This window comes from Phaethon aethereus (assembly GCF_964289735.1).
Source record: "Phaethon aethereus genome assembly, chromosome: 5".
NCBI classification, from domain to species: Eukaryota; Metazoa; Chordata; class Aves; order Phaethontiformes; family Phaethontidae; genus Phaethon; species Phaethon aethereus.
In genome coordinates this window covers 4,010,070-4,079,366 of record NC_138579.1, presented here as the reverse complement: position 1 = coordinate 4,079,366, position 69,297 = coordinate 4,010,070, and the positions used below count along the sequence as shown (strand labels likewise).

Here is a 69,297-nt window from a genome sequence, read left to right as displayed (position 1 = left end):
CTCACAGTGGGTGACAGCACGGTGGTGCTGCAGGATCTGGCCCCGGGACATGGGGCACTGGGGGTCTCCCACCCCACCAGTGGGATCCCCATCCCTGGGGAAGAAGGGGGAGGATTTCAGGGAGGATTTCCCCCAGGTCGGCGAATTCCAGCACGGTTCAAACGGAGCTGGATCTAGGCGGGGGCTGGGGATGGGAGGGGGTACTGGAGGGTCTGATGCAATGACCCGACCTCCTGAGGAACAGCCGCTGGGGGGGGGAGTTATTTCAGGGGGCTAAAGCAATGAACCGACCCCCCCAACACTTCTAACACCTCTGGGGTAGCCCCAGAGGAATGGGGTGGTGGTGACTCGGGGTGGGAGAATATTCCAATGGGGTTAAAGCAACAACCAGAGCCCTGGGATGGGGTGGGGGATATTCTGAGGGGGCCAAAGTAATTACCTGCCCCTCCCTCAACACCTCTGGGACAGGGTGGTGGTGATGGGCGGGGGGTTGTCCACAGGGGTTAAAGCAATGAACTAACCCCTGGGGATGGGATGGTGCTGGTGGTGGGTATTCCGGGGCGGGGGGCAACCCGACCCCCTTGGGACAGGGTGGTGGTGATGGGGGGGGGTATTCCAAGGGAGCTAAAGCAGTGAACTAACCCCCTCATCCTGGGAGGGGGTGGTGGCACTGGGGCTTAGTCCATGGGGGTTAAAACAATGACCAGACTCCTGGGACAGGGTGGGGGACACTCACAGGGGGACAAAGTAATGACACGATCTCCCCAACAGCTCTGGGACAGAGTGGTGGTGATGGGGGTTATTCCGTGAGGGTTAAAGCAATAAATTAACCCCCAGGGATGTGGTGCTGGGTATTCTGGAGGAGGGGGGGCAACCTTCCAGAACGGGGGAGTGGTTTCAGGGGGGTTTATTCCAAGCGAGTTAAAGCAATAACCGGACCCTCAGGGATGGGGCTTGTAGTGGTGGGTTATTTAGAGGGGAGTAAAGCAATGAGCCACCCACCCCCCAACACCTCCAGGAGAGGGTGGTAGTGCCGCAGTTTATTCCAAGGAGCCACAGCAATGACCTGACCCCTCCCGGCACTGAGCGGTGGTGATGGGGGGGTTATGCCAAGGGGGTTTAGGCAGTGACCTGACCCCTGCGGAGAGGCTGGGGGGAGTATTCAAAGTGGGGCAAAGATTTGCCCCAAGCCCCCAGGAGCAGGTGGTGGTGCCAGGGTTTATTCGAAAGGGCAAAAAACCCTGACCTGACGCCCCCGGGACTGAGTGATGCTGATGGGGGGGCTGTTCGAAGGGGCTTTAGGCAATAACCTGACCCCCATGGAGGGGGTGAGGGACCATTCCGAGGGGGCCAAAGCAACAATCCAACCTCCTTTGGAGGAGGTGGTAGTCAGGGGGGATTATTTCCCAGGGGAGGCTAATGCAATGACCGATCCCAGGGGACAGGGCAGTGGGTATTCAGGGGGGCCAAAGTGACCACCCGAGCCCCCGGGGGCAGGGGACGGGGCGGGGGGCTGTTCCTGGAGAGGGGGCTGGTGGGGTTACTCACGATGAGCGGCAGGGAGCAGATGGTGAAGAGGACGGTCATGAGCCCCAGTAGGATGAGGTGGTCGAGCTCCTCCATGCGGGGGGCGGCGGCGGCGGGGGGCCCGCGGCGGGGCTGGCGCCGCGCCATGCCGTAGAGGTGCCGCATGCTGCTCACGTTGCAGGCGCCGATGGCCAACACCAACAGGCCCATCAGGCTGGCATAGAGGACGGGGAAACCGAGCTGGCGTGGCCCGCCACCGGCCATGCGGATGAAGCACCATGTCCCGGGGCAGTACTGCATGGGCACCCCGAAGCCCAGCAGCGGCAGGGCGCAGAAAAGGGCGCAGAGCCCCGCCGCCGCCGGCCCCAACGTAGCACCCAACCTCCGGGTGAGGTGCCGCCGGTAGAAATAAGGATGCCCCAGGGAGAGCCAACACTCCAGCGCCATGGCCAGCAGCAGCAGGGTGGGGGCCAGCCCGAAGAAGGCCATGAGGAAGGCGAAGAGCTGGCAGAGGACACCCGGCTCGCCCTCGGTGCGCCCGCCCGGGCCCAGCTCGCTGAGGCTGCGGTTGTAGGCGTAGGCTGCCAGCACGATGGGGCTGAGCAGGCACTTGCCCAGCAGGTCGGTGACCGCCAGCCCGCTCACCAGCACGTAGAAAGCGGAGACCCGCGGCGGGCGGCCCCCGGGGGACCGGGACCGCCGTCGGTGCTGGCCCAGCAGCAGCAGCGCCAGCACGTTGCCCAGCAGCCCAGCGGCGAACAGCACGGAGCTGGGCACGGCCGACTGCCCGCTCTCGATGTACCGGCTGCTACGGCACCGGTAACCCTCCGTCTCCATCGGGATATCCCGCAGCGGCGTGGGGTGTCCCGCACCGCACCGGGATACGCCGTACCGGCTGCCGGCGGCGACTGGCCCGGCGGGGCGGGCGGTCCCCGCCGGCGGAGGGAGGGAGGGAGGGAGGAAGGGAAGGAGGGCAGAGGCGGGGCTGCCCGGCCGGGGGCGGCCCCTTCCCGCCGCCCGGCCCCCCCCGGGCCGCGGGGGGCGGTTGCCGGGGCGGGGTGGGGGGCGAGCCCCGGGAGGAAGGACGGGAAGGGTGCCAGGGCTGAGCCCCTGCGGGGGCTACAGGGTACGGGGGTCGCGGCTGGGTCCCTGGGGGGCGGTTACAGGGTGGGGAGCTGGAGCCGAGCCCCCCGGGGGGGTTGCAGGGTAAGGGGCTGGGGCCAAGCCCAGCTGCTCCACCGGCGTAGGGAACAGACGGAGTTACCCCAGCGGCATTTTGGTGCTGGGCCCCATCTGCTGCCCAGCACCCCGTGCTCCCCCGGGGAGCAGTGTGCCGCGTGCCCTTGCCCCTCAGGGTGCCTGCGCCTCCGTACATCCCCGGAGACATGCCACGCTTGAGCCTTTAACCTGGCCAGGCATCGCTTCTCCCTGCACCCCATCCCACATGGTGGTACCGCTGCCGGGTCCCCCGCTGTGGGGCTGCTGGCCCCTCCGAGCCCGTGTCAGTGGTCCACTACCCCAGAAGCAAACTCCGGGAGAAGCCCCCAAAGCTTCTTCCAGGAAAAGAAGTGGCCTTTCTAGCCGCAGAAACACTGCTGAATAGTGCGTACTGCAGCTTGCAGGATACATGTGATGATGAATAACCATGAAACCACGGTTGTCTGTTTTCAGGCCCCTTTTTGCTACTCTGGGTGAGTGTGCAAGAAGCACAGGAAAGTATGGAGATGACAGGAGGGGTGGGAAAGGCGGTCAAACGGACCAGCCGTCAGCCCTGGAGTGTTTTAGTGATGGGCTGTATTTCTCATGCTGCATGAAGGGAGCTGGTGACTTCAAGCCTTCTCCGGCAGAGAGGGCTGGGACCGTTTGTGGTTGGTGCTCTGTGCTGGTGGGAGCCCCACTGCTGGAAGAAATGGAGATAAAGCTCCTTGCAGCTCGGCACTTGCACGCGTGCGGCGTCGAGGTGCTGCCCTCGCTAGGGCTGAACGCGAACCCAGCGGCTGCTTCCTGCCTGGGGCCCAGGGGAGAAGAAATTCAGCTCGCCCGGGGAAGCCATCTGAGCCATATCTTCCCAGCCAACGCCTGGAAAACGCACCCTCTGCCCCCCGCAGCAGGCCCAGTGCCCTGGCCTGGCCGACTGCGGTCAGCACCCCTCTGCAGAGCGCCCGGCGCCTCTTTCCAGGCCTGGGATCCTCCTTTTGGGGCGATCCCGGCAGCATGGAGCAGGGGGAAGAGGAGGTGGGATCCCTCAGGTTTTCCCCAGGATGAAGATCGGGAAGGAGAGCCCGGCAGCTCAGGAGAGACGATTTACCGGCTCCCAAGGGCTGGGGGGACAGGGTCTGTCCTGGGCACTGCAGCAGTTGGTGCCAGCCCTGCTGCAAACCCCCGGGAGGATGGTCCTCGCCCCAGGCGGGGGCTTGCACAGGGGCAGAGCATCTCCACTCCTTCTTCTACCTGCTCAGAGCAGAAACCTGCCGCCTTGAACCAAAAACCCACCCCAGGCAAGATGCCTCCGTCCGCAGGAGCCGCCTCTCCAAGTGAAAGGCCTGGGCTTTGCTTGGGATGGGCTTTGCTTGGGATGCTCTTCCCCATCACGGGGGTTCCGGGGACGTGCTGCCGGCTGAGCGACGGCACCGCGCGCTCCCACAAAGGGCACGTCACCGCCGGTCTGCTCTGACGGAGAAGAGACCAAAGCGCCGGGCTTCCTCACCGCCGCTGGGAAGTCCCTCGACAGACACCAGCCAGAAGGCCAAACTCAGCAGAAATGGGTTCCTTGGGGAAGGAAGGAGGAACCGTGACAAAATCCAGCCCTTTTTGGGGGTGGGTGCTGGCCCTGGGTGCACCAGCTGGCTGGAAACCCCAAAGGACCAGGGGACGATGCTGCTCCCGTCCTCGCGCTGCTCGGTGCCGGGGCAGTGGGGGAAGCGTGGGACCAAGAAGGCTTTTTGGGACTATCTCCTCGTCCGGCTGTGCCGCCGAGGCGCTGGCTGCGGGCTGGAGGTGGCAGAGCAGCCGGGCGGGGGGCTGCTTCTTCCCCCACTGCTGGAAGGTCTGACGCTGAGCACGGGCACAGTGACCCTCCTTCTCTACGGAGGGGGGTCCAGCCCCCAGCGCCATCGAGCCAGGCTCGGGGCCGGGGTAGGCGTGCCGCCGGGACTGTAACCGCAGACTCATCTTCCTCCTTCATCCACCCCGGGAGATGTGCCGAGTCCCTGTTTAGCTCTTCTTTTTGTTCATTTGCATAAATTGCAGCTATCTGGGGGGGGGGAAGCGATTTTGAGAAAGTCTCATCACCCGCGTATGACGAATCTCTCCCGTTCGTCACGCTTCCGACGTGACCCTCTTCTCGCCGGTCACATTCCTGGCGGACAGGGGAAAAAAAACCAACAAACCAAAACCCAGAATAAAAACAACCCAAAGCGGAAGAAAAAGCAGCACGCCACAAAACCCAGATAGACAAATGAGAAGCTGGAAAAACTTGAAGCATCCGCAAGGAATTCCAGAGGGTTTTTTCCAAAACTCTTGCTGACCCTGCACGCCTTCTCCCTGCCGTCCGGGTGGCGGCGAGGGGCGGCGAGCGGGTGCCGGCCCCACTGCCGTGCCATCGTATTGCCAAGCCTGGCTTTCCCCGGAGAGCCGCTGCTGCCCGGAGAAGCCGTGTCCATCTGCTCTTCATCAGCGGCGTGGCTCGGGGTGGCCGTACTGCGATTTTCTCGCCTTCCTCCAGCTCAGCGCTCGCATTGGAAATGTTTGGTAGCGGGTTCTGAATAACCTAATTTAGAGCCCGTTAGACGGGGAGGGTTTTGGCAGGCGGTGCCGTGCCGGGGAGCCGGATGGAGGGATGCAGCTTGGCCGGGAACAGTGGCTTTGGCAGCTCTTGCGGGATATTCGCGTGTCGAGAAAACAAGGCTGGGAAGGTCCTGCGGAGAAGAGCCAACCTCCTCCCTGCCCGGCAGCGCTCCATCACCGCTGGCTGGTGCTTCCTCACCCGTCCCCCATCGCCGTCCCGGGGGCCCCGGTCCCCCAGCGTCGCCTTCCCCTCCCCGGTGTCCCTTCCCGGCTGTTCCCATGGCCCAAATGACGCAGCAGCAGGTTGGGGGGGCACCCAAGGGGGTCAGGGCGCAGGGATGGGAGCACCCACCTGCACCCGAGCTGGTGACACCCCGGTGATGCCGGGTTTGCTGGGAAGACGCACCGAGCACCTGAAACGTGCCCAAACGCCCCGATTTAAACTGGCTGATAGAGGCAACGGTGGCGGCCGGCGCAGCCCAGCCCCTGGCAGGGCTGGTCCCCGTGTCCCCGCGTCCTGACCGTGACTGTGCCCCCGGGAGAGGGGGGCTTTGGGGGGCTGCTCCCTCCCAGTTGGGAACGCAGACCCGCTCTGAGTCACCGGGTGACCCAGGCGGGAGGAAGCCGGGCGACTGCTTCCAGCTGCGTTATTGCAGCGCTGCTCGCCCCGGAGCCGGGAAATCTGCCCAGCGCCGCGGGTCCAGCTGCGCGACCACCTCCTCCCGCTGCGTTTTGTGCAGCTGCCGGCATCGCCGCCGCGGCCGGATCCTGCCGAAGGAAGGACGACAAGGCGGGAGGAAGAGAGCGTCGCTTCGGCGGGCGGAAGGTGCCGGGCGAGGAGGGGCAGGTGGGAGAGCGGACTCCCGGTTGCACGAGCCCCAAAGGCTGGGGCTGGGTTTGGCCCAGCTGTGGGGTGGAAGGAGGGAGGGAAGGAAGGGGGGGGGGGGGAGGGAAGGAGGGAGGGAGGGAAGGAAGGAAGGAAAGGAAGGAAAGGAAGGAAGGAAGGAAAGGAAGGAAAGGAAGGAAAGGAAGGAAAGGAAGGAAAGGAAGGAAAGGAAGGAAAGGAAGGAAAGGAAGGAAGGAAGGAAGGAAGGAAGGAAAGAAGGAAGGAAGGAAGGAAGGAAGGGAAGGAAGGAAAGGAAGGAAGGGAAGGAAGGAAGGGAAGGAAGGGAGGAAGGAAGGGAGGGAGGAAGGGAGGAAGGAAGGAAGGAAGGAAGGAAGGAAGGAAGGAAGGAAGGAAGGAAGGAAGGAAGGAAGGAAGGAAGGGAGGGAGGGAGGGAGGGAAGGAAGGAAGGGAAGGAAGGGAAGGAAGGGAAGGAAGGAAAGGAAGGAAGGAAGGGAAGGAAGGAAGGAAGGAAGGAAGGAAGGGAAGGAAGGAAGGGAGGGAGGAAGGGAGGAAGGGAGGGAGGGAGGAAGGGAGGGAGGGAGGAAGGAAGGAAAGGAAGGAAAGGAAGGAAAGGAAGGAAAGGAAGGAAGGAAAGGAAGGAAAGGAAGGAAAGGAAGGAAAGGAAGGAAAGGAAGGAAGGAAAGGAAGGAAAGGAAGGAAAGGAAGGAAGGAAAGGAAGGAAAGGAAGGAAAGGAAGGAAAGGAAGGAAAGGAAGGAAAGGAAGGAAGGGAGGGAGGAAGGGAGGGAGGGAGGAAGGGAGGGAGGGAGGGAGGGAGGGAGGGAGGGAGGAAGGAAGGAAGGAAGGAAGGAAGGAAGGAAGGAAGGAAGGAAGGAAGGAAGGAAGGAAGGAAGGAAGGAAGGAAGGAAGGAAGGAAGGAAGGAAGGAAGGAAGGAAGGAAGGAAGGAAGGAAGGAAGGAAGGAAGGAAGGAAGGAAGGAAGGAAGGAAGGAAGGAAGGAAGGAAGGAAGGAAGGAAGGAAGGAAGGGCGAGGCGCTCCTGCAGCGTGTGCATGTGTATGAGGTGTGGAGGGGTCGGGTGGGTGCAGGTCCCTCAGTGTGTGTGCGAGCTGCGCTGTGGGGGCTTTTTTCCCCTCTAAACCGGGGGTGTTTCAGCGGCTCCGCTCCCCGGGCGGGAGCTCTCTGCAGCTCCTTCGGCGCAGCGTCCTGGTTAGCCTCGCAGGGGAAACGCCTCAAGTCTTGCCTGAGCCTCGTGTTCCCGCTCCCCGCAGAGCCCCCAGGCCAGAGGCGAGCCCCCCGCCCGTCGGAGCACCCCAGCCGCTGTGGGAAAGGGACCCACACCAGGGCAAAAGGCCCCGAGAAGCCCCAGCAAAGCCTCCAGCCCTCACAGAATCACAGGGGCACAGAATCATTAAGGTTGGAAAAGACCTTTAAGATCATCAAGTCCAACCATCAACCCAGCACCACCATGCCCACTAAACCATGTCCCGAAGCACCACGTCCACACGTTTTTTGAACACCTTCAGTGATGGTGACTCCACCACCTCCCTGGGCAGCCTGTTCCAATGCTTCACCACTCTCTCGGTGAAGAAATTTTTCCTAATATCCAATCTAAACCTGCCCTGGCGCAACTTGAGGCCATTTCCTCTCGTTCTATCACTGGTTAGTTGGGAGAAGAGACCAACCCCCACCTCACCACAACCCCCTTTCAGGGAGCTATAGAGAGCGATGAGGGCTCCCCTCAGCCTCCTCTTCTCCAGGCTGAAGCAAGGCAGCCCTCGGCAGGGTTGGACCCGCTGCAGAGCAGCCCATACCTCCGTGAGGAGATATCCCGGTGGGTTTTGAAGCTCATTTTAAGGGGAGATGGATACTGAAGTGAAAAAAAAAAATAAATAGAAAGACCAAAAAAAAAAAAGAGTTAAATTAAAGCAGCATGTCTTGCTCCTTCAGGCACAGGAAGCTGGTCAAGCCTACGTGTGAGAGCTTACGTCCCTCTGCAATTCGGCGGGTCAGCAGAGCTCCTCTGTGGACGCACAGCCCGTCCTGAGGAACGGGAGAAGGCGTCTCCCAAATGTGCTGCCCATGTGTTTCGCTCTTTCCCATTGAATTTTAGACTTAGCCCAAGCACCCTGTCCCCGTTTAGCCGGATCGCTCAGCCCTAAAATCCCTTTTAGCATGAAACGCCCCTGGGTTCGCAGCAGAATTCAATTTAAAGAACAAATCCTATTTGCCTCCAGTTTGAGCTGGCCCGGCCGCTGCCGGGGGCCGGGGTGACCTCGGTGCTGCTGGGTGCTTTTTTTTGGTCACTGGTTTGATCACAGCAGACAGCAGGGACACGTGTCGGGGGAGAATAACCTCTTCACCCAGCTCGGAGAGGTTCGGCTGGACAAAGGCTGGCGGGAGAGCCGGAGCCAGGAAAATGTGGCTAAAAGCATATTTGCTCGGAGGGGCTGTCAGGGAGAGACAAAGGCAGGAAGCAGATAAACGCAGGGAACGAGGCTAATTGCTGGGATTAGTCACCCCGGAGCGTTCGGGTGCTGCAGGGGTCAGGGCTGGAGGCCCGAGGAGGTCAGGCGAGGAGACATGAGCTGGAGAGAGTTTTTGGGGAGAGCTTTGGATTTGGTAGAGCCGTGGGAAGGGCTGTTTGGAGCATGGAGCAAGGGGTAACCAGGGCCGAGACCCCATCCCTGAGGCTGCTCCCGGGGCATGCCATGGGATCGCAGCTCCCCCAGAACCCCAGCTGGGGTGGGCAGGTCCCAAGGACACTTAATTCACACAGCAAAAAAAGCCTAATTCTGCAGAGGACTCTTGATTCAGGGTATAAACACCCAGGGAAGTGTCCCAAAGCTGCATCCGCTCAGCCTGGTGTGTGTCCGGGGCCAGAGCCTTGGGATGAGTGAGGATGGGGCAGGACCGGATCTGCTGCGGGGGGTGATGGGGAGAGACAATCTGTCCCTGCTGGGTTTTGTGCTGCAGGGAAAAACACCAGAAGCCCCTGGGAATACAGGGCACAGCACCACTGATGGGCTGATTTTATCTTTGCTCCGAACAGGCTCCCTCCCTGGGTGCTCCCGGCCCCGGCACGTATGGAGGACAAACCCATCTTGGGCTGCTCGCCCTGGCAGATGAATCCCCTCTTCCAGGGAGTCTGCGGAGCCCGGACCAAATAAGGAACTTGTGCCTAATCTTGGGAGAACGGTGCGCAGGAATCGGCCAGCGTCGGGCGCGCTCGCGAGCTCGCTGCGAGCTCCGCGCCGCGCTCCCGGCACGCCGGCGGCGCGGGAGGCACGCAGGGCTCGGCACGCTCATCCGGCAGCTGCGGTACCAAAACCAGCTTTGCAGCAATATTTAGAGAGAGGAAGGAAGGAGAACCCCAGAGATGTAAAGCAAAAAAACCCAAACCAACCACTTTTCTTTACCTTTATGTCTTACAATACATTCTAAATCCTGGAGCGATCCTTTGGGCTGGGGTTCCAGATGCCTCGGGAAGCTTTTCTGTGTGGGAGCGGCATTTCCATCCTGCGGGTCTCTGGGGTGCTGGGAGAGCCGAGCTCCGCTACCTTTCCCGCTGAGAGGGCTCAGCACTTGCTCTCTCGCCTTTTATAGTGCCTTGATCAGTTCTCTCCGTGCACCGAGCCGCTTTCCCACACTTCTGCTCCGGCCGAGTTGCCCAGGGCCAAGAATTCCTCCTCTCTTTCTACAAAAACCTTGGTTTTCCATATTCTGGACCTGCTCGTGATCTAGCACCCCGTCTTCCCAGCTCTCCGTAAGGACAACCTCTCTCCCAGATCACGTTTGATGGCCTGAGCAGAAAGATCTGTGCTGAGTCACAGCTGGAGCGTGTGGGATGGACCCTGCGTATGGAAATCATCTGCAGCGTGGGTGGACACCCTCCGGGCGCTGCAGGCTGCCGTGCCGGGGCCAGAAACCTTGGGTGCGGGTGGGTGGCTTGGGATCACTGGGTGTCTGGTGGGAGCTCTTGCTGCTTGGGGCTGGTGGCCTCCAAACCCACCTGGGCGACATGTGCATGCTGGAGGATGCACCCCAGCAAGTCCTGATGTACCTCCTGGTCCAGACCCACCGGGGAAGGGTGTCCCTGTGGATGGAAGCGGTGGGTCGGGGCGAGAAGGTGGTGAGTCACAAGGCGAAGCCGATTCGAAGAAGCGGGACCAAAGTCGATGAGAACCGTTCCCAAAAATGGAAATACCGAGAGCTGGGTGCTGCGCGGGTGGGAACCAGCCACGCCGCCGTGGCTTCCCCGCTGTCAGCACCCGGCGGGATGCTCCCGGGAAAGAGCCACGGGGAAGGCAGCGAGCCCAGCCAGGAGTTACGGTCCCACGGACGGAGCCACCCAGAGAGATACCTCCCCATGGCCCGAGGGGGAGCAGAGCCACCCCAAGGGAGGGGAATGGCCACCCGGCGATTCTCCCTTTGCCCCCGACACAACACAGAGGTTGTTCCTGCCACCGGCAAGCTGGGGTCACCCCAGCTGTGCGCCCGTTGTGGATTCCCAGATGGCTCGTAAGGGTTGAGCTCAAACCCAAGGCTGTGCCTACTTTCTCAGGCAAGGGGGCAGCTAACAGGGTCTCTCTTTCTTCTCTCTGTTTTTACAGACCCTCAGAGATCCTCCTGTCAGATTTGGCTGAAATTACCCAGCAGTTTCCAGTTTTTAAGCGGGGGGGGGGGGCAGAATCCCATAGGCATTTCTTTTTCTTAGGACATGAGGCCAAAAAACTTGTGCGTGCTGATTCAGGGAGCTCAGCTGTGCACACCCCCTTCCCTGCCAGAGCCCTTTCCTGCCAGAGCCAGAAAGATGTTTAAGGCACTAATTCATTGCCCTGTCTCAACCTCGAGCAGGACTGGTTTCTGATAACCAGGAGGAGAAACGCTCCGAGGGCATTATTACGGTGACCCACTAACCTGGCTGGCAACGGCACACCGCCGGCAGAGCCTGCGCCGGAGCCGGCCAAAGCCCTGCTCTTAGCCTAGCCCCACACCACCCCTGCTCCTGCCTTACGTCCCAAAGCACCGAATGGCCCTGGTGCATCCTGCGAGCGCTTGCTTTCTGCTGCAGCCCCCAGCCCCGCTCCGGTCACTGGGAATCAAGTTTCCTTTCCCGGCCACCCCAGGAGAGATGCATGTTTCCTGCTGCTTCCCTTATCTCCGCCAGCCGCAGCGGCTCAGCCATCCCAGGGCTGCCAGGCCATGGGGAAGAGGCTGCCGGGATTTCCTGCCCAAAACAGCCTCCACGCCAGGGACTCGCCTGCCCTTCCTCCTCCTCGCTGGGAGCCCAGGGGCGAGCCTTCGGCAGGGCAGGGGGGTGCCGGCCCCCCAGCAGCGGGCAGCCGGAGGGGCTCGGCGGGGGGGGTGCGGGGCAGTGAGGGGTTTGTCCTGGTTTGCCCAGTTTAGCAGAGGGAGTTGGGAGTGTCCATGGCGGCGGGGGCTTCTGGATCTGGCAGGAGCCCTCCCCAGCCGCGTCCCACAGAGCATCCTCCACCTCCTCCGACTTCAGCACATCTGTTTCTGCACAAAACGCTGCCAAATAAATGCCTATTGATTTTTTTTATGCCCAGGCGACGATGAGAGCTGACCCCCCAGCCAAAGGCTCTGCTGAGGCGCATGGAATTGATTACAGGGATCAGTCGCCGCGAGCATCTCCTTTCCCAGCACATGGTGTGGGCGTGCATAGCCTGTCCCCATCCCCATCCATATCCATACCCCTGTCTCCATCCCCATCCATATCCCTGTCTCCATCCCCAGCCCCATCTTTGCCCCATCCCCATCTTCATCCTCATCCCCATCCCTATGCCTCTTCCCATCCCCATCCGTGTCCCCATCCCCATCCTCACGCTCATCCCCATCCTTGTCCTCATCCTTGTCCTCATCCTCATCCCTGACCCCATCTCCATCCTGGTCCCCATCCCTGTCCCCATCCTCTCCCGCAGTGAGTCTCCCAGCTGCTCCCAAAGCCGCAGGGCTGCCCACGCCAGAGGGACTCCGCTCCCGAGGCCAGGGCATGACTCCAGCTCTTCCCAGCTGCTACTTTTTTAACTGACTGGTGCCAGTTTTGCCGAGAGGGTGGTAAAAAGCATTTTTTAGCATCTTAAAGATCGTGCAAAAAGCCTGGCAGCTGCCCCTTCCACATGGCAGAGGGTCCTCGGGGCCCACGGGGCCCTTTTTGCCCGGGCACGGGGCAGTGCCGGCCGGACCCGGCTTGGGGAACTCGTGGAGTTAGCAGCTCCTCCCTTGAAAACCTGAATTATTTTACCCCTTAAAAAATATATTAGTAGATAAGTGTTTTAATGAAATGTCTCAGGACAGCCACCACAGCAGGTTGTAAATCATCCCCCCTGAATCTTTCCCTTGTAGCAGCAAGACGTTTTATGACGGTAACATTTCCATCCCACTGGGGACGGCTAGGTTTGTATTTTGTGTGACCCACGGGGCAGCACGGCTGTCCTCCCCGCTTCCCTACCCCCTCTGCCCATCGCCACCTCCTAGGTGCCACCAAATGCCGCCATTCCCCGCGGGAGGGACATCCCGGCTGGGGTCTCGCCGGGCAGAGGGGCTGCCGGCCTGATTTCCCCCGCAGAGCCCCGCGGGTGTTTGAGCTTCAAAGAAAAGCCGCTTTTTTTTGGCATGGGGAACTCCTCGAAGGCTGCGGATCGCGTCCAGCTGGCTGAACCCGGCTCGAAGCCCTAATGGTTTTCCGTGGCCAGGCGAGGAGTTTCCCTTGGAGGGCCAGAGCCGGCCAGCTGGCTGCAGCCGAGGCGGGCGGCAGCCGGTCCGGATGCGGCCCCCACGGTCACGCTCGCCGGGATGGCCAGGTTTCCAAACCAGCTCGCCCCCGGGCCCGGCACGGGTGGGAGCTGCTCTCCAGGATGCCCGGGCTGCGGTGGCTCGCACGCTGCCCAGGGTGGAGGGAACAGGGGCCACAATGACATGTCCCTGTCATCGCAACAGCGGAGGGTGTCCAGCCACTTTCCCTGCAAGGATTCCTGCCGGGAATGCTACGAATGCGTCCCTGATTTATTTCTCTCACCAGCCTACGAGGTTTGACACTTCTCTCCTTGTTATCTGGCATTCCTCGGGCACGTATACATTTTGGGATAGATGCAATAGGAACGCTGGCCCGGAGCCAGGGAAGCGGGAAGCGCTCCGGGGAGATGGAGCAGAGCTTTTGGCTGCTCCCAGCCTGGATTTCCAGGAGCACTCAGTGGGCTTGTCCTTTCCTCCCCCACTGCGGGTGCTCCCACTCCAAACACCCCAAACCAAAGGCAGGGACACCCCCCCCCCCCTTGGCTGCCCCTCCTCAAACCCTTGGCCCCTCCAGACCTCTCTGTAGCGAGATGGCGGAAGATGGGTCAGGGAAAGGATAAACAGGGGGGCATCGTCCTGCGTGGGGAGCCCACAGCGCGGCCGCCTCTGCTCGCTGACAACTCGCCAGCTGAGCTGCACGACATATTTTGGCCGGGTGGCTCTTCCAGCGTTCCACGCCCGCCCCCGCCGCTCCCCCGTGGATACGGGGTCACGTTTCTGCCCGGCTCCAGGGAGTGGGATCCGCGGGGGCCGGGTGGGGAGCGGCGGGGGCTGGCGGCGGCCGGGGGGGATGCAGGGCCCCGGGGGGCGACGGGGCACGGGGCGGGAGTCCCCCCTCTGCCCCCCGCAGCAGTTCCGGCCCCCGCGATGTGCCGGTGGTAGTCAGTCCCGGGGCGGGGGGGGCGGCGGCGGCGGGTGGGATTGGGGGGGGACTACTGCAGCCCGGGGCGGATTTTGGGGTGAGATCCGATTGGTCGGGGCCGGGGCCGCGGGATCCAATGGCGGAGCGGCCCCGCAGCCTGGTCCCGCCCCGCCAGCGGCGCGCCCCGTCCCGCCCCGCCGGGGCCGGTTCCCTCTGCCGGGCCGGGGCCGTCCCGTCGGGTCCGCTCCGCTCCGCGCTCCTCCGCTCCGCTCCGCCGGGCCCGGTCGGCGCCGTCGAGGGGGAGCCCGGTGGGCCGGCGGCGGGATGCGGGCGGCGGCGGTGCTGGCGGCGGTGCTGGCGGCGGTGCTGGCGGCGGGGGCTGCCCTGCCCCGCCGGGGGCTGCTGCCGCACGGCCCGGCCCGCGGCGACGCCCGGCTGCGGCCCGGCGACGACGAGAGCTCGCCCGGGGTTCCGCTTCGCCGCGCCCCGCGCCTCTACGGCCGCGCCGCCCGCCGCCTCTACGTGAGTCCCGGCCGGCCCCGGCCCTGCTCCCGCCTGCCCGCCGCTTCCCCAGCGCCCGGGCCTCCGCCGCTCCTCCTTCAGCCCCCTCCCCTCCAGCATCGCCCTCTGCCCCTCCGTCTTCCCACCCTTCCCGGCCTCCCACCCCTCCACCCTCCCTGTCTCTCCATCTTCCCACCCTCCTCCTCTCCATCCCTCTGTCCTGCCATCCCTCCCTCCTTCTATCTTTCCACCCCTCCACCTTTCCATCCCTCCTCCCACGCACCCCCTTTCTCCCCAGCCATTCCTCTTTGACACCCACCTCCCCTTTACTCCTTCTCCCCACCCCTGACCCGCTGTATGTGTCCATCCCTGCACCACCGCACGTGCCTTTTCTCCATCCACGCCTTTTCTCCATCCATCCATCCATTCATGCATCCATCCCTTTTCTCCATCCATCCATCCATCCATCCATCCATCCATCCATCCATCCATCCATCCCTTTTCTCCATCCATCCCTTTTCTCCATCCACCCCTTTTCTCCATCCATGTCCCCCCTCCGCCCCGCTCCCGCCCGGTCTCTCCGGCTGCGGAGGAACAAGAGGGCTTTCTCCTCCGCAGCTGTTCCCCCGCCAGCAGCGGCTGCAGCTGGGGCGGCCCCTGAGCGGCGGCTCTCTGGGGGATGCAGAAGCCCGAGGTCTTTGTTTTCTCCCTGGCCAGATGGGGCCACGCGGTCTCAGGGCTCTCAGCCCTGTGCCCCACTCCACTGGGGAGGGGTTGGACATGGTGGGAGACCGGTGATGGAAGCACCCCTGCAGCCCCTGAGCACCCTGCACCCCTCTCCCCGCAGGTGGGGACCAATGGGGTCATCTCCACCCAGGATTTCCCCAGGGAGACCCAGTACGTGGATGACGACTTCCCCACAGACTTCCCTGTCATTGCTCCCTTCCTGGCCGACCTTGACACCTCCGGTGACAGAGGGAACATCTACTACCGGCAAGACGACTCTCCGGACGTGTTGGAACAGGCTGCGGGCTACATCCAGGCTGGGTTCCCCCGCACCGCCAGCTCCTTCGTGCCCACCAATGTGTTCATCGCCACCTGGGAGGACGTGGGCACCTACCAGGAGCTCCCGCAGGACACCAAACCCTCCAAGAAGGTGAGGCCGATGGGCCGAGGTTGGACGCCCATCCTATGTATCGTGAGAGGATGAGTCTTCCTTGCGCAGCACCCAAAACGCTCAGTCTCTTCTTCCTGGGCAGCTGGGTGGTGGGTCCAGCCTTGGATGAGCACCGGGGAAGACATGGAGCTTCAGGGCTGTGGTGGTGGTGGGTCCATTGGCTTTGCTGATGGGCAGAAGAGGTTTAGAGGGTGCCTTCAGCTCCATGGTTGGAGGTGCTCAGGCTTTTCCCTGCTTTTCATGCAAAGTTTTACTGTGCCAGTGGCTCCGGATTTGCAAAGTTGGGCCAGGGGGAGCTGGGGGAAGCCGTGGCCCAGGTCACCCATCGGGCTTCAGACCTTTTGCCGGTGGCTTGGGGCTGGTCCTTCCGTCTGCCCGTGCGCTGATTAACGCTGCCGGTGAGGAACCGGCTTCAGAGTTTCCACCGTGGGTTGATTTTGTGTCTGGAAAACAAGCTCGTAGGTGGTCCAGCGGGTCGGGGAGGTGACATGTGCTCTCCACCCACGGGCTGATAAGGCTCCTGCGTGGGTGGACCTACAGTGCTGCCTTTCCCCGAAAACGCTGGATCCGCTGCTGGGGCAGGAGCCATCACGTTAGGCTGATGACGCGCCAAGGAGGTGACGGTGACGCACTGCCGGCAGGACGGGCTTCTTGAAACGAGCTGAATATGACGAGCTGCGAGAAGAAAACTCTTGTGACGAATACACCCAGAGCCACGCGATGGGTGACGGGCTCTCGCCGCAGTGGGGTGGGCTGAACCCAAAGCCCATCGGCAGCCATCGGGTCCCCATGGGCCACCAAGAGCCATCCCTGCCGGCCGTCCCCCTGCTCCGGGGCCCTTCGGTAGCGGGCTGCTGAGAGGGAAGCCAAGCAGGGGAAGAAACAGAGGTTTGGAAGGAAGCAACGCACATTTTTTCCTCTAATTTAAAACTTGGGAAAGCAGCTGAAGAGATGCCATCAGGGGCCTCGCAGCGACCTCGCAGCCATCAAAAACGCAGCCTCTTCCCAATTGGGGTTTTTTTTTTTTCCTCTCTCTCTGAGAAGTTGGATCAGGTTTTAAAATGAAACCGGTCTTGCTCGGAAAGGAGCAGCTCCAGGGAGAGCTTCATTCAAGACGCACTGAAATGCAGCTTGTGCCGGTGCTGCTGAACTCCCCCTTAGCCAAAACTTCTAAAAAACTCCCTAAACGCCGCTTCTTTTCTTACCAAAGATGCCATTTATTGAAACGCTGCCTTTCTGCTGCCCAGAACCAGGATTTACTCCCAGCTTTCAGAAAGTCACAGCTCATCCTTTCTGAGCCTCGAAAGCAGAAACATGGTAACCGGGGGGGGTTAGAGGCTCCCCGATCCCCTGCCTCGGGGGTCCTGCCCGGCCGGGAGGTCTGGCAGCGCTGCTGGCAGAGCCCTGTCCCCTCTGGCTCCGTGGGGACACGTTCCCGGTCCCCGCAGTGACGCTTTCCAGGGCTGCGGGGGCGGGGGCGAGAGCTGACCCCGCTTCTGCGGGAGTAAAAATTGCCCTTTTGGGCTGGAATTTGCCCTTTGCAGCTCTTTGCCGGGAGCAGCCGGCTGCGAGCCGGGGGCTGGCCCCCCTCGCTCTGCGCCCCGCGATGCCAGCACGGCCGTGTCGCCCACCGGGTGGTCCCCCCTCGCCGCCCACCCCATGGCAAAACGAGGCCTGCAGCTGCCGCCACGATTTGGCTGCATGGGGAAGGAATCTGGCCCCCTCGGGAGGGGGGGGGTATTATGACCCCCCCCAGCTTTTTGGCCGCCTTTGCACGGGGTCTCTGAATGCCCGAGTGTGCGACGCACACAACAAGGCTCTTTATGTCCCGCAGGGCTGCCAGGAAGGATTGCGATGCCCCAGGGGCCCTTCACCCCAAAATTGGGGCTGGCGGTGTGGGGACAGGCAGGGCTGGGCTGGAGGGCTGCATGGGGGGAGCCCCCACCCCTCCTGCCCACCGCTCTGGGGGAGAAACTGGGAGTTTAATCATTTTTCCTTCGCTCGGGCGCCGTTCCCTGCTTGCTGCTGCCGGCCGCTCCCGGGGAAGGGCTGCTGCTGCGTGCTTATATTTATTTATTCAGAGAGCAGGACCTATGCGGGGTGGGGGCTGGCCCAAGTGCTGCAAGCATCGGTTTCTCCGCATCTGGGGTGACCGCGGTGTGCGTGTGGATTCTCCAGTGGCTTGTAAGGGTTGTGCTCGCTCCGCAGCCTGCCCATCCATGGGTTATTGCTGCGGTCCCGCTCTCCGGCGCAGCCTCGCTCGGGACTGGCGTGGCCCCAAGGCTCGCAGGGCTGGCACGGCAGGCAGCCAGCGTGCCTATAGCGGGACATATGGGTGTGGGGAAGGCGGGAACACGTGCATGTTTTTTCCTGAGGAAACCAAGCTAAAATTGTTCTCGGGGGAAGCAGGGGGGTGCAGGTTTTCCTCTGGTGCTGATGGGATGGAGGGGGGCTGCTGGTGTCAGGGGCAGGACAGGAGGAGGGGGACGGGAGCGAGGGGCTCGCGGGCTGCCGCGTGCCAGCCCGGCGCAGGGGTTGCGTGGCCGGGGACGCTCCTGGGGATGGTGCGGGGCTGTCACCTCCCTGCGTGGCAGCTCCAAGGGACGCCCCTGCACCGGTGCGGCTGCGAGGGGGTGGCCTGGCTGTGTCATGGGCTCCCATGGTGGATGCTGAGAATCTCCCCGTCACGCTGCACCCGGGTTTGGCCATGCAGGAGCGGCCCCTGCTCCTGCTCTTCCCCAGGAGGTGCCTGCAGGCTGATGGAGGGCTCTTTTGGCGAGGGGCTCCCCGCTGGCGTGCACTGCGGCGTGCGGGGAGGTGGCTGTTGCGTCCCTAGTCCCCTTCCCTGTCTCAGTCCTCCTCTGGGGTTCTGCCCCCCATGACATCGTCTGTCCTGCTCTCCCCTCGACAGCTCAACACCTTCCAGGCGGTCATAGCCTATGATGATGAGGACACCTACACCATCTTCCTCTACCCCGATGGTGGCCTCCAGTTCCTGGGGACGCGACCCAAGGAGTCCTACAACGTCCAGCTGGAGCTGCCGGCCAGGGTGGGCTTCAGCTGGGGGGACGGCGATGACCCGAAGAGGGACGGGCTCTTCCACAGCCTGGCCAGCAGCGAGCAGGCTCTGAGGCACCTGGAGCGGTGCGTGGTGCCTGGGGGGCCGTGTGGGGTGGGCAAGGGGGCAGGGTCACCTTCTCCCAGCCCTTGGCATCTTTAAAAGGCTGGAAGAAGGAGGAGAGCGAGCTGGGGGTGATGGGCTGCGTCAGGGGGCTCAGCCCCGTGTGCACGGGAGCATTTTGGGATTTGGGGTCCCGGGAGGGGTGGCGCGGAGCGAGGCCGGTACCTTTGGGGTGGATTTTCCACCGCCGCTGTGGTAGACGTGCGTGTGTGCTGCTGTCCCGCAGGGAGAGCAACGCAGGGGTGCCTGGCGTGTGGGTCTTCCGCGTGGGCAGCGCAGCCCCCCTGGAGCACGTGGAGCCGGGGGGCGGCGGGGGAGCCGGCCGCGGTGTGCCGCAGAGCCCCGTGCCTTATGCCCCCGGCACCGCCGACTACGCCCGTGCGCTCTACAGCCGTGCTGACCACACGTCCATGGAGCTGCTGGCGCAGCACGTCTTGGAAGCCACGTCACCGCATCCCGGCCACGGACCCCGCGCCCCGGCGCTGCTGGGCATCGTCCCCGAGGGGCTGCCCGCGTCCCCGGGGCAGGAGCGGAGCCGCCGGCTGCACCCCGACTGGGATGGTGGCACCCAGCAGGGCTACCCCAACCCCTCTTCCTACAGCTCCGGGCATCACGGCGTCGGCGTGGAGGAAGACGTGCATTTTAACCCCGACGGTGAGTGGCCACGGCCCCTCTGAGGACTGAACGGGGACGTCTCGTGGTGGGTGGCTCCCTAAAAAAGGCCTCTTTGCTCCAAGCTCATCTCCTCCCGAGCAGCCGGGGCTGGCGCTGGCGTGGGCTGGCGTCGCTCCTGCAGAGCTGCCGCCCTTCCAGCTCCTCCCAGCCAAATCCTGCTGCCAAGGGGCCGCCGGAGCCGTAGCGTCCCTGCCTGCCGGGTTTGCCGCTGCTCTGCCCCGCGTTGCGAGGAGGGAGCTGGGGGGACAGGAGGCTCAGGGGACAGGTCCTGCCGTGGGGCCAAGGCCAGCCCTGCCGCCGCCGAGCTGGCTGGGGAGCCGCCGTGGCACGTGCCCAGGGCAGCGAGGCCCCGTCCCTGGCCGTCCGTCTCCCAAAAATACACGGGAACTCGATCTCTCGCCTTCTGTCAGATCTGCCTGAAATCAGGCAATCGGTTTGAAACCCTGAGCCTCCCACGTGCATCCCGGGCAGCTTTCTTGGGAAGCGCCGCTGCCGGCTGTCCCATCTCCCAGTGGTGTTTTTGGGACCGGGGGGAGCAGGGTGCCTTGTCACTGTGTCCCCAAACCCTTTCCCCTTGGTCCCAGTGTTCACCTACAGCGCGGCCAGCAAGGAGACGTGCGCCCAGCACCACGGGCGCTGCTCCCCACACGCCTTCTGCACCGACTATGCCACCGGTGTCTGCTGCCACTGCCGGGCCACCTACTACGGCAACGGGCGGCAGTGCCTGCCCGAAGGTACGCGGGGCGGGCGGCGGGGACGGGCACCCCGAGCCTGGGCGGCCGCTGCCAGGGGTGCCCGTCTCCCCGCCCAGGGGCCGTGCATCGCCTCAACGGGAAGGTGAGCGGGAGCCTGACGGTGGGACGGACGTCCGTCCGCTTCCAGGACGTCGACCTGCACGCCTACATCGTGGGCAGCGACGGCCGAGCCTACACGGCCATCAGTGGGGTGCCCCAGCCCGCCGCCCGCGCCCTCCTGCCCCTCCTGCCCGTCGGCGGGCTCTTTGCCTGGCTCTTCGCCCTGGAGGAGCCGGGCTCCGAGAACGGCTTCAGCATCGCCGGTGAGCGGGGACCCGGGATGCGCCACTGAGCCCCATTGCTCCGAGGGACACGGCTCCTGGTGTGGGGTGATGAGGGGTGCGGGTGGGGGTTCGGGGCGGCTGGGCAGCTCCTCCGATCCCCTCCCCGGGTTCAGCTGGCTGTCGCCTCCCTGCTGCGAGCCCTGGCGGGTGTGCCGGAGGAGCGGGGAAGGATGCTTTGGGGATGTGTCCCTGAAAGTCCCGCAACCGAATGGCGCCTGTTCCCTTTTTATGCCCAGGTGCCGAATTCACCCAGAGCCTGGAGGTGACCTTCTACCCCGGGGAGGAGACGGTCCACGTCACTCAGACGGCCGAGGGCCTGGGGCCGGACAATTACTTAAGCCTTAAGACACATATCCAGGGCCAGGTGCCGTTCCTCCCGGAGAATGTCAGTGTCCACATCGCTCCCTACAAGGAGCTCTATCGCTACTCCAGCTCAGGTAGGAGCCCGTGCTCAGCCCCGGGTTCGGTTTCTCGCACGCCATCCCTGCGTGCCCTGCTTGGAGCCGCCCCAAAACACCCCATCCCCACCGCGGTTCCCAACATCCAAGAGACATCGATGCTGAAGCTGCTTCTCCCCCATCCCGGGGGGCGTTTCTAACCATCCGGCAGCCGTGACGTCCTCTGCTCAGCGGGAGTACGTCCTGGCCGCGGGGACCGCCAACCAGACCTTGTCCTACCGCCTGCGCCAGAACATCACCTTCGCCGGCTGCCCACACGCCCGCCTGCCCGCCCGGCAGCGGCTGAGCGTGGCGCGCGCCTTCGCCCTCTACGACGGCCAGGAGCACGTCCTGCGCTACGCCCTCGCCGCCCGCGTCGGCTCGGCAGGAGGTGAGCTCCGGCGCCCACCCCGGGGTGCCCACCCCAGGGTGCCCACCCCGGGGTGCCAACCCGCGTCAGGGGATGCTGCTGTCTCCTGCCCGCTCCCCAAGCAGCGGCATGCTCTCTTTGCCCGAAAATAGCCAAAAGAGAGGTGTTTTGGTTTTTTTTCCCAAGGGGTTTGAGCCGAAGTGTTTCGGATATAAGTGGGAACGGTCATTCCCCGCCCCGTTCGTGGGCCTTTTCCCCACTAACGCCGTCCCTTGCCCCCAGACGGTGCCGAGAATCCCCTGGTGAACCCCTGCCACGACAGCACGCACACGTGCGAGCCGACGGCGCGCTGCCAGCCCGGCGCGGGGATGGAGTACACGTGCGAGTGTGCGGCCGGGTACCGCGGAGACGGACGGGGCTGCCGAGGTCAGCGGGGCTGCGGGTGGGTGCGGGGTGGGGGGCTGGAGCACCGCGGTGGCCACTGCCATTTGGGGTGCTGGGACAAGCCGCAGCATCACAGCACCCACAGTCTCTGGAGCTTCCTGGAGCTGCACCAAGGATATGGGTGAAGCACGGGGGGAAACTGAGGCAGGATGCGGGGGGGCTGCCGGGGGCACCTGGGGAAGCTCTCCAGGAGCTTTGCGGGGACGGAGGAAGCGGCAGACAGGGGACGGGCAGCTTGGGGCAGGATGTTCCCAGCAGATGAGGAGCAGCTGGACCCCAAAAATGGGGGTGTCCCACCACTGCCGGGACGCCTGGTATCTCCCCCTTCCTCTAGACGTGGATGAGTGTGCGGAGGGCCTGAGCCAGTGCGGCCCCTTCACCGTCTGCCTGAACGTGCCGGGTAGCTACCGGTGCGAGTGCCGCAGCGGGTACCGGCCGGCGGAGGACAGGCAGGCGTGTGTGCGTAAGTGCCGGCCCCACAGCTCGGGGTCCCCCCACACCCCTCTGCCCCACCGGGCTCGCCCCGGCCACCCTCTCACCCCTCTGTCCCCTCAGCGCTGGCGCCGGCGAGTGACCCCTGCGAGGACGGGAGCCACCCCTGCGCGCCGGGGGACCGGGCACGCTGCCTGCCCCGCGCCGGGGGCCGCCCTGCCTGCGAGTGCCTCCCCGGGTACACCGGCGACGGCATCGACTGCTCCGGTACGGGGGCACGCGAGGGGCCGCGGGGTGCCCGCAGCGCGCAGCTGCCGGGGTGTCCTGCCCCAGCTCATCCCCATCCTTCCCGTGCACAGACGTGGACGAGTGTGCCGAAAACCCGTGTCACCCGGCCGCCGCCTGCTACAACACGCCAGGCTCCTTCTCCTGCCAGTGCCAGGCTGGCTATGAGGGTGATGGCTTCCAGTGCACGCACGGTAAGGCCGCCCGGCTCACGCACGTGCCGGCTCTGCCTGGGGTGGCTTCTCCCATGCTCACTCCGCTGTTGCTTTGGCTCTCCCGGCGGCAGAAGGGAGCACGCAGCGGCTGACCCCCTGCCAGCACGAGCAGCTGTACCCGCGGGCGGTGCCGCCGGGACCCTTGCCCGTGGGCGATGGGCACGTGCCCCAGTGCGACGAGGAGGGTCGGTACCGGCCCCTGCAGTGCCACGGCAGCACCGGCTATTGCTGGTGCGTGGACGCCGCGGGGCAGGAGATCGCCGGCACACGGACGGCGCCGGGCAGCACGCCGCCTCGCTGCGGGAGCCCAGGTCAGCGCTACCCCACTGCGCGCGAGGGGGCAAGGGGAGGTGGGCTGGGTCCTTCGGCATCTTGTTGGCATCCCGATGGGATCAGCGGGCACCCAGCTGTTGGGGTGAAGCATCTCCCAGCAGCACAGCGCAGGAGATGCCCTGGCTGGCTGCGCTGGCTGTTGTGGGTGGCAGAGGGTGTTGAGAGGGTGCTGGAGCAGGCAGAGCCCTGCCTGCCCCTGCCCATCCCGCCCGGCCACAGCACTTCGTCCCCAGCCACCAGCAGAGCGAGGTCAGTGCAGCTGCAGCGAGCAGAGGGGACCCTCTGCCCAACTGCCCGGCCAGGGGCTTCTCTGCCATGGCCTGGGTGCAGGGTGCTGCCAAATGGGTGGTTGGGCACCTCAGGGGGCTGCTGGGTCTTTAGGGCACGCTGGCCCACAGGGTTATAGTGGCAGTGGCCGTTGGGGCACCTCCTATATCCCTTGCGATGGAGGGGACAGCCACATGTTGCCGAGGGGGGCTGGAGAGGGGCAGCCCCCAGCCCCTGGTTCGAGGCGGGAGGGCAGGGGGTGCCAGCAGAGCATCACCCAGCACCTGCAGCCCTGGGTGAAGCGGGGCCAAACTTGGGTGCCAGGCGGGTCCAGGGGAGCTGTGTGGCACCCCCTGAGCCCAGGAAGGGGGCATTTGCTGCCGGCAGAGTCCATCCAGCAGCTGACCCCCTGCGAACATGAGCGGCTGTACCCACGGGAGGTGCCGCCAGGACCCTCACCCGTGGGCGATGGGCACGTGCCCCAGTGCGACGAGGAGGGTCGGTACCGGCCCCTGCAGTGCCACGGCAGCACCGGCTATTGCTGGTGCGTGGACGCCGCGGGGCAGGAGATCGCCGGCACACGGACGGTGCCGGGCAGCACACCGCCTCGCTGCGGGAGCCCAGGTCAGTGCCCAGAGGAGCAGCGGGTGCCGTCCTCTCCCCGCAGCATCCCAGCCCCGTGGTGCCCCTCCAGCGCCCTTAGCATGGAGGGGCACCCAGCAAGAAGAGGGGGACCCAGCAAAGCCCTGAGCCCCCTGACCCTGCACGCGGGGTCCATCGCAGCGGGGTGACTGGTCACCCTTCCCATGCCAGAGCCCACGGAGCGGCCCCGCACCATGTGCGAGCGCTGGCGGCAGAGCCTGCTGGAGCACTACGGGGGCAGCCCCCGCCGCGACCAGTACGTGCCGCAGTGCGACGCCGGGGGAGACTTCACCCCGCTGCAGTGCCACGGGGACAGCGGGTACTGCTGGTGCGTGGACGAGAGCGGCAGGGAGATCCAGGGCACGCGCTCGGAGCCCGGCAGCACCCCGCCATGTAAGGGCTCAGCACCCCAAGTGTGACTCCCCCCCCACCCGCCATCTATCACAGTACGGGTGCCTGGCACTCTGCACCCCACTCCTGCTTGGGTGCGGAACCCACGGGCCGAAGCTCCCCGAGCCATCTCTCTCCCTGTCCGTCCCCCCATTTCTGTGCCAGGTCTCCCCAGCGTCGCGCCGCCCAGCGTCCGGCCCTCGCCCCGGCCCGATGTGACCCTACCGGCCACAGGGACCTTTCTGCTCTACGCTCAGGGACAGCAAATCGGCTACCTCCCGCTCAACGGCACGCGGCTGCAGAAGGAGGCGGCGAAGACCCTGCTCTCCCTGCATGTATAGTATCTCCAGCGCTGGGGTCGGGGTGCAGGACCACCGGAGGGAGTTAGGGACGAGCCGATGCTGGGGCTCTGCGTTTCATATCTCTCTGGACCACTCTTGTCTGAACTGTGATGGTTTGAGGGGTCACCTCTGGAAGGTTGATGTGGGTTTGTGGGGACGTGGGCTGTGCTGGCTGCCTTGGCACTGAGCCGAGGAGGAGTGCTCTCCCCTCTTCCTCCAGCCAGCCCCAGCAGAGGGGCAGGTCACAGACCGGGGGCTGCCTGCAAAGGGAAGGAGCACGGCTGCTCGCAGGCTCGGTCACGGGCCCCAGGCTGCCAGCTGCACGGCTCTGCTGCAAAACTTGCCTTTTCCCCCTTCCTCGGACTCCTTTTGGAGCGTGGCCATGTGCATCTCCAGCCAGGCCAGACCGAGGGAGAGGAATGCCGAAAGCTGGGCCACGACCCTCCCTGCACCCTGGGGAACAGAACCACCTTGCCAAGTATTCCCTTTTCCCATCCTGAAGGTCATTCCTCGGGCTGGCTCTGCTGTTGGAGCAGTCTCTCCTTGAGCCAAGGGGTTTTAAACCCATCTGGACGTGGGTGTGTGCCTGTGACAGCTGGCCTAAAAACTCGGCCGCAGGCTTCAGCCGGGGGTGTGCAGTAGGAGCCCGTCGGTGGTGGGTTTTGCCAGGGAAAAGGGATTTGAGCATTGTTTCCCATTGCTGCATCTTGCAGAGTGCCCCGAGTAGCTCCTGATGCCAGCTGGGGGGATAAGGATGCTCCCTGAGCCTCCTGGCTGTGGCCCAGGCAGGATTTCACCCTGTGTGTGTCTCCCCAACCCTGGCAGGGCTCCATCGTGGTGGGGATTGACTATGACTGCCGGGAGAAGACGATCTATTGGACGGATGTGGCCGGACGGACCATAAGCCGAGCAAGCCTGGAGCCAGGCGCTGAGCCGGAGACTGTTATCAACTCAGGTGTGCTCCCACCACCAGTGACATCTGCCCAAAGTCATGTCGGCAGGTCCACGCCAGGCTCTGCCCTCCGTGGCTCTGGGGCTGTCCTGCTTTAGGGGTTCATCCATGGTTCATCCCGTGGGTCAGGTGGGTCAGGGCACTGTGACAGGTCCAGGAGCAGCGTGTCCCCAGCTGCTGACTGCGTCTGTCCCTCTGGCAGGGCTCATCAGCCCCGAGGGGCTGGCGGTGGACCACCTGCGCCGAGCCATGTTCTGGACCGACAGCGGCCTGGATAAGATCGAGAGAGCTCGGCTGGACGGCTCTGAGCGGCAGGTGCTCTTCGACACGGAGCTGGTCAACCCCCGGGCCATCGCAGTGGACCCTGTCCGAGGGTGAGCAGCAGCGTTTCCGGAGGGATTTGCATGCAGGGCTTTGCAAGGTGCCAAAGTCAGACACATGTGGTGGTGCCACAGCCCCATCCTGAGCCTGGGAGCAGCTCTCCTACACTGTGCTCCCCGTAGGAGGGATTGGCTCTGTTCCCCACCCCTTCTTTTATTTAATAATTCAGGATTTGGCTAAACCTGCTGTTTCAGTGTCAGGATGTACATTATTTTTAAAAGCTTTGAAACACGCCTGGCGTTTGAAAACACAAGCTGTGCCTCTAGGGTGCAGTTGCGATACAAAATGTGCTACTCCTAAGACTCGCCCTCATCTAGGAGCTGCAGTTTGGGTCGTAAACATGTTTGACATCATTCTGGTTTTCTCTTAGAGATTTTTTCAAATCAAATAAAGATTTATTTTGGGCACTGTTAAGGGGAAAACCAGGCCCCTCTCTTGACAAGAACCAGTAACAAAAGAGAAAGACGATAATCTGCTACCACTCCTTACTGCTGCCTGTCCCGTTTGTTCATTATATAATTCTTTCCCAAGCAACCTTTACTGGACGGACTGGAATCGTGAAGCACCCAAAATTGAAACTTCCACTGTCAACGGAGCCAACAGGAGGGTCCTGGTGAATAAGGACATTGGCTTGCCCAACGGCCTGACGTTTGACCCCTTCTCCAAGCTGCTCTGTTGGGCAGATGCAGGTAACTTCATCGAGGACAGATCACACTATGACACACTAAGCCTCAAGAGGAACATAAATCAGCTGCATCCGTCTTTAGCCCATTGCTACCGGCAGGCTTCTCTACCCACTTCCCTTGGCCTGACCCAAAGAACGTGGTGTGTCGGGGATGGGGAGCTCACACGAGTTAATTCTACATCCTTAGGCTGAGAAGCTCTTTCAGAATTTAGTGAATACAAAGAACACGTTTGGGGGTTTGGTGTCTTTTTTTGTGTACCCTGGTAACTGTCTTGTGTTTGAAAAGGAACAAAGCACCTGGAGTGCACATTCCCCGATGGCACGGGCCGGCATGTCATACAGAACAACCTCAACTACCCCTTCAGCATCATCAGTTACGCTAATCACTTCTACCACACGGACTGGAGACGGTAAGGAAAGAAAACCCGCTCCCTCCCACGGCCGGGAGCGCTGAGCGAGCAGTTCCTAGGGCTCCGCTCCCCTATGCAGCCGGGAGTCAGCCTCCACCACTCCCTGTGGCATCGCGCTAGCCAGCAGCTTGGAGGGGCTTTGAGCCAGAGGGGGAAAAACAAACACCGGTCCCAGCCCGCTCCCTGGTCCCAAGTGCTGGCACCTCACCAGAGCACTCTCTTGGGTCTCCTGCAGTGCCACGTTCACAACACCCGCTTGTAAATCTCAGCACAGAACAGTTGTTTAGAAACAACTCCAGCTTCCTAGGAGGGACAGAAATAGTGGTTTGGTTTTTTTTTTTTTTTTTTAAATAAAACTTGGCACAAGCTTCTGAATCTAGATGAAGTCAAAGAAAAGATTGTGTCCTCAGTTGTTCCCTCTCCCCAGCCACCCAAGGCCCTCAGCATCAGGAACTGGCCTCTATTCCCACTCCAGCTGGAAGCTCTAAGAACTTCAATCAAACCTTAGCAGATTACAACAAACACTTAAGTGCTTGCCATGCTTGGAGGAGACTCTCAGGGAGATAATCTCTCCTTGGAAGGCTGTCTCTGTGACTCTGCATCACTAATGAGAAATGCACTGAATGAGCTGGATGTAGATTGTATGGAGCAAATTTCTTTCCACTTGTTCTGGAGGTGTTCGGACCAATCTTTTTAGCTGCCTCTGTTCTTAATGCAGGGGGGACGGAACAAAAAACCAAGTTTCAGAGCTGAGTAAAGCACTTCTCCCCCTTTTATCACCAGGGACGGTGTAATAGCCATCAATAAAGAAACCGGCGCCTTTACCGATGAGTATCTTCCAGAGCAGCGATCACATCTCTATGGAATAACTGTGGTTTACCCCTACTGCCCTGGAGGTAAAACACACCACCACCCATCCCCTCTTTCTTGTCTGATGGCAGTTATCTGCTTGGCACGCTAAAGATGTCCATTTCTCTCTGCAGCAAGGAAATAGGAACTGCTATTCCGAGAAACAACAATCTTTGCACCCAAAAGAACTTCAGACCCAGAAAACTGTCACTGCATACAACGAAGAGGGGAAAGCCCTTAACCAAGGCCAATGAAGCGACCTACTCTCCTGCAAAAGATTATGAAGTATTTTTTGAAGTTATACCTCAAGTCTTTACTACTGTATTTTTTTTTTAAATGGAAAACATGGATATATTACCAAAAAAATGGTCCTGTGAATCTTAGGCCATTACGCTCACTCTTGCTTATGCAAGCAAATTTAAAATGTAGCTTTCTTAGTCAAATGTTTTATTTTATTGGAAGAACAAATGGATTAATTTTAATAGTTTTGACAATCTGACCAACAGGTCCTTTTATCCAAAAATTGAGCGCCTATGGGGAGCTTTGGATGCAGTGTCTTGCTGGGTCTAAGTAATCTGCAGCCCTGAAGACAGAGACTGTGTGTGCTCCAAAAGTGTGCAGAACCATTACGTGATACGGCAAAGGCATTGAAGTTTTTCCAGAAGACAATTCTGTATTTTCACCACTGCCTCAATGCATGTCTTTTAGTATTTATATTAGAAGAATATGCTAGAATTGATCTGTTCATGGTTGTTGGTTCTTCTAAGTGCCTTCATAGACCTACCCAATGTAGACCAATACATGTTCAGAAATACCATTTACCTTGTAACGCTTCACTTTTTCTAGGTTACTTCAATAATTGAATAAAATGGTTGTTTTAAGTTTCCCTTTGGATTTAGTTTTTAAATATTTCAGTTGTAGAGTAGATTGGGGAGAAATAGCAAGCAAGCGAGCCCGGAGCGAGCTGCTCTTATGGCAGGGCCTCAGCAAAAAAGAAATCTGCAGAGCCTTTATGTAGCACTCCCCTCTCAACACAAAGCCAAACACAATGAAAAAGTCGTATTTGCCAACTCAGAGCTAATCAGAACAACTTGTCTATTCTCCCCAGCTTCATTTATTTAAAGAAAAGTGATAATTCATTAGAAGTCAGAATTCAATTTCCTGTTTTCTTTCCAAACAGTAAAATAATACCATTTCAAACTGCATGCCAGAGTTGTACAGAGTTATACTAAGTACACAAGAGACTAAAAGCTTTTTGTCTGTTCATCTCCCGACTTTCCCCAGTCTGTGGTCCGTCTTGGGATCAGCAATAATCGCCTGAACTGCTACAATCGCTTCGTTAATTTTTGTTTGCAGCTCTCGGAGCTCCTCTATATGCAGCAGTCGGAGAATTTGGGCAGCTTCATTGAGAACAGCATCTGGGTGAGTTGCAGAAAGAGAAGTCGTATCAAGCATTTTCACCTGATATGAAGGTCTTCAGAAAAGCTTAATCTAAACTTAAAAGTTAATGCTCTGCACTTTATCCATGCTTGTGGTTTTCCTACTTGAAATAGGAAACAACCCTCCTTGCTGCTATAGAGGGACAGGGTGCTCTGCAAAACCTCGCTCAGCTTCCTGCAGCCGTGGCAGTAATCCACAGCCAAGTCGGGTCAGTATGGAGCATTCCAAGAAGTAATTTAGTACATGGGGCAAAAGCGAAGGTAGACTAGTGGGGTCCATTCCTTACAAAATAATCTATTAGGTCATGCTGATTAGATTAGATTTTAGATAAATTATGCAGCTAAAACACACGAAGAAGCACAGAAGTCCTCTGCTGGTAGAAGCGAGATTTACAAGACAACAGTAACGAGATGCATTCCTTCCGCTTGCAAACGTGGCTGCCCTTAGAAGCTGTTATTTAAATATTACTCTGAAACAACCTATTCCACAGCTAAGATTTAATGCTTTTCTGTTCCAAAACAAAATGCTCAAGAGTGCTTATAAGTAACAAGCTAGGAGGGAGCAATTCTTTCCACTACAGGCTTTTTTACTGTACACATTAGCTACATATTTGACAGTAATATACTTTGACAAAGGCAAACATCGCTATTTAAAAAGTAACATTAAGAGAACCGCTTACCTCCTGTGTCAAAGCCAAGAATGTGCTTTTCTAAAGCAACAGGCAAACCCTTTAAAAAGAAAAAGCATGTTCAAATATAATTAGAAATGTCATTTTGTACTTCTGGAAAATAAAATCAAGCACTACAGCAGGTAACTCTGGAGCAGAGGACACTATATAGACACATGTGACAACTTTGAAAAGTCATCACGCTTGATTACACAGGAGTGCCTTTGTGTCCTCAAACATCAAACCCAGAGTATTAATAAAGAAAAATTTTCATGCTTGATAATCCCCCTACTCGTCAGGCAAACCCCATTGGATACACACTGCCCACATTCAATCCTTAAAAGGCTAACAACAGTGCTGCAAGAGAACACCCAATCCAGCAACTTCGCTACCCAGACAAACAAAAAGCATGCACAAACTAGGCTTTCTTAGAAACTACTGGCTTTAAACAGCTGCCAGTTTTCAAAGCACTGGCCGATTTGAGAGAGAGTGGTAAAAATTCTCTGTAATCAAGCGAGTTTCTCAAGCACTGAGCTTGCAACCTCCATCAACGTTCCCAGAAGCATTTTCTCAAGTGTTAAGCTTAGGAATAAAGCTAAACATTCAATTTTCCAAATACTTGCTCTATTAAGACAGTACAAGGAAAGGTTTATTAGTGGTCATTTATAGGCATTGCTCTCCTTCCTCTACCCTCTCCAGCTGTGGAGGAGCAGTCATGCTAAACAATCACTTGCCATGTTTCAACATGCACATAAAATTAGACTTAAACAATGCAAATCTTAGAATTTGCTTTTACTACTGCTCTAACTTTTTTCAACATTTCCATTTGGCACAACAAAAACATTTCAGTTCAATACTATTAGTCAAACTCTGCAACATGGGGTTGTAAACCTTCTAAACAGTGAGGGTTTTTTTTAAAGGCCTTTATATACATGTAAAAAACCAAACATCTGAGCTGATCAAAACAATGCAAACTAAATACAAAATGCTGACCGAAACTAACTCTAATACCCCATTTTCAAGAAGTGGTTCCTTTCCATGGCCTTTACAGTAAAATGGATGTTCAATCTTAAAAATATATCTGCGTTGTTAAAATTTGAACAGCTTGTTAAGAATGCCACTTCAAACAGATCCTAGCGATATCAGACTTCACACACATACTATTTAAGAAACCAGGTTTATACTTAAGGCTGCAAAGACCTCATTGCCACCCAAGTGTGTTCTCAGAGCCATACAAGCAGCAAAACATTGCTTCAGTTGGTTCTTTGTGGATGAATTCCCTAGGGCCACTGCAGGCACCTCCAATGCTGAGTGACCACAGCGGCACCTTCAGAGGTGGTCTTCCAAGACACCCTGGTAGCGGGACACTACTTACCCTGCCCTCCTCCCTCTACCCCATATTTTAGCTCCCTTCTGGCTGCACATGCTGCTGCCTGCTCCCTCTGGTGAAAGCTGTCTTTGCCAGAGCAGTAGACTGGCCTTTCCCAAGCCCCACAGCCCATAGCCATAGTCTCGTAGCGGGTACTGGGCTGTACAGGCACCCACTGCTGCTACAGCTACAACAGGACAAGCTCATTTGCACAGCAGCTTCAAACAGGGAACAAAATGAGAAGGATCTTTAAATCCATTACCACACAGACTACTTCATTTCTCAGCCTCGTTCCCCAAAAACTGAATTTAAAACTGCTGCACAAAACACTTGCAATGGGCCTGACCACTGAGCTATCTCCCCTATAAGTGGACATGTCGATAGTAAAACTAGTTTCCCTGGGAGTGAGAGGAAAAAAGTTTCCAGATTTCAGAGTAGGGGGAAAATATACCTACTTTGTTGTGCTTTTAAACATGCCCCAGGTACAGCCCTCAGGAGCATCCTTAAAGTGATCCTGAAGGGCGTTCGTTGCACTTGATCCCACCTAGGATATGCTCATCAGGCGAGGAAAGCCCAGAAGGACAGCCTACGAGTCTGTCAGTATAAACCTGAATCCTGTCTAGACACTGAATACATGGAATTGCCAGCCATTCAAACTAATAAAAAAAAAAAGTAATGGCTTGTCTTGAAAAGCTAACCTTGACAAGTCAATAGGATAAATCTCATTTTATTTGGTACATTTAAACCACAAGCACAGCAGTAGAAGCGTCCCCAGCATAGTCCTTACAGGCATCCTTCAGTCAGAGAACATCTCTGTATCTCCCCGCTCTATCTTGATATTGCCAAGAATGCAACTCATGACATTTTGTATATTAAGTCATCTGCCATGCAGCAGTCAGACATTTATAAGCCTTGTCCCTGGAAGCAGGTTATTATACAAAGTGTCACTGGCTAATATTTTGGCCATTAACAAACTAGCCAAAAATCAGCAGCAGAGGTTTATTTTTCCTCTCCTACCCTGCAACCCCACCATCCCTTCTGCTTTTAAGATATTTTCTTCATTCACGTGGTACATTACAATGTTGATTGCTGCTGGCACAGATAAAGCTGTTTTCCTGCCTCCGCCCCCCTGCTTTTTCTTCACCTCACTTGAAATTTAGCATTCCTAGTAAGAATACACTCCCAAAGACATATATCACATTCAGTGACACAGCAACATTTCAACCTAAGATCTGATGATGCTTTGAAGACCTATCAAATATGAACAATTTTTTGTCATGAAAAATATTCACTGTTCCTCAAAGCAGCTAGTTCTGCCAAACTCACAGAAAATCCCATTTTGACCCCTGCATATCAGCTGTGTAGCTATGTAAACAACAACTAAAAGCATCTTTTTATTAACATTAGTTATAGAAACTAAAATGACCGCAGCAGTCTTAGCGCTTTCATATTTTCCTGCTCTTTTACGGTTTTATGGATATACAACACCAAAGCTTTGATTTACTGTTCCAACACTTCTGGCAATTACTGCATTGCAACTGAGAGCACCTGCGATTGCCACTGAGTAAACACCATAAGCAGTGTTATGATAATAAATACAGCATGGGCTGTTCTGAGCAGCTGCCAGAAAAGATGAAGACTCTCTGACCAGATACTGTTCCTTTAGCAGGGACACTTCCAAACATACACCTGCAGGGCAAGAGAAGCTGCCTTCCCTGGCTGCGCCCAAGACCCAAAGCCCACAGCTGCTGCGCCAAGTGCCAGAGAGGAAGAGCTGGAGAACTGGGATGTTTAAGAAATGACAATCTGAAAAAACCACAGTCATCCCCTGCAACATCTTACCAACAGACAGCTTGCGATTAGAAAGTAATTCCGCAAAATCTGAGGTTTTAAGTGCAGAAGCTTCCTTCACCATTTCTCTTTTTGAGGAAGGTGGGGAGGGAAGAACTGGATGTCCAGCATCCCATTCCTTAAACATATACGAGGTGTACGTACAAAGCAGAACACTCCATACAAGGAGCGTTTCAACCTGCTTACGCAGCCAGCGCTGCTGGCTCCAAGGAAAAGCCAGGTCATACGTTTCTTCTAATACTGTAGGCCTGCTGCACTGAACAGCAAGGGTAATCCTCGAGCAAATAACGAGGATAGGAGAACAGATTCTTTACATGATCTATCATGCAGGTACATATGTCTGTATTCAACTGAAACAGAGAGAGCTTTGTATACTCTCTACAATCCTCTGGGTTTTTTAGAATCAGGATGGCGAAGATAAAGCAAGTTTCCACCAACCCCCTAAGTGAAAGTATTTAAACAGAACCAGTTTTGACTGAGATGGCACACACTTACAGAATCACAGAATGGTTTGGGTTGGAAGGGACCTTAAAGATCATCTGGTGCCAACCCCCCTGCCATGGGCAGGGACATCTCCCACTAGACCAGGTTGCTAGCGGAAGCAACACCTACACTTCCTTACGTGATGTGGCATAATTAACACTAAAGTCGTGCAGTGTAGATACAAACCTCCTTGGACTGACTGGCCTTCGCTATGGCGTCCTGCGTCAAGCGCTCTTGAACCAAAATGCGAATTGCCTAGGAAAAACATTTAAAGGCAGGAGTAATTAATATCTGTCTTGATGCATTCCTCAGCAATTTCAAAAGGAAAAGAAATTTCAACATTATAACCTAGCATAACCTCAAATCCACAGTTTTGTGAAAGACTTTATGGAAAACTCTTTCAGACTTAAACCTTTTCAAACAACACTACTCTTTGCAAGTAGTATCTTACACAGGTATAGCCTCTTTCACTGCAGGAAGGCAGCTTAACCAGAAGAGACAAGGACATTACACTATTAATTTCAACCACTACTAGGCCAGAAACTGCAAGTACCAGGAACAGTCAAGAAAGCTTGCAATTCCCAGAATGACCTGACTGTGATCCCAAAGCGGCAGCACCATTTTTATTTTTCTGAGATCATACACCTTTAACACTGCGGCAATACAGCTTCTTCAGGAAGGAAATCCTGCTATCAGCATCTTTTAGTAGGTGCTGAACCATCTTCCACATGCAGAGAAACCTGGAGCAAGGCTACCCACCCAGGTTTTAAAGAGACTGAGAACAGAAAGGAATTATTTTTAGAGACAGAACAAGAAGAGCCTTGAGTTTAACAATCCTGCTGCTCATCTGTTTTTACTGGCTCCAGTACATAGCATGAAATCGTATCGGAGCTATCAGTTACTGATACCTACAGCTGTAAGCGCCTCTAAAAATAACTGAAGGAATACTATGCAGGCAGACTTCCACCAGAAAGAACTGGGTCTGTCAAACACATTCCTCAGACTTTCCCTGATGAGTAGCCAAATGTGACAGAAGCAGTCTTACTACTTCATGTTTCTCCCCCAAGATTTCTCCCAGTTTTGGTCATCATTAAAGTTGGGATGATACTAAAAAGTTGCCACTGAATGCTTCTAGAAATCTTCTTAACTGAAGGGAGTAGCCTGGACAAAAAGAGTGATTTGATGAGGAGTTTAAATTCCAGCAGTGAAACCAGACCTTGGCTAAGAGAATTTTTTCTAATGCAAAAGGCACTGAAAAAAGATATCCAACTGTGTTACATAGATGCTTTCTGATCAACTTGCCAGATGTAAATTAACAGAATGGGACTCCAAATATCCCTCTGCTCGCTCTGACCAAGATCTGGCCAGAAGTCTGTGGCACACTTGTGCATTTTGGCCTTCCCTAAGCATCCATTCCAGAGCGTCCAAGCCTGAATAGGGATCATAACTTCTCTGCATGTGCAATGCAAACCTGCTTATTGTGGTGAATTAAGAGTTTCACTGACACATGCTAACACCATGAAACCCTGAAATCTAGCATTGCTGCTGTTGATGTAACATGAATTGCCATTGCAGGAATTTGTTCTCACCATAATTAAAAGCAAGAAAATTCAGGCTGGTGGTTTTGTCCAATCACTTCTGTCTGAAAAAAGTGAGACTAGAAATGTAGAAATAGTGACAGAAGTGTAAATGCATTTATGCAGAAAACACATTCCGCTATCTCTTTGAGTTGCTAGTACCAAATTAGACGAACCCAAATAAAGTTTGCTAGCCTCAGGACAATCCTGTAAGAAGACCTGAAGAAACTCTGTCTAATAAGGACTGAGCTCATGCTGCAGATCCTCAACCTCACCATTCACAGGGTCTTTTCTCTCTCTATCTGATATCCCTTTTCAATGATTTTTTTTTTTCAGGGTTTGGGGTTTTTTTTTTGGTAGGGGTTTGATATACAAGATCTCTACCACCCTTTAAAGACCGATGAAGAGTTCAAAGGCTATTTTGGGAAGGCAAAGGAGGATACCATACTGTAAAGAGAAAGTGGTTGATGGGATAACTGCAGGCCATCATTTCCTTAAGAAACCAGGCTAACATGATAATACTGTTTAAGTATACCTGTTATAGACTTACACACACTATACAAACTTCAACACCCACAGCATTTAGTTTCTCCAAAAAAAGGTTAGCAAATATCACAGCTACTGTAATGAACAGACCTTACTGTTTTTTCAGTGAAATGAGTTTATTTCGGTGCCAAAGAAAACTAAGCTTATTTCCATATTATGACATGATCAAGTAGGAACTCAGGATTGCTACAGTCTCATTAAATACAGTACTTCAAAAATACAGTACAAGTTGGACGCAAAATTTACAGATAACTACAGAGTTCCACCACTAAGTCACAAATTTGCTCAAAGTCATAAAAAAGATGCTTTAGAAAATTAGCCAATTTACTGCATTTAACAGCCATGGTTAGTTGGCAAGACTAAATTAAACTGACTTCAGTAATGACAAGGAGTAAACAGTTCAAAGGACCACAAGTTAGGAGGAGGTAGCTTGTAACTGTGGCTTCTCCCTAGGTTGGTTGTTTTAAAACATCCTTTGCATCACTTAGCCTCTATGTTTTCAAGTGTCTCTTAATTTTTAGCACTGGAATACAATCTTCTCCTTTGAGTGTATTCCTCAATATTTCTGAGGTTCATTAAAAACACATAAAGCAGTACTTCAGCTAACCTAGAGCACTTCAAATTCTGAACAACAGTTCTCACTGTTGGAATTCCAGGAACTCAGCTACAATTAAATTGTTTACCAAGGTAATTATGGCTGCAATAATTTCCGTAATTCATATTCTGTGTTCTTATCCGCTTGAAAAGGCACATACAGGATGAGTTTTACTTTCTATTTGTGCCTTAAAAAATCATAGTTATCAGTAACTGTGCACCATAAGCTATTACAAACATACCAGCCATTGGGGAAAAGAAGGACGAAAGGAGGTCTGAAAACCATGAAACTCACCTTAAGCATTACCAAGTAATCATCATGTCGCTGAATTTGAAGCAGATTAGCTAAAGCCATCACTCCAGCCTTGAAATCAGGATTATTCACTGTAAAAATAATCATCATCATTAAAAATATATGCAAGTTATATGGCTCCAAAAAACAGAATCAGCTTCCTGTCTCCACAGTATCGGATTGCTCTCAAGGATGGGCAAGGCCATGGATACACAGCAGTGTGCAACCACTTAGTTTGGCTAAAAAGCAATTAAAGCATGCACTAGGCTTTGGAACCAGGTTGCAGAACAGCATCCAAGCACAAACAGCTTTGTTTTCAATGCCAAATGTATTGCATGTGTCTTACCACACAGGAAACCTGTGTTAAGTCTTTAAAAATGAAGCCAATGACATGAAGGTGTTCTCATTTATAAATCTTTCTATCACTGCAGAGCAGACCTGTGCCTGCTGGGTGACAGCAGGACCAATTCCTAGCTGTCTTTTTGTAGAAGGAGCAATGAGAGAAGACTTGGCAGATTTAGGGCTACTTTTAGTAGCTCTTTCCTACCACTTTCATTTATAGTGAATGTGTCTGGCAGTTAAAAAAATTACAGTGATTATGAGGTACAGGTAGGGAAGCCCAAGCCAACAGGTAATACATGACAGTATTGAAGTAAACAGTCTGCCATCAAGTTTCCTTAGCTTTTTTTTTTTAAAGATATGTTAGAGTCTAGAATCAAAAGGTATCATATTATTTCACCCTAACCCACAGTGAGTACTCATGTTTCACAGAGGTCTCTGCAAAGCTGTTAAGATAACACCTTTCAACTGCTTCCCCATTGCCTGAGAAAAGCCTTTCCAACTTATTGATGTCTGATCAAGTCTCTGGGCACCTCATTCTGCTGGGGAAGATGCTCCCCCCTGCCCTTCCCCAACAGGAAAAGCTCTACCTCAGTGCACATCCAGATACCTGGGATTCACATGGAGCAGTTCCCCTTTCCTTCAGTAGGATTGCAGACAAGTGCAAATAACTCAAAGTAACTCTCAAAACACTGTTCGCAGAGAGGCAGTTTGAGCCATCGGTAAAAAGAATTTATGAACCCTTCGTTCCTAAAGCTTTAAGTGGGGCTTTAAAAGGTTATGTGTATCAGTAACTAACAACTTAAAATCCAAAGAACATCACACAGGCACTGGAACACATTCATGTATGATGCATCCATACAGTAGGTTGCTGCACACTTACCGTCCAAGTTAATCAGCGGTTCTGCATTTTTTGCTGTATTGTCGGTATTTTTAGCACCGTCAGGGGTAGAATCCTTATACTTATCAGCTGTTAAATTAAGAAGTCAACATGGAAACCATTAGAGCTAATGACAAAAAGTTCAGAGGCAAGCTGTAGGTTGTGATAGCTGTATTTTTGGGGTGTTGTAATTGCCTAAGAGCCTTCTGGGCTTATACGCTGATGTTTTGGAGCTCCCTACTGAGGTGCCCAAAGGCTGCCATTTTAGTGAGCTACCCCAACAGCTCCCATCTGCAAAGAGCTTATGTGCTATCCCAGAGCAGCATCAGAGCATGCTCCACACTTACGTAGGGCATTACACTCTTGATGAAGGCTCTTCCTACAGTCTTCATCCCAGAAGGCTGAACCAGATGCACCTTACAGTTCTTCTACTTTTAAAATCCATCAGTTCGACTAGCGTTGGCCCTCTGCCTCAACCAGCGGCATACATAGGGCTCAACAACTACAGACTGAAGTTGGTTCTAAATAGTGAGTAAAACATTTCCAGTGAAGGCTTTGTTTTATAGAGTGCAGCATTCATCTACAACCCACAGAGGGGTTTTTCAAGCCTCTTAAGGACCTCCTGGCTCCTCTCTCTTCATGTACCCCTGAGTAACAGGCAGCTCGCTTTCTCCATCATAAGGGACTGAGAACCAGCTCTACAGACTCCAAGTATTTATATCCCATCCTTGTCATGGGCAGAGCTTAGCCCTGCAGGAATTAAAGGTAATGGAAAACAGTACTTTAGCTATTACTATGTTTGCCACCAGTAATTATGTTTGTATCTGCGCTATCGCTATAAGGAAATGAAACTGCTGCTGACTGTTGAGATTAAACTCAACTTTTTCATAACCTTGCCCTAGTTCCCAAGGGTTCAGCGTCTGCTCCCTGTAAACCAAGGGTCTAAGAATAACTTATTTATATTCAACCATATAAATGTGGTACTAAAGAAAACGCATTTAATACACTTTAGAGTAAGTTCTCATAAAGGCAATCCCACAGGGAGAAGGGTATAAATATATACAATGGGGTTTGCTATGTCCAGAAATAAAGTAATAAATTCAGGAATGCTACTGCACTGTCCCATGGGAGCTGAGCTGAACAGAAACAGTTCACATCTGAATATGGTGCAAAATCAAGCAGATTAAATTGTATTTTTTAAGAAAACAATTCATACTTTTGACATTGTCTTCCTTTGACAAATACTTCATAAAATTAAATAGAAAGACACATTTGAAATATTAAATTCACCCATACCATTATCTCCATACTCGAGCCTAACCGCTAAGCCGAGAAGCCAGTCCACTGTTTCTTGTCGTTCTTGTATTTTGAAGGGGCAGTTTACGTCTTTCATATACTGCGGAGTAGAAAAAGGAGAAAACAAATAGATGTTATTGACCTGTATGAATTAGCTAGGAGCACAGAATTGTTTTGCAAACAGTCACTTTCCCACAGACCTTACAGTATTTAGAAGATAGTTATTAACAAGAAGCATCTTTGTGAGACGTCCTGCTGCGGCATCTGATCCATCCAAGACTTTTTAGAGCGCTCCAATCCACCGCTAACGTGAGTCTGCCGTTTAGTAATGGCACATGCTTTTTAATGAATGTTATTCATTGTCAGGCTGCAACCAGAGACACCAAAATACCTTTTTCTTTGCTCTCTGTTCATTTTACACAGTAAGTGGAAGTACGGGAAAGGACAAGAGAACAAATTGCATCAAAAAGTTCCCATCTAAAGCAGGAAGGAGGAATGATGCTACCTAAGACTTTCACAATACTGGTATCAGAGGATTCTGAGGGGCAGCAGAAGTAATTTTTCCTTTCTTAGGGATTGTGTACAGTGGGAGAGGACAAAACATGGCTGGGGCACCGTCTTTGCTCTTCTGAAGCCAGAACACAGGACCCAGCCCAACCTGCTGTCGAGACTGCCAAAGCCCAGGACATAGCAACATTCTGCTGAGTCCCTTTGCTGGACGGAGAGAAGTGCCCACACAGCCCCTACTCCGGCAGCAGCAGCACTGGAGGGAAAGGGCACCAGGGGCTGGAGAGGACAAGCAGGCAGGGAATGTGTCTGATATTATAATGCTTTAGGCTCCCTCATGCAAAGCATGGGCACTGCAACTCCAATCCTCCTGGGCAATGAGCAAGGCCAGCAGTTCCAGAGGGGAGGGGGAAGGCAAAAAAAAAAAAAAAAAAAGTGAGACAAATGGGCAATGGAGCATTACAGAGCAGCATTTTCAGCTCCTCGTAGGGCTGTTTGGAGAAAAAGGAAATGGGAAGCAAGAGAGAAAGCTCAAGAGCCCTGTGGTGACTCAAAATGCTCACAAGCCCACAGGAGATCACTCACAAAATGATGGCTGCTTGCCACGCTTTGTGCTAGCAGTGGAAATCTATCTGAAATAACAAGAGGTGCAGAGATGAGCTGTAGTAGCTTTCTTCCACACGCAAAGCTTACAAGTGCATTAGCCTAATCCATTTTCCTTTTGGCACATAAGAATCATTAATGCAGAAAAAGCTGTTTATTTGTAGTCAATTTTCTTTCTACTTCAAGAGCTGAATCAAATCAGGCAAGAAACAGATTAGGATAGATACCACCTATTGCAAAAAACACAGCCGAGTGAAAATTATGTACAAAACATGCTACCATCTTAACTCTTACAGTTTGGCTTCAATAATACAGTTAAATTCCTAGAAACATAAGAGTTCAGAGACAGAACAAATATTCAGAGTCACTTACATTCAATAACTATAGCAGCTATTAATCGCCATTTACATAAGACATCTTTATAATTTAAAAATGCACTTGAAACAACAAAATACCTTTTCAAATGATTTGGGCCAGTCATCACTGTGTATGTTTCTTAAATTCCCTCGGTCTTCAATCTTGTAATGCCTGATTTTCTGGTCTTCAAGCCAGACAATAAAATTTCTGAACTCTGTTTCATCTGTCAGGAGAAGTAATCAAAGTAATTAACCAAGGGCAAAACTCTGATTCATACAAATACTGATGCCCCCAAGCACTTTCGTATCTTCCCATAAAGAAAGATCTACCTAACACTAAAATCATGTATTCTGGGATAACCTCTGACCAAAACTCAACACTGAGGGTTTTTCAGTTTTCAAATCACTTCAAACTGGCTATGGTGGAGTGACTACACGAAAAGGCATCAGCCAACAGATTGTTTTTATTTGGAATATAGTTATAGCTTGTTAAGTGCAGAAGGAAAGGTGAAACGGTGATAGAGAAATTCAGTTCCTAACCCTGTTCTTCGGACAAACATGTTACGTGCAGCAGTAACTCCTCCCTGCCTTCCAAAGAAGAATACACACATCTCGTGACTGCACAAAGACATTTTCTTCCTTCACCATTGACTCAACTTTTCTTGATTGTTGACCTAACATCTCATTATTTGGGAGCTGGAATTCCACAATACAAAGACCGTGGTCCAAAGATATTAATAACAAACGAAGCAATTAGCCTGCACCTGCACTTCAGCGACAGAATTCACTTCTGGATACAGCAGACCACAGCTCTAGGGTATCACTGGCCCCTCAAAGACCAGCTGTAGTATTTTGGCATTGGATGAGCTTTAATATCCCAAGTTAATGAATTTAATGTCCTCCTGTATCTCAGAGTCAGGTAAGCACACCATTTTCCCCATCGGGGATGAGAATGATATGTTTGCTTCTCAAAAGTGTCTTCTAAAGGATGCAAGAGCCCTACTTCTATTGAATGTGCTGTAAGAAACAGAGACACAGTCACAACACACGTGAAAGCTTCCAATAAGGCCTTTTAAATCTTCTACGGTGACAAAATGAACCTTAAAGGAAAAAAAAGGAGCGTTAACCATAAGGAACTTAAGAAGATGCCAGTAGACAACGCCCCTTGAAAGAGAGCAGAGTCTACCAGAAGCACTGATAGAAAAAACCTATTACAAAGATGGCCTGAAGCTTACAATTGATCCCACTGGCTAAAGACATTTGTTACAAGGCCCTTTCAAGCAAGAAAAGAAGTTAATTGTTGCAAAAATCAAACATCAAAGTCTTGATATGCATCAGTGTATTAAAAAACAGCTCTAACTACATTAGTAGACTACTCCTTATTCACCACACTGTCTCTGCCTTGCTTTGTGTACAGAACACATTGGGCTCCAGGCAGGATAACGGAACAGAGAAGGCTGTTTTCTGTGGCACGCATGACTCCCATCTCCCGCATTACGTAAACCAAGACTCTTGACGGGAGGAGGCCAAGAACAGCAACGACGTTGTCTACCCCCGGATTGTGTCTCTGATTTTGCTCTGTCCCCACACAACGCTCCAAGAGCCACCAAAACCAAACCAACCGCACACACGCCCTGCGATGCCCAGGGCTCCCGGTTTTCCCAGCAGAAACTCGGGACTTTTCCTCAATAATCTGCTCCAGCTAAAACTTTGAACCCAAAGAGCTACACTAACACTCAGAGCCCCACAGACCCTTCCAGCCTTAACCTTCCCTCCTCACCCCCACCGGCCCGGGAGACACGGGGACACGGTGGGGGTGAGGGCGGGAGGTTTCCGAAGCGCTGAGGTGAGGGGATGGCAACGGGAAGAGGCGAGCCGCCCCGGCCTCAAAGAGGGGCCCTGAGGGCAGGTGGCAAGGCCGTCGGTACGTGAGGAGACGGGCGGAAAGAAGGCGGGCTGGGGGTGGGTGAAGTCGCCGTGCGGTGACCCCCCGGAGCGCCGCCGCAGCCCCTCACCCCTGCAGTTGAAGCCGGCCGGGTTGTGGTAGTCGAGAGCCGAGAGCTTGCGGCGGAACATGGTGCCGGTGCCGCCGGCGGCGCCTCCGCTGACGGCCGGGCCCAGCCGCTCTCCCCGCTCAGGCCGAGGCGACGGGCGGACGGGAAGGAACACCCACTCCTCCCGCACTCTGCCCGCTCACTGGCCAGCGCAAGCCGAGCGGCAGCCTCCGCTACCAATCAGAGGGCGGAGAGGACTGCCGGGAAGGGAAGTGGCCCTTTATCCAGCTTTATTGACACGACGGCAGGCGGACAGCGACAGAGGCGGGGCCTACAGCAGGGGGCGGGGCTTGGGGCAGGCTGGGGTCGGTGTGTAGGCCGCGGTGCGGAGCTGTGGGGCGAGCCCTGGGGAGCGCTGGGCTGTACTGGGTCGCATGGGGAGCACTGGGCAGCACTGGGGCCACATGTGGATCTGAGTGGCACAGGGACCTAGGGCTGCGTGTGGGGCTGAGGGGCACAAGCTCCCCCATGGCCCTCTGCCACCCCGTATCTGCCCCACATCCACCCCAGCACCCCCTGAGGGGCAGAAGGGTCTTAGGAGGCCCAGCCTGGTGCCCCACACTCTGGGACGGGATGGGCACCTCCAGTTCCTGGGCACGCTGTGGTGACCCTTGAGGCTGGAGGCTGGCCTGGGGCCCACCATGTTCCCCACAAGCAGTGCAGTGGGACCTAGTGCCCCTGAGGGCGTTTCTTGGGGTGGGTTGTCCCCAGCCGCCACGCCGGGCAGTGCCGTGGGCCCGCAGCAAGGGCTATGGGGCCAGCTAGCAAGGGGGCTTTGCTGTCAGCATCGGGGGATTTGTGATTCCACCCGTATTCGCTCTATTTTTAACATCGCACTCCCCCCACTGCAGCGTGGCGGTGCAGATGCCAAGAAGTCCCTCACGAAATTAAGCAAGAGCAGAACTGACCTTTCTGGAGGGGAAAAAACCAACCCACCAGAGAAGGGGCAGTTGTTTTCCCTTCTCAGTGAGCGTGTGATGTTTGCTCTCCAGAGTTTAAAAACCCGGCCTTTTATATAGTCTTCAAACCACACGTGAATCATTCTCCTGGGAAGCAGTGAAGGGGGTTTCTGGGCAGGGACAGGCAGGGGTGCGGCTGCCTGCCGAGCCTGAGCCCCCTCTCCTTTCCGTGCCACGTCCAGCTTGTAATTAAATTGTTTTCCATGTGAACGCTGCTGATGTTCGTCATCAGGTTCTTGCTCCCAGATATATTTCAGTCATCTCCGGGGGGGTGTTCTATGGTTTATGGTCAGGAAAAGTTTCTGCTCTGGTGGCATTTTGCAAAAGGGCTCTGCACATTGCCAGCAGCAGGTGAAGGATGCCCGTTTAAGGGTTTTTTGGGTGGTTCTGCCTGGAGAAGGCAATGAGCCCGGGTTGGGAGCGAGACCACCTCCATCCCCTGCGCCCCTCCCCGGCTTGGGTGGCACTTTGCAGACGTCGTGCTGACAGCGCGACGAGCCGATGCAATATTCATCCTGACATTTCTCTCCGTGCCAGCCCTTCCCAGCGCTCCAGCTGGCAGCCGACGCAGCCGGCGACTGCGGCGCTGGGATGGTGGGGTGGCGTGGGGCTGAGCCAAACTCCTCCATGGCCGCCCTGAGCCACGGGAGGAGCCAGGGGGGCTTCTGCCTCCCTTCCCCTTTAGGACCATTCCTCTTCCATTCACCGTTTCTCCTCCAGTTCGTTCCTGGAGTGGTTTAGCCAGGGGCAGGGGCTCCCCACCCTGCCTGCAGCAGGCAGAGAGCCAGCTCTGCCTCCTTCGGCTTTCGCAGCCGGAGCCCGTGTGCGCAATCAGTGACATGTGAGCGAGCAGTAAAGGCACAAAGACCCTGGCATGGTTAAAAGGAGCTTGGGACCATCCCCGGGGTGTGTGGCTCTCTGAGGGCATGTGCCCTCAGCCATGCGAGTGTCACACGTTGTCCACCGCAGCAAGAGTGACCAGCGATGGAGGTGGTGAAACCTCCGCATAGGTGTGGGGCAACAAATGCGCAGCCAGTGGCCGGCATGGTCCCGTGCCAGCAGCAGGATGGGGCTCTTCACCCTTCCTCCGCCTCTCCTGCCTTCATCATCTCCAGGACAGCCCTTGGCCTTCCTAACCCCATTTCACCCTGGGTTTGGGGATCTTTCCCTTCTCTGGTGGGTCCGACCTCTCCTGCTGCAACACGCTGCAAGTGCCCCAGGGCAAAGACATCCCCAGAAGCTGTGATGAGGGGTTGTGCTTCTCCTCTCCTCTTCCCATTGCATGCTTCATATCCAGTGGGCAATTAGTGCAAATGGGCTTATTCTCATTAGCAAGCCCTACAGGGCCTCATGCCGGCGCCGGAGCGGGCAGCAGTGTGGCATGTGGGGAGCAACATCTCGCCTACGCTTCCCTCGGGCACTCCACACCTCCTCCAGCTCGGCAGATGCTGCCGGCTTGGCAGTGCCTCCGCCGCTCCGGAGCTGAAGCCCGGGGAGGTGAGGATGAAACAGAACAAGCTTTAGAAATGGAGGAGAGCCAGCGAGGTATGGCAACAGCGGAGCGTCGCCTGGCTTGGCATGCCGAGCAGGCGAGGCATCGCGGGAGCGACTGTTGGCTTGCTCCTTCGCAGTGACACCAGTGTGTTTTTCTTTTAAGCTGTCCGGATGGATGCAGCAAGGGATGGGGAGCCGAGAGTTGAGCCAGCCGTTGCAGAAAAGTTCAGGGCACACTTCTGCTGTCTCCCCGGGGGCAGGCAACATTTGCTGCTCACTGAGATGCTCTTAACATGTGCGGAAAACTGAAATACCTACACAGTGTCCGTGCTGGGCTCAGTGGTGATGGGTTTCATTGCAAAACCCTCGCTGCCACCTTGCTCCACGCCCCAGAGATGACCTGAGGGTAACCAGCCCCAAACCACGGCCGTCCGCTTAGCCGGGAAGTCATTCACCTGCGAGGGCCTTACGAAACGGGAGTGAACATTCAGGATGTGGTAAATTTGGTAGGAGCAGAGCATCCTTCTGGAAAGCACCGGAGAAGGGAGGTGGGTGCGACGGGGAGCACGGAGGGTGCTTTGCTTTGCTGCAGCCCGGGCACAAGGTGGGCATGGGGCTGGGCTGCTGTCCTGCTCCCCATCACCGCTTCCCCAGCCTCCCACCGCAGCAAGGAGGGGTCTCAGAGCCTCAGAGTCTCCTCAAAACAGCCCCAGAGGAGGCCAGTCCTGCTCTGGGCTACGGGCTGGACCACAGCGGCCGGATCCTGTGCTGGGCGTGCTGGAGGCGACACTGGGGAGAGCCTGTACTCGCTGCTGGGGTGGGGGAAGAAGGAAAGTGGGGGGAGAAGGGACGGACACTGAAGTTAGAGCTTTTAGGTGTCTCTCAATTTCTGAGTGATGGTGATTTCGAGCAAGGAGCAATGTCCCACCCTGAATGAGCCCGATCCCTCTGAGCTGGCTCATCCTGTGGGAACAGAAGGCTGCGGCTCGGTGGGGGCTGAAGCCCCGAGAGGTTTCGCTTTCCCTCGCCGATGGCCACCAAAGCTCCTACCAAACCCCACGGCCCAGCAGGGAGACTCCTTAAGCCCCCCAGGAACAGGATCCAACCACAACCAGGGTGGGAACCCACCTCTCCCGAGGCCGGCGTGCACAGAGCATCGTCTCCAAAGGCTTGAAACAAATCTAAAATTTTATTTCCAACGAGTACACAGACCACGTGGGATGGGGATGCGCTACATCACAACGCCAACCTCCCCGCGCCGGCTTACAACCGCCCCCTCCCCAAAAGCAGCAGGCTGGCACCGGAGGAATCAGACTCGCCCCCGCCACCAGCAACCTTGGTAGAAAAAAAAAGGAAAGTCCTTTTCCAGTACTCCAGATATTTTTCTTTAAAAGCCTGGGGGTAGAGTTGAATGTCACTTGATACCACGCTGGAAATACAGCAGCGGGATGGAGAGATGACTGGTATTTTTGTTGCGAGGGGGGGAAACGATCTTGGCAGGCGAACTCTACTCGGCTAACAAAGCCCTATCTGTGTAAATATAAATACTGGGGTGAAATACCTGGCAGCACACCAATGTCAACACTACTACCAACATAAAATAAAGACCAGCAACGTGAAACACTTTGAATGAGTAGTTTAGGCTAATTCAGAATTCCCCCCCTCATCCCTACTCTTCATGCAGCTTTATTTCTTCATTTATTTATTAAGAATTTGAGTTGTAAAATACGCAAGTCGTTAAAAAAAATTATTACAAACCACTTCATGACAGAATTTGAGAAGGGTTGGGGTGTGAGCCCCAGGTCAGACAGGCTGCGCTTCACTCTCTGTGACGGTAAATCAGCATTAAAAAGAAAAGACAAACCCGGGACGGGGTATTTACACGTCTGCCCTGTAACACCAAGAGTGAAACCAGCTGCAGAGCAAACGACTTCATCCGTCCTTCATCCTAAAGCTACGTGAGCTGTAGCAAAAAGATCGAAACAGGGAGGTTAGGGGAGGCCGAAAGCCACCGCGGAAGGGCTAGGACCATCTAGGTCACTCATGTCGTATAAACGTTTCCAGATGCCAAAAGTTTTGAGTCCAGTGTAAGAACACCTGGTCTTCTCTATAGAAGACTAGAAAAAAGAGTACGAAAAGGTAGAAAAACCAAAATGCCCTTGTTTTGGGCTGGAAAAATTTGCTGAAAGGTACCTAAAGACTATTGCCCTCTTGAATCCACAGGGATTTTTAAGCTGATACTTGATTCAGTACTACAGTTTAGCGGGGTCACTGCAGACCCCCAAAAACCCTACGTGACACCCACCTAATTTTGTATGCAGATCCCCAAATTATGATTCCCCAAGTTTCCCAGGAGTGTAGCTGAGTGGGGAAAGCCGGGAGGTGTTTCGCAGCGGGAAGGAGAGGCAAGCCACGTCCGCACAAGTATTAACCCGAGGCAGGGCCAAAAAAAGGTGGCATGTGTCCCCCGAAACACTGACAGCGGATGGACCGGACCTGGGAGTAATTCCCCAGCCGGGCGCGGAGCTCGGGCTGTGTGTAAACAAGGTATCAGGCACCTCCGTGAAGGGGTGGCCCCACGGCTCCCCGGGCTGCTTCCCTGCCCCTACCCATCGTGGCGGGGTGGAACAGGAGAGCCAGCGCGTGTGGGCAGCATCCCGCCGTGGGGCAGCATCCCCTGGGGGGGCAGCATCCCGCCGTGGGGCAGCATCCCTCCGTGGGGCAGCATCCCATGGCGGGGCAGCATCCCATGGCAGGGCAGCATCCCATGGCGGGGCAGCATCCCGCCATGGGGCGGCATCCCATGGCAGGGCAGCATCCCATGGCAGGGCAGCATCCCGCCGTGGGGCAGCATCCCATGGGGGGGCAGCATCCTGCCGTGGGGCAGCATCCCATGGCAGGGCAGCATCCCGCCATGGGGCAGCATCCCGCCGTGGGGCGGCATCCCATGGCGGGGCAGCATCCCGCCGTGGGGCGGCATCCCATGGGGGGGCAGCATCCTGCCGTGGGGCAGCATCCCATGGCAGGGCAGCATCCCGCCATGGGGCGGCATCCCGCCGTGGGGCGGCATCCTGGCACAGCCCCGAGGGGAGGAGATGCTGCCGAGAAGCTGAAAGAGCAGGACACGGAGCAAGCGAGGAGGGCAGAGGCACAGAGGTGTAGGAGAAGAAGAAAGGCCCGGAAAGAAGCGGTTGACCTTGATTTTCGGATTTCTAGCTACCCCATGATGCCCGGGGCAGGGGCCACCCCGAGCCCCCACACCCAGGGGCTGGCACCTACCCTAACGCAGGAGGTATTTCAGGCACGTCTAAGGCATCGCAGGAGTTGTCTTGCGCTTTCAGAATCGCCTCGGTTTCCTCCCTGCAGCTTCTTCCACCAGCTCGTGGGGTCAAACGATAGAAAAGAAAAGCCCGGAGAGGATGAACAGAGATAAACTCTCATGCACTACCACCGAACGTCGTCACAGGAGTATGAAGCACCAGCCACGACACATGATTCACTTTTACTTGCAGAGCCGAAGCTAACCATATACAAAACGTTAGAAAGTGGGGTTCGCTAGAAACACGGCGCCGCTGCCGGCGTCCTCGCTAACCCGCCGCGGGGCCGCTCAACCCCTGTGCTACGCTACCGCCAGAAATTAAAAAGCACAAGACCAAACATTGAGTAACATCATAGTCATCTAGCCTGTCGCTATATACCTGACAACTTAAATAAAAAATAATATTTTGGAAAGAAACCAACAATATCATTCCAAGAAGGTTATACACATCCTTAGCAGTTACTTTGCTCAGCACAGCCCTGGTGCTTTAAATATGGAACAATCAAACAATTCTGTGAGCAGAAAAGTGACACAAATTTATTCTTTACATATTTTTTTTGTGGGTTTTTTTTTTTTTTTCTTTCTAGGCAACTCTACAGACTTCAGATCTTTTGCCTCGCAATGCAGATCATCTTATTCCCCCAAAGGTGGCCAGGTTCTTTAAACATGCACATCTCTGTAGCTTCCAGGCCGTGTATTTTACTTATTTTTGTTTGAATTCTGCGGACTAGCAGGTCGTCCCCGTTCCTAAAAACTCTACATCAGTGTTCAGGGTGGCCTGAGTGCCGGTCAGGCTCCTCCAGGGTTTACAGGATCACGCAGAAGAACTTCTTCTCTCTAAAGGGGTTTTCTGAGGCCGGGACGGGGGTCAATAGAGGGTCCTCCTTGGCGTGGGCTTCGCAGTACGCCATCAGGTCTGCTGCCGCTTTTGACACCTGGAATAGAAGGAGCCCCGCGTCAGGGACACCCGCGTCAGGGACACCCGCGTTAGGGACACCCGCGCTGGGGACACCCCGCCCCGAGAGGTGCCGCCGGTGGGGCTGGGCTACGCAACGTCGTACCCCGGCCGAAGCCCCGACCGATGAAGCAGCGGCAGGTCCCCGGCGGGGCTGGCGCTTCACCCCTGGGCCCGAAGCTGGCCTGTCACGGGCGCTCCCATCAGCACCCTTCGCATCCTTCACCCGACTGCATGGCGGCGAGGACCGACGTCGGCAGCGGCCGCGTCCCCGCCGCCTCTCCCCTCCGTCCCCCGCAGGGACGCCCGCGGCGGCTGCAGCAGCCTTCGCTGCCCACTTGGCTATTTATCCGGCACACGGCGGCCGCCCCCGAGCTGCCAGAGCTCCCTCCGGCCCCGAGAGGCGAGGTTTTCCTTGCAAGCGCCCAGACGTGCCTGCAGCCAGCAAGCGGCCCTGGAGCACCTCTCTCCCCGGGACAGGCTGCCGTCCAAAACCACCTCGGTGGAGAAGACAAATCCCCTGGCATCTCAGGCTTGAAGCTGATGGCTTTTGCGTGCCCAGAAGCAGCAATTCCACCGGGGTGGAGCGGAAGCGGTCAGAAGCAGCTCCCAGAAAGGACTGAGCTTTCTGTAGGAAAGAGCCTTCAGGACAACGCTGCTTTCGGAGTTTCCCGGCTAACCTCGAGGCTGAGCACCGAGCGCTTCCCAAAGGACGGTTTTAACAGCAACCGCGACAAACGGTGTGGGCTTAACCTGTCCCCAAGGAGGTGAGATGCCGCGGGGAGAGCCACTCCATCCCACCCCCGGGCTCGGCTCCAGGCGATGCTCCCAGCCGCCTTCTCCGGGCAAGCATCTCACGCTGCCTTCAGCCGCGGCCATCGGGACCCCCGGACGAGCATCCTCCATAAACACCGCCCGCCACCGCATCCTGGCTCCCGCGACATGCTTTTGGCAGTCGCGCAGCCGCAGACGCCACCTCACAGCGTCCCTCTGAGCCGACAGCCAAGCCCCAAGCCACGCTACCTTTATCCTGTCGATGTTGGCCTCCATCTTCAGCTGCTCCACCAGCTTGCGGGCTTGCGCTATGCTAGCGGTGTTGTTACTAGCCATGGGCGGGCCAGGCGCGCTCTCCGGATGGGCTGCGAGCACAAACGCACGAGGATGAACCCTTGGGCTGGGCAGAGAGCTGCTGCCTGCCCTGAAATCCCCAAAATGATGGGCTGGGGTTGCATGCGTGGAGCTGTGAGAGCCGAGCCGCGTGAATGAGGGCGTGAGGATGGAAGATGCAGACCTGGGCATTTCAGCCAGTGTTTAATCCTGTGTTTATACACGGGCAGTGAGCTGCCAGCCTTTGTGGGTACGCGGGCAGCCTCACGCTGCCAGCAGTCCCCTCCTGTGCCCTCCCCAGCATCCCCAGAGCCATGCTTAGGGGACACTGGCACCTTCTAGAGCACAGCCTGCAGCAACCGGACCCCAGCCGAGCTGTGCTTTGCCTTTTGCTGGTACGGGAAAGGCTGTGGTGGCACCAGGGCGAAAGGAAATCAGAGAACAGGCTCCCCCCAAGCAGCCCCACGCTGCCGCTGCCGTGCCAGGCTCCTTCCCCTGCCCCGAGCCAGGCGCATCATCCAGCCCCATGCCGGTGCCCAGTGTGTGTCCGGTGTCCCTTGGCCTCCCTTGCTTTGTCCCTGCTGCCAACATGAACATTGAGATGCTAAACAGGATGCTGGCGTTTCCTGTTTCTCGAGATTTCTACCCCAGGCAGGCGGGGGACGCGCATTAAGCTCACGCCATCTCATTCACGGATGTTTTTCCATCCACGCCATCTCGTTACGGATGTTTTTCTGTTACCTTATAACAGCCACGAGCTCTGGCAGCGGTGGCCAGAAACCCAGCGTTCAGCTCGTCCGGCAGCCGACGCTTTTACAAGCACCGAGTATTTTACAGCGGAGGCACAGCCGTGCTGTGCTGGCCCTGCCTGGCCGGGGCTGCCTGCAACCTCGAAAAAGGGTTTTTTTCGGGATTTTTGAGCCCCTGCCAGCCCCTCGGGCAATAGGGCAATAGCACAGCTCTAAAATGAGGGGCTTGTGGCACTTTAGGGAGGACACTGAAAAGCTGTGGGCGCATTCAGCTCAAGCCCATCTTGGGGGATATATGAGTGTTCGGATAGAGGCTCATCCTGGGACCTAAAGAAAAAAGCAACCCGGCACTGAGCAAGGTGCCCGTGCTTGGAGGTGACCGGAGAGCGAGCCGTGTCGGGGTTTCAGGATGAGACCCCTCCCCAGCCACCCCCCTGCCCGTTGGGGAGCACGAGGAGGAGTTATTTTTTACCAGAAGCAGGTCTGTCCGGTGATTTGCGCCTCTAGGGGAAGATCTGCTCCTCTTGGCCGTTTGCTTCCTTTAAATAAAGAGAATATAACAAAAAAAAAAAAAAAGGAGCTAGGGTAGGTTGCTGTGATGCCAGCCAACGCAACGAAAACATTATTTATGGCACTAGGAAACCCACAGCCCTCGCAGACGCTGAGTCCCGTACCCCCGCCGGGGAGGCAGAAAGGCTGTGGGTTTCCTTCCGTATCCCCCCCCATCCCGTGCCCTCCCAGCGCAGCCCCCAGCAACATTATTTGTTTGCGTTCAGTGAGGTTTTCAGCGCAGGAAGAGGTTTCGAGTCAGCAGGCAGCCACCCGAGGGCTGTTGGCAAGCCGGGCTTTTAGCTGTTCCTGCCCTGGATTGCGGTGAGCCCCTCGGCACGGCCGAGCGCGCCGCAGGACGCACGGCGAGAGGGGATGCCGAGCGCTGCGTGCGATTTAACCGTCTGGTGCACAGAGCACGCGGTGGGGCGGAAAGAGCATCCCCCGGGGAAGGCTGCCAAAATCCTCCCCTCTTCGCCGCAGCCCGGCTCCCACCGAGCGTCCCCGGCAGCCCGAGCTCCTGGCCGGGTCTGCTCCCGTTGGGCTTAGCTCAGGCACGTGCGCTGTGTCTGCGCTGGTTTTTCTCAGCTCTCCACCACTTTTTCTGCTGGAGAGGCGTTCGAGCAGCAGGCTACCAGGGTGCCTGGCTCTTGCTTTTGCTTTCAGTTCTCCCTGCAAAGCCACGAAGTCGGTGGCAGTGGCGGTGCCAGCCCGTTTCTGGCACGGCAGCCGGCACGGGACTGGCGGAACAGCTGGTGGCCGTGTAGGTTCCGAGGTGTCCGTCAACCGTGACACCATTGCATGGTTTGGAGCCCAGGGAGGATTTTCTAATGCAGCAAATGTTATTCTCAGCGATGTGCCATTTCATAGCGAGGACCATGGTTTGCTGCTGTTCCAGTGGCAAAGAGCCACTTAGGGAGTGAAGTTTGATCTCATGGAAGGTGGCACGGGAGCAGGGAGGACTGCTGAGAGCTTCTGTACGGCTGCTACAGCCCCGATCTTTAAAAATAAATATACGTATCCCACCCTGCTACCACCCTCATGGCAAGTAAAGCCTCCCATGCTCTTACTACATCTAGCCCTAGAGGCACTAAGGTGGAAAAGACAGCTCCAAAAACAAGGCCAGAGAAGACCAAGACCCCCCTGGGACAGAGGAGGGGACACCCGGGGGCAGCTCAGCCAGCTTGCAGGACCCCCGCATCCCCAGGAGCCGGCCACACACCCCGGCCACACTCGGCCCCTCTGCAGATACTTCACGTAGGAACTGGAACCAGTTTGGGACCAGTGATGGTTTTAACAGCGTTTCCAACACTGCGAGCAACTGGGTGTGCTTCCTTCAACACGAACCACAACAAAAAACAACAGCAGGTGACACTTCAAATTGAGCTCGTGACTATCTCCCACCGAAAAAGAGCCCAGGCACCGCTCAGGCAGCAGTGAAGCTGTTCAAACAGGGCAGCCCCAAAAGCAGCTTTTTTTATCCCAGCGTGAGAACATCCCACCGTACCCCCAGGAGGGCATGGAGCCACCAGGTGTAAAGCCAAAGCCTCCATGCCTTTTCATTTGGACTTGATTTAAGCCAAGCCAAGCTGCTAGAGCATCCTCCTCTCCTTTAACCCCCAGTGCCTCTTTATTACGAACTGCAACCAACCAAAAACTACACCCTGGCAGGTGCCGCTGCCCCACACCACAGCAATACGTGTATTTATTTCAGACTAGATCTAAGGAAGTGATTTTTCACACTAAGGATGGTGAAACCCTGGCCCAGGTTGCCCAGAGAGGTGGTAGATGCCCCATCCCTGGAACCATCCCAGGTCAGGCTGGACGGGGCTCTGAGCAGCCTGATCGAGTTGAAGATGTCCCTGCTCATGGCAGGGGGTTGGACGAGATGACCTTGAAAGGTCCCTTCCAACCCAAGGATTCTGTGATTTTATGATCCTCTGATTTATTTCTCTTCCTGAAGACCCCGCGAGGCGTGGGGATTGCTGCCACCGGACCCAATGCTGAACTCAAAATACTCGTTAGTGGGTAGAGGCGAAGAGCATCAGACTTCAGACAAATTAAAAACACCCCGGAAAGTACATAAATCCTCAAATTGGAGGAAAAATGCCAAAGTATTTGGGGATAGCTGTTCTTTCCAGGCAGCTTATTTTCCAGCAGTGACATCCCTCCATGGGCAGGCAGTGGGATGGGAGCTTTCAGAGCTGGGGTTGGAGACCCGGTGGGTGCAGTGAGCCTGGCTGACCCCGTTAGGGGAATCCGGGTATTCCCAGCAGCACGGGGGGCTGGCAGCCCTTGGACACAGCGGGTTTGTCCGGAGACGGATGGGGCTGAGCGAGGGCAGAAGGAACCATCACGCAGGAGGGACGCGTGCCGGCGCTCGCCGCATTACTCCCATTTACCTCTAGGTCCCCTCCAGCCGGCAGAGCTCGGCTCCTGACCCCAGCCATCAAAATCCCCCCACTTAAAAAAGCACTCGTCAATATTCCCAGTTACCACAGGGCTGTTCCCGCACCTGATGCCGTTGTGCTGAACTTTGCCTGCAAAGAAAAGGGTTTAATGGCGCTCACAAGGGAATACGGACGGCGTCTTATTTCAGACGCTTAATGGTGTGTGAGCCTGGATAATAGGATTCCTGCCTTGGAGCTCCCAGGTTAACGAGTAAGGATGCTATTTTATTTTCATGCTAATGATGTTTAGCATGTACAGGACATGGACATCATCTCTTTTGGACTCTGCATTGTAATTACAACTCAGGATCCCGCCAGGGTGTTTTGCTTCTTGTCCGTTGTGCAGAGGGATCGCGGGTTATTTACTGCGGGTGGCAAGAGGTTGAATTCATTTAAAAGGATGCAAAACCACCTGCAACAAACGTCTGGACTCGTAAATTTTGGTGCTGATTTTTGCTAGCTGGTACCTATGCTCCAAAAAACCCACCTAATGTATTGTTGTCTCTGTTTAATGAAGAGCAATTGACATATTTGAATTACACTTTCTTCTTTCACCAGTAGAACCCAGCCAAAACAGGCACCAAAAATTGGGATTTAGTTGGGCAAAGGGTGAGGGGCACCCCTGGAGTTGAGGCACTGATCCTGCATTTACGACCGCGTCTGCTCTCGGGCTGCTCGCTCCGGCTTTGCCGAAATCTTCAGCTTTTACCCGCGATGTGGAGCAACAAAACGAGCTGCATCGCCGCGGCACCACCTCAGCTGAGGAGTGAGGCGAAGTGCCGGGGACAATCCAAAAAAGCCGCTGCAGAAGGAGCGTTTCTCGACGCCGGAGCAATCGAGCCCTCCTGCTAAGCTGCCGTGCTACTCCCCCCCCGCCCCAAACTGGGCTCCTATGGGGCTCTGGCATCCCGCAAGCTGCCCGCCCTGCTTGCAAGAGTAATTAGCCTTCGTTTGCCAGCTCCTCGTCAGCACGAGCTGTGTGCCCAGAGGCGGCAGAGCAAGAGCTGGGCAGAGGGGTCCCCAGCCTCGGCGCACCTTGCACCGTCACCAGCCCAAAACCCCGCAAAAACTGAGCCCAACCTCCCCTCTAGCTCCCTCCCTGCCTTTCCCTTGGGTGTTATCTCAAGTTGCGTTTGGGTGGAGATCGGATTTCCCGAAGCATTTAAAAATGGCATTTTAAGGGTGATTATTTAGTCCCGTTCCCTTAAATAGGTGGTTGTCGTTACAGAAAGGGGCTCCCAAAGCGCGTTCTGCATTGGGTTGGGTCCAGCGCTGTTCAAGGGCAGCGCTAACCCTGGCTGCCATGCCAGCATCCTTGCAAAGCATTTTCTTACATTCGTGAAGGTGCAAACGGGCATCCAGTGAGATTCTATAGAGCTCAAACCAGCCGGAGCCTCTTTGTTTCTGTTTCATGCGACGGCTCCTGCATCTCCAGGGCTCTGCAGCCTTTGCCCACCCAGCGGTGGGTCCTCTGGGTTTCTAAACCTGTGGCTCATGTCCCCTCCTATTACCCGATTTTCCAGACGTTTTTCACTTCCCGGTGGGTTTTTCCCCACTTGGCAGAAGACCATTCTCCCCACACCTCCCGACTGAACCGAAAGGAAAAGCGGTGGCTCTGTGCGGGAAAGAAACCGAAAGCGCTGTCATGTGCCGGGGCAAAACCTCGCCGTTCCTCCACCGTGAAGACCGACAGCAGCTCCCCAGGGCACCGCCCGGCACCACCCACCACCGAGAGCGGCTCCTTTTCGGGGCAAAAGCAGGAACCTCCCTGCTTCTTGGTTTCAATTAAAAAAATCACGCTTTCCAGCACCGATGCATTGGCATTTTCCACCCAGTTAGTAGCAAAGTGGGTGAACCCCCTTGGGAGCAGCCAGGATTTTGGGGGACACAGGGCTCAAGCCTGTTCCTACCAGGCAGGCATCACCCAGGGTTTTTTTTTTTGGTCCAGAAAAGGAGCCAGGCTGGGTATTGTAACAGAGGGATTTGTTCCAGCTCAGGTTGCTCCTGGCCCCTGCGCATCCCTGCGGCTGAGGCCAGCCCAGCTCGCCGCATCCCAGGGGCACCGCCAGGCACAGGGCCACCGCGGTCCCCGCCGCGGCAAGCGGGCTCTCCGGAGAGATGCCTTTTCCTCGCCTAAAACCCAGGCGCGACGCGGCACCCAGGTCGGATAACCGAGCGTGCGGCCGTGCCGTCGCATCGCCCCCGCAGCCGGCGCTGCCGGTCACCGGCCGGCTGGAGCGTGGGAATCCCCCACGCGGGGCGGGCTGGCTTTTGAAGCCGTCCTGTTGCTTTTGCTAAAAGCCATGGCTAAAAATAGGTGGCTCGGCTGAAAAATAATTACTAAATATATACAGAAAAATATAAAAATATAAAAATATTACAGACAAAAAGAAAATAGCAGAAAGCCACATTTTCAGGGGGTGGGAGCTGGTGTAGTCGCATTGATTTTGACAGCAGCTGCAGACCTGGCTGGGAAAGGAGCCTTAATACACCCAAATTACACATGTTTCATTATTTCCTTAAGCAAAGAAAACATTATGAGCTAGGTTTGCGCCCGTGGGCTCCCAGCACACCGCTTCGCTGGGGCAAAGGACCTTAATCCGCAGCGGCGATTATGGCCAGAGCTCCCAGTCCCCATCCACAGGGATTTTATTCCCTTTTCCCACGTCCGTTTTTCACACCCGCTGTCCAATACGGTGTATAAATCACCAAAAAGCAGCTCGCAGGTCAGAGACGTGCTGACAAATAAATAAATAACGAAATTAAAAGGCGCCCGAGAGGAAAAAAAAAAAAAGAGCCTGTTTCCATGGGAACAGCTTCGTTATCACACCAGCATCCGATCCCTCCCGCCAAACTGGGGCGAGGGGGGACGGGTGCCCGTCAGGTGCCGGTGTTTCGCCCGTGTTGGCAGGTTTTGGTGCCTGGCCTCCCACCGCTTCTGCGGCAGTCGGGGAAGGTGCCAAAGCTGTCGCCCACCTGAGCCTTGTGCAGCCCTATTCAGCCCTGTTTCACCCCAAAAGCAGCGCCGGGGGCAGACCCAGCCTGCCAGTGGCTCAGCCAGCCCTGGCTCCGCCGGCAAATCTCATTATGAAGGCAACGCAAAGCACAGGGAGCGAGAGGGACCTGCTGCAAGGATTCTTCTCTTTCCGTAATTTTGCTGGGGCATTAAAAAAAGAGCTCAGCGCTGGAGCTGGCTTTGCGGAGAGCCCGGCTCAGGATATCGCCTCCATCCACCTTGCGCTGCCGGAGCCGACCGCGGCTGAAGCCCAGACCTCGTTAATATCTGCAGCTGATAACATGCTTTTCCGTGAAGTTTGCGAGCAGTAAGGATTTTAGCAACGTCCATCCCCTGGGAGAGCGGAGCGTGTCCCTGCGCAGCCCGTCCGGGATGAGGCTCCGGGAGAAACCTCCTTCCCAAGAGGCACGTACAGACCCGGAGAGGAGCGGGGGCTGGCTGCGATGGAGCCGGGTGGCTCCGGCCCCACGGGGACATTTCGGGTCTCGCAGGGCTGCCCCTTTTGCCGTGCCGTGGGCGTTACGCGAAAGTGAGAATCTCAGCTTTTTATTTTCTCACGGGCGTCCTAACGGCTCAAAACAAACGCAAACAGAAACCAACCTCAACTTCCTTTTTTTTTTAGTTTGTTTTTTTGTTTTTTAAAAGATTATTCAGGTGCAGGACCAGCCACCAGACAGCACAGCCTGGAACATCTGCTCCGGTCCCTCCTGCCACCGTTCATAGGAAATGGTGGCTCTCTCCGGCCGGGCACCCCAGGGAGGGAGCACCGACCTGCTCTGGGGTCGGTGCAAGGCTCCGGCACCGCAGAAACGCCACCGGAGTTGCCAATCCCTGTGCTGAAGGTCAAGGGCTTTAACAGCAGCATCGTTTCCCCGGATGACGAAGCCGGAGATTTCCAGGGAGCCAAAAAAGCCGCGCGACCTCCCCACCGTGCCCCAGGGCACAAGGCACAAGGAACCCCACCGTCGTTTGGGGGAAAACCCTGGGAAAGAGTGTTTGTTTTTAACGCACAAACCCAGCAGCGTGCGCAGATCAGGCACCGGGAGGATGGGTGCCCTGGGGGCTTGCCCAAATACTGGGGAGTAAGGATGCCCAGATACGTGGTCCCGCGGTCCAAGCAAGCAAAGCTGCAGCCGAGCATCGCCTTCTGCCCCGGCCTGAGTTTCCATCCAGAGGAAAGATACCCATCACTTGGCTGGCCCAATTCCTGACCTCCGGTCAGCCCCTCCTCGTGCTCGCCGCACCCACGCGGGCCCGCGGCGACGCTTCCCGGGGACAAGGGGGGGCAACGCCTGCCGGGAGGGGGGCACAGACGGGTGAGCTCCTCGCTATATGCTTATGCTGTGGCACGGAAAGAAAAAGGCCTCGGCTGTCACAGAATCACAGAATCACTAGGTTGGAAAGGACCTTCCAGATCGTCAAGTCCAACCATTAACCCAGAACCACCCTGTCCCCTAAACCATGTCCTGAAGCGCCACATCCACACGGTTTTTGAACACTTCCAGGGATGGCGACTCCACCACCTCCCTGGGCAGCCTGTTCCAATGCCTGACCACCCTCTCGGTGAAGAAATTTTTCCTAATCTCCAATCTAAACCTGCCCTGGCGCAACTTGAGGCCATTTCCTCTTGTCCTATCACTGGTTACTTGGGAGAAGAGACCAACACCCTCATCGCCACAACCCCCTTTCAGGTAGTTGTAGAGAGCGATGAGGGCTCCCCTCAGCCTCCTCTTCTCCAGACTGAACAACCCCAGTTCCCTCAGCCGCTCCTCATCAGACTTGTGCTCCAGACCCCCCCCCCAGCTCCGTTGCCCATCTCTGGACACGCTCCAGCACCTCAACATCCTTCTTGTAGTGAGGGGCCCAACACTGAACACAGGATTCGAGGTGCGGCCTCACCAGTGCCGAGTACAGGGGCATGATCCCTGCCCTGCTCCTGCTGGCCACACTATTCCTGATACAGGCCAGGACGCTGTTGGCCTTCTTGGCCACCTGGGCACACTGCCGGCTCATGTTCAGCCGGCTGTCAACCAGCACCCCCAGGTCCCTTTCCGCTGGGCAGCTCTCCAGCCGCTCCTCCCCAAGCCTGGAGCGTTGCATGGGGTTGTTGTGACCCAAGTGCAGGACCCGGCACTTGACCTTGTTGAACCTCACACAGTTCATACAGGTTTCGGCGTGACATGGCAGAAGGCACAGATAAGCGTGTGCCTCCCGTCACGCCATCCCCTGCGCAGCCTTTCGGGCTCTCCCGCAGCAGAGGCTTTAAGCACAGGCTCCACTTCTGCGGTCCCCAGAACGCCAGCCCCGCGCTTCACCGAAAATGAAAATGATTTAAGGGTTAGGTGGTTTTTTGGGTGGTTTTTTTTTTTTTTTTGGCGGGTGTGGGGTTTTTTTTTAATTTAATGAAACGTTAAAACACACCCAGAGGTGTTTTTTAGACCACGGGGCCAACGGGAGACTGAAGGCTCGCTGCAGTGCATGTGAGCGGAGGAGCAGGAACTCAATGAGCCTCTGCCCTGGCAATCCCGGCAATCCCAGCATCCCGGCAATCCCTCCCTCCCTGGGCAGGCTTGCAGCAAAACCCAGACGGTAAAGGACGCGGCTGCTCCCCTGTTGAAGCTGCAGTTAGCCTTCGTCCTACCCAGATTTAAAAAAAAAACAACCCACTAATGCTCTCAGTTGCTTGCATTTTATTTTTATGAAACTTGCCTGAGAGGAGAACGTGCAGCTTCAGAAATTCCCTAAAACCACTGGTGCTCGCTGGAAAACCAGGGTTTTTCAGAAATGCCCCATTGGCTACCTGCTGCAAAGCGGTACCCGCGCTGCCTAGGGCATCCTCGACCTCCCCATCGGGCTGGAAGATGGAGACATCTCCACAGTCTTTGAAGTCCCCTGGTCTGACCGAAGTGTCTCCAGCACATAGATGGCCAGAAAAATACAGAAAAAGAGGAGGAGGAGGGAACCAGGCAGAGAGGAGAAGCACTGAGGAGGGATGTACAGATGGGTTACGCTTCGCCCCGGGCTGCTGCAGGTGTTTTTGGCAGAGTGGCTCGTGGGAGCCCACCCGACCGTCGCCCACCCACGCAGACCCCCCGTCCCAACGTGCCTGCTGTCCCAGCGGCAGAGCTCTCACCTTCCCCCCCGCCGTCAGCGTGCGGGGCTCCCGTATGGTCCCACATCCTCCTCTATGGTCCCACATCCTCCCACGAGTTGGACGCCCGGATTTCTCCCCGTCAGGTCCACAAAAACCTTGGAAAAGTGGGCACTAAGCCTTGGGGCACCACAAACCCGCAGGTTTCTCCCACGCTGGAGGGTCTCTCCCCTGCACAGGGGTCAATGGCACTATCTGCAGCCCTGGCCCATGCACCTTTTAACATCGGTTAAAATACTACGTGGATAGCTTTGAAAATACTTGAGTATGTTATTTTGCATTTCTACTGTAGCAGTGGCCAAGGAAAGACTAGTTCCCCTTCTACAACGCACCGTACCCACGCTACGTGACACAGCAAACCCTTTCTTTAGGATTATTCTCAGCCTGGCAAAATACTTACTGAGGGCATGACTGGAGTGACCCCGATATAACCATGTCAGGGGCCGCCGGTGGTAACCCAGCTCTACCAACACCCACGCACCGACGGGGCGGCAACTATCCGGTAAAAGCACGAATGAATCGACCAGATAAAAAATTCCCGTTGAAACCCCGATTGTCTCTTGGCCACCGAAATCCCCCCCACCCCGTGAAACCCGTTTCCTACGGATGAAGTGGCAGCAGGCTGGGTAGTCCCTTGCTGCGTGGGGCAGAAGTTTCTGCTGTAAAGGAGGCTCTAGGTCTAGGAATCACACATCACCTCCCAGCTGGCAAGAAAAGAGGAAAAATGCTCAAAAAAAGCTCTTTTTTTGCCCATGGAGAGACCTCCAGAAAAATAAAATCACCCTGTAATTAGAAGCATCATCACACCTACGATTTCTCGATTCCTTCAGTTCTTGATTCCTTCCCAGAATCAACTCAAATTGACTCAGAAATAAATTCCTTGCTCAGAAATCCCAGTTCCCTGCCCCTTGCCCCAGGAAAAAGAGAGATGGTTAAAGCTGCCGAGGAAGCAAATGAGCTCCTGTACCAGGAAAAGGAGTTCAACATCTGTTCATACAGCTCTGAACTCCTGACCCTTAATTAAGGGAAGCGGCCAAGAGCTATTACTTCACGTTAATTAACTGATCCATTCCTGAGTTTCAGTTTTTAACATCCTGCTCTTAAGTATTTGCCGGGGTCGAGATAAAGACCTTTAGGGGAAGGTGCGACGTGAGGTTTGAAAGCGCGGGGAAGGAGGAGGGCGCGCTGCGAGGCGGAGGCGTCTCACCCAGCCTCACGTTTGCGAAAGGATTTGGGTATTTGGCTGTGTCAACACCGCTCCCGAAGGGACAAACCGCCCTCAGCCTCACCCAAAGCCACCCTGAACTCAAGGCTACGGTGATTTAACCAGCCCGTCGGCACCGGGGGTACAGCCACCCCGAAGGAACTGGGGCGAGCCACCGACTCGCCCCGATTTGGCTAAATTTTTACGGGGTAACCTCCGCGCGACACGAGGAAACGGGAAGGAGCGTGTGGATTTTGCAGTAGCTCCTGCCGCAGTGCCAGGCTGCTGGGCTCATCCTTCCGCGAAGCGTTTTTCAGCCCAACTAAAATAAAACCCACGCCGCTCCTTTGGCTCACAACGCAAGAGCCTCGCCGTCCCTCTTCGCCCAAGTAACTTCTGCGGCACGTGAAGCCCTCAGCTGCGGAAACCGTTGCAATGAGAAACCATTCCCCGACGATTTCACCCGAAACCAAACCTTTATTAGAGTTTTATTTTAAGTAACACTCACCCGGAGCCTAATAACCCTTTCCGGCCGCTGGGAATCACCCAACAAGTTACATCAGCAAAGAAACAACCCCGTTAACCATCCCATTAGTTTAAGCCCCCCCTCAGGAATTACCTTAGATTGCTTTAATTAGGTATCCACCGTACAAAAGAATTAATTAATTAGTGATAACCACCTGAACCACATTACTCATAAGGCTCTATTTCAAGCTTCAAATACAGCAAACAGGTCACAGCCTATCTGTTAGAGCAGAGCAAAGCTCCGGTGCTGCTGCCTGGTATTTCTCTTCCCATCCTTGCCATCAAATCAGCACGGCTGAAAGCTTTTTTTTTTTTTCTTTTCCTCTTTTTTCTTCTTTACCTCTTTTTCAGGTTTTTTTCACAGCATCCAGAGCTGGTGCTTTTAGAGCCACTACCCAAAAAGTTGATGTACCACGTGGAGATGGGAGAGCTTTGTAATTGCTGTTGGGTGTGCTTTAGGCATGGGCTGCGGGGTAAAAGCCTGTATTTTGCAGCTACAGTTAGTCTGCAAGGGTCTCGCTGCAAAGCTGTTGTGCTACGGCGTCAATAAGATACCCGTTAAATGAGTAAAGCATTTGCTGATGGCCAGAGCCCAAGCTGTGGGTGGAGGATCACCGCTAAACGTGGGCGATTTTAGCAGATTTCTGGGGGAAAAAAAAAAGAGAGAAAAAAAAAAAAAGAGAGAAAAAAAAAGGGAAAAAAAAAAGAGGAAAAAAAAAAGACGGGGAAAAAAAGAGAGAGAAAAAAATCCCCGTGAAAATATGGAATAGCACAATCTTACTTTGAAGAGTAATTTATTGTGCGGCTTGCGCTGCTGGCCCCCATGTTTCATGGCCTGCGATTTCCCCGCTCGCAAACTTGAGGCTACTGGGGGGGTCTCTGAGCTGACGGGCTGCGGGCAGGGCTGCGGGCAGGGCTGCGGGCAGGGCTGCGGAGCCCCGGCGGTGCTGCAAACCGGGTTAGCTGGGGCTGGCTGGGGAGAAGTAGGTTGCTCCTCCATCCTCGGTTGGTGAGCTGACCCATATTACCTCAATTAAATTTAACTTCTGTGGCCCACTGCTGCCTCTTTCTTTTTTTTTTTTCCTGTAACCTAATGCATTTTGGGCTAAAGTAGGACCCGGTTAAGGGGGCAGCGAGTACACCCGGGTCCGTCCCGATGCGGTGAGGTGGGCACGGCCATGGCGGCAGAATTGGGACAGGGACGTGGAAGGGGCTCGGGAGGCGGCAGCACCTTCCCTTTGCTCAAGTCCCGACCCACCTGCATTTCTCCTGACCACGATGCTCTGGCAAAACAGCAAAATTTGCTTTTCTCCCCTGAGCCGTGCCCTCGGAGCCTTTCCCACGCCATTCCTCCGGCTTGCTGAGCCCGTCTCCACCCTCACCCCCTCTCCGGCGCGCTCACCGCTTCCTAACCTCCACATACGACATCTTGCTTTTCCCATCGAGCCCCAAATCCCTGAACCAGCCTGTTTTCCCCTTAAGACGCAAGGCAAAGCATCCCTGCCACGCTTCCTGCTGAGTCAATGGCCCTGCTTTTACCACCACCCGTTATTCCGGCTACATGGTGAAATGACACGCGCTCAGCAAACACTGATGTTACGCAGGCGGGAGGCGAAAGCCGCCCCAGAGCCGCTAGCCTGGGCGGTGGTTTTACACTTGCAATATCAAGCATTGCAATAAAAAAAAAAAAATTAAAAAAAAAAAATTAAAAAAAAAAAATTAAAAAAAAAAGCAAAGAAACTGTGCAAACCCCGGATTAAGCATCACAGGACGGCGTTGCCCGTGCCGGCTCGCCCTCCCCTCCCACGCATTGATACCTCCTGCGCCGGGGATGGGTCCATCCTGGCCGTGCCGCAGGGCCGCACGTGCTTCATTGATCCCTCCCCGTGCCCGCTCCCGCAGCTCTAATCCTTCTGCCAACCGAGCCGGAGCTGCTGCGTTTGGGCCCCGCTGCTCTGCGAGCTGCTTTCCCCGGGGCGAGCGCCTTTCCTTGCCTACCTGGCTGCTGGGAAACCTCCGCGCGGGGCCGTGCCGTTGATTTCTGTATTTTTCCCAGCCTGAGCGATGAAAATCAATGAAGGCAGCTGCTCCCTGCGGGGCCGGGTTTCGGTTCCAGGTAGGATGGAGGAGCAGCACCAATTCGCAGCCAGCCTAACTTCTACATCAATTAATGGAAACGCTTAACACAGGGCTAAGATTTAGGCTTAAAAAACCCAATAATTAGTGCCTCCCTTATTTGCTGCTTATAATTCTCCAGAAGCCTGGGTTGTTGCATTAAAATCATCTTTTTATTCCCCCCGGCATGGTGCAGGGGGAGGAGGGAGGGTCCCCCCCGCCAGCGTGAGCTGGGGAGCGAGGGAAGCGCCGGACATGAATACAAACCCCCCAGGCGAGGATGTGAAGCTGAGCAGCAATTATATTAAATCAGCCGATAAATAATGCAACGTGTTTTGATGGTACCAGCCCTGCAAGCACCATCGCGTCTCCACGATATTAAAAATACAAGGGATGAAGCGCAATCAGGTCAGCGTGCCTTGAATAATTGAGACTAAAGCCCTTCAGAAATGCTGTCCTCGGGGCACGCTGGAGCTCTGGCCCCACGGGTGAGCCACCAGACCACTGCCTCTTCGCAAGGTCCTACACAAACCGATGGACTCCACCAGACCCGGTCAACGTTCAATGCTTTGCCATCCCAGGTGAGAGACCTCTGCTTGGGCGCTTTCCAGCGAGAGCAGAGCTGCTCCAGCAGCAGACGCAGTCCTGAAGACCGATCAGAAAAGGTCTGAACAGGTTCACAGGTTGGTGGCTGATGACCCCTAAGGACCCCAAGCCACTGCAGTCCCAGTGAGGGCATAGGAAGCCCCTGAGAAGGCATGTAGAGACATGGAGAAGCCCCGACCGCATGGAGAAGACCTGGCCACATTTCTGCATGACACCTTGGGGCCACCTGGACCCACATGGTCTTATACAATGTCCATGGGGACAGCACTGATCTGCCCATGGCGCTGGCCCTGCTCTGAGCAGAAGGTGGGACCAGAGACCTCCAGAGGCCTCCTCCAACCTAAATGAGTCATTGACCATGCTGGTTCGTTACCAAAATCCCTGTTTGCTTACTGGAAAGCACCTGAGGGACATGGAAAATAAGAGCAAAAGGAAGGGAGGTGGCACAAATCCTTGGGCAGCTCTCTCCATGGCCACCAGCTCTCAGGACTAACACAGACCAACCTGGTGAAAGCCAAAACTGCAGCTGGAGACTTCTTGCATAACACGCCTTCACAGCACAGGCAACCAACGTTATTCACCCTTCGGCATGAACTCAATCTTCAAAACCAGCCAGTCCACTCCTCTATCCCCACTCAGGCTGTCACGGAGAGGTAACCATCTCCCCATGCCCTTCATCCAGCTCCTGCCAAGGTGGGTCAAATTCAAGAGCCAATACAAGCAGCAGGAGCCCTTGGAGCCAACGCAACCACAATGCAACTAAGACAAAACTGCATGACGTGCTGATGGAGCATCCTCCTGAGAAGGTAAGGAAGCCAAAACCCAACTATGAGGCCAAAACCCAACCTACTCGTACACAAGGGGCCACAGGTGAGGAAGCCTCCACTGTGCAAATGTGATGGTCCAATGCTTTCTGCGCACCCGCTGGGACCTCGGGAAGGAGGACGCATCCTGCCAGGCATCTGCCATCCTGCAGCAGCTCAGGGCTTACAAGAGCCTCGCTGCGGGGTGGAGGAGAAGCACCAGCCCGAGACACCTCCCACGAGTGGCTGTGGTCAGAGCAGCAAAGAGCACAGCTCTGCTGAAGAGAAACTTTATGGAGATCACAAGAGGTCTGGTTTTGTCAGATAAGGAAGAGCAGGAAATGTCAAGAGGTTTACTACCAAGCAGCTAAAGACTGAATCTGTTCACTTTGAGGGTGACTAACAAGCTTTGTGCAGCTCCCAGTACATTCAGGACGCACTTCAGGGCTTCCCGAGACTGCAGAGTAAAAAGACCCACGATAAACCCCCTCCTAACAGGTACCAGCACTAGGGCTGTCTGTGTCCCCATAATGCCTTAGAAAAACGGGCACTGAGAATTTCTCCTGTTGCTTTGGTCCTCAGGAGACTCAGACCAAGGTCTTGGTGTCCCTCCATCTGAGATGACCCTTTCAAGAGGTGAAAGGCAGCGAGGATCAGGCAGGAGGGTTTGGGAGCAGCGATGCAGCGAGGAGGTGGTGCCCCTGGTCTCCATGAGCACAAAGGGACCTCTGGGGACATTTACCCTTCCCCCAAAGCCATGAACCTCAACAGGCTGGATGTGGCCCAGCCACTAACACCATATTGACCTGAAAAGACATCTGCAGACACTGGGGACAGACCAATCCCCTTCGGAATGGTGTTTGCAGATGTGAAACCAAAAGAAGCAGCGTGGGATAAGGTGGTCTCCTCAATTCACCCCCACGCGTCTCCTGCCCCGCAGTGTCCCCTGCGAGCGGATGATGGATGCTTATTTACTCTCCTGCACCCCTGACACCTGCCTGTTCCTCCCAAGGTCTGGTTGAGGAGGAACACACCGAAATGGAGAATAAACTCTTGCAAGGCGATTTCTGCTTTGAAATGGCTCCCATGTCGCCTTCCTCCTGCTGACGGCAGCAGGGAGAGCAAGGTGAAGCCCTGGCCCTCCTACCCAACTTGGCTGGTAATCACCGTCCCGCTCTTCTCAACCCCCATGGCTGATGGATAACTCACTGTGGAGGGTTTGGGGCAATCCAGCCCAGCCCCACAGTGAGGCCGAGGCCGCGACAGCCATGCCGCAGCAATTGGGTTTGGGTTCAGCCCTTTGGAAAACCCAAACCCACCCGATGCTGTCGAGGAAGGAGAGGGACAAGCCCACAGCCCAAAGCTCATCTCGTGGGTGCTCCTCGCCCCAGCTCTACCCCAATCTCGGCATCACGGCTGTAAACATAACGAAGCCCTAACGATGATGCTTGCTACACCCAGAGACACGCTGGCACCGTCCTGGCATCCCCCGGTGACAGTGGGATTGTGAAGACACGTTTCTGGCACCTCTGTCGCGTTCAAGATCCGCTCCCTGACTCCCAACACCTTCTTCATCCTGCTTCCCTCCCTTCACTGCACCTGCTCCAGAGCAAAACCAAAGGCACTGGGACCAAAAAGGAATTACACCAATACCAAGCATCTCCGATCTGCTGGGCACTGGCTTTCTCACCCAAAACAGCCCAAAAAGCACAAGTCCTCCAAACCCACGGTTAGTGCAACGTGCTCAATCTGCACGAATTCACGGCTACGGGAGGGGCGGTTTGAGATGACCGAAGCCTGAAGGATCCCTTCAGCGTCCTGCCCCAGGGGCTCACGCCTCAGGCGCGTGGCTCTCGGACGCCGGGCAGTGCTCCCCGCGCCCTCCCGGAGGGATGCTGCAACAGGTTAAACGCTCTTGCGCTTCATCCAGCTTCAGCTCCTGGTCTCTCCTCTGGGACACGGCTCAGGCGGGAGCAGGCAAGAGAGAAAAAGCAGCTTCTCCATGTCCCTGCAGATACTGACAGGGGATCCAAACCCCCCGGTGAACCCCACACCACAGCGGTTTCAGAGCCCCGAGGAGGTGCAGGGCCGGGACACCGTGCCGGGGATGCTGCGGGGACCGATCCGGCCCCGGCTGCGCTGTGGCCAGAGAAGCGCAGGTTTCCCAGCATGGCAGGGCTGACACAGAGAGGCACGACAGCGCTGAAACCACCCGACTATAATCAGCACACAAACCCACCCGAATAGTGCCACTATTTTCCCCGAGGTGCCGGTCAGCGGAGCGCCGGGGCTGCTGAGCTGCTCCCGTGCCGGCAAAAGGGGTTTTCTCGGTGCCGACTTACTCTGGGCATCTTCTATAATTAGGTCTGTGTCTCTGCGCAGAGGCGCCGGTGGTGGCACGGGGCACCGACGTCCCCGCGGTCCCCCGCTGCAGCTGGCGGCTCTGCCCACGGGGACGGGCACAGGCAACTCTGCCCGCAGCAGGCAGCAGCCAGGCTTTGGGGCTGGGGTTTAGCCACCCCGGCGCGGAGGATGCCGCAGGCGGCAGCAGGAGGGATGCTGAGCAGCGCCGCGCGGGGTAAAACCAGCAGCGCGGCAGTGTTTGCCGTGGGAATATCCCATGTTGTGCCGGGGTTTTTTCCCCTTTGGCGGGATCACATGTGATCCGGGATGAGCACTGATGCTCGGGATCCCTGAGGAGGTCCAAGGCTCAGGCAAAGCTGCTCCGTCACCCTCGAGTCTCTCCCTCTTACAAACCCAGCCAGGACCTTCCCAGCCAGGAGAGCCGCTCGTAGGGAGCACCACGGGAGGGACAAAGCCAACTTCCCCCCCCCACGGCACCCGCTCCCGGCCCTGCCGCACCACGTACAGCACTTCGGGGCTCCCATCAGCACCCCTGCGACTAACCGACCCCCCCTCGCATCTCAGCAGGCTTTTGGATGCTAGACGAAAGCATCACCCACTACCAGAGACCTCCCGGCGATGCCGGTACCCACCGACCACCACCCAGCAACGCCTGGACCTTCCCTTGGATAAACTAATTAGCCTGAGTTACGACGACAGACGACAGGGGAAGAAAACTGCTGTGTGAAAAGCAAGGGAAGGACGAGGTCAGGTGAAAACCAATTGTGTTTGGTAGGATAAGCAGGTCCTGGTGCAGCTGCGGCCCAGGAATTGTCGAAGGTTTCTCAACTGCGTGCGCATAGCAAGCTGGTGATTTTTTAACGTTTGGTACAATGCCGTTTCAGGGATTTTTTTTTTCTTCCACTGAGCCTGTGACAAATTGGGTTTGGTGTTTGAAGTCCATCATACCTACATGAAACGCAGGAGACGCATGATTATAGACTTCAGCCTCAGCATGGCTGCGTCCTCGCACATCCTCGCCCAGCCCAGGCGCCGGCTGCATCCAGCTCCCGCTGCCTCCCAGCCCGCAAAGCGCCGGCGATTCGCTCACACGGCTCTGACCGAAGACGTCGTTCATTAACCACTGGCCCGACCCAAAGCCCAGGCTCGACGGACACCATCCCGGTGACTTCGGGTGGGTTTTGGAGCAAGTCCT

General features: G+C 56.0%; 4 protein-coding genes across 4 annotated transcripts in view; 1 reads left to right on the top strand and 3 right to left on the bottom strand.

The window, feature by feature from the left end:
- The window catches only part of PTGER2 (prostaglandin E receptor 2), a gene marked incomplete at its 3' end in the record, with an annotated part of 12,877 nt that extends 10,251 nt beyond the window's left edge, over window positions 1-2,626 (bottom strand). The window contains exon 1 of the mRNA XM_082000952.1: window positions 1,549-2,626. Coding sequence (XP_081857078.1) covers window positions 1,549-2,364 — 816 coding nt within the window. The 5' untranslated portion in view covers window positions 2,365-2,626. The remainder of the gene's footprint in view (window positions 1-1,548) is intronic.
- An 11,251-nt stretch (window positions 2,627-13,877) lies between these two features.
- On the top strand, window positions 13,878-28,745 carry NID2 (nidogen 2; the record flags this gene model as incomplete). Its single annotated transcript, XM_082000951.1, has 22 exons — window positions 13,878-14,359; window positions 15,186-15,494; window positions 18,427-18,659; window positions 18,923-19,350; window positions 19,956-20,105; window positions 20,183-20,428; window positions 20,686-20,886; window positions 21,059-21,277; window positions 21,539-21,682; window positions 22,035-22,163; window positions 22,256-22,399; window positions 22,492-22,611; window positions 22,704-22,943; window positions 23,620-23,856; window positions 24,046-24,267; window positions 24,430-24,599; window positions 25,431-25,560; window positions 25,760-25,931; window positions 26,470-26,627; window positions 26,910-27,033; window positions 27,817-27,929; window positions 28,729-28,745. Exons 1-22 carry the CDS (start codon window positions 14,162-14,164, stop codon window positions 28,743-28,745), a joined length of 4,104 nt encoding a protein of 1,367 aa, XP_081857077.1. The 5' UTR covers window positions 13,878-14,161.
- A 400-nt stretch (window positions 28,746-29,145) lies between these two features.
- Window positions 29,146-42,758, bottom strand: RTRAF (RNA transcription, translation and transport factor; the record flags this gene model as incomplete). Its single annotated transcript, XM_082000072.1, has 8 exons — window positions 29,146-29,300; window positions 30,002-30,050; window positions 33,879-33,947; window positions 36,705-36,793; window positions 37,924-38,010; window positions 39,217-39,316; window positions 40,782-40,906; window positions 42,698-42,758. The coding sequence occupies 8 exons, from the start codon at window positions 42,756-42,758 to the stop codon at window positions 29,146-29,148; spliced, it is 735 nt and encodes a 244-aa protein (XP_081856198.1).
- A 5,604-nt stretch (window positions 42,759-48,362) lies between these two features.
- On the bottom strand, window positions 48,363-50,573 carry GNG2 (G protein subunit gamma 2; the record flags this gene model as incomplete). The annotated part of the gene is made up of 2 exons (XM_082000859.1): window positions 48,363-49,443; window positions 50,487-50,573. 2 exons carry the CDS (start codon window positions 50,571-50,573, stop codon window positions 49,315-49,317), a joined length of 216 nt encoding a protein of 71 aa, XP_081856985.1. The 3' UTR covers window positions 48,363-49,314.
- Window positions 50,574-69,297: the final 18,724 nt, after the last annotated feature.